This window comes from Protopterus annectens, chromosome 9.part0 (genome assembly GCF_019279795.1).
Source record: "Protopterus annectens isolate FY-2018-M chromosome 9.part0, PAN1.0, whole genome shotgun sequence".
NCBI lineage: Eukaryota > Metazoa > Chordata > Ceratodontiformes > Protopteridae > Protopterus > Protopterus annectens.
The window spans coordinates 183,463,208-183,535,296 of record NC_056743.1 but is presented as its reverse complement, the minus strand read 5'-3'; positions in this window follow the sequence as shown (position 1 = coordinate 183,535,296).

The window sequence follows — 72,089 nt, the reverse complement described above, 5'->3', positions numbered from 1 at the left end:
AGTCCAACTCATCATACAAGTAAAACAGTATGCACATTAGTGTTTATGGTAAATGGAGTGAAATAGCCAAGTAATGGTTCATTGGAATGGCTGCAGAGGCTCCATTCAACTGTGATTTTGTCAGGGGGGAAGGGCAGCAAACTCAGTCAGGCCCAGCTGAACTATACCTCCCAACTGTCCAGATTTTCAAAGAATGAATAGATTTTTGCTTCTTATTTTTGGTTTGTTCATAAAATTTGTAGTTTTCTGGCAAATCATTTAGAAATGAAGTAACTAAACAAGAGTTTCATACTTCATAACCTTCAGAAAAATGCACGCTAAAGTAAGAACTGTTATTCTATCAACTGTCTCAATTTATACAAGAGCAATTTTTAGTACTGTTTATATGTTCCCCCAGTATATTTGGCCTTGTTCAGATTTACTGCATTAACAGGTTGAAAGGTACATGCAAATAAATTGCTTTATAGAATTAGGCATAGCCAACCTCTCAACTGTCTCCGATTTTGGCTTAAAATGTTGCTCTTCCCCCTAATAATCCCTCTGCAAAATAGCAATTTTGGAAGAAAACATGGAGGGTTTACAATTAAGAAATAACTAATAAAGTTATAGATTACTTGAAATGCATGTAGATTCTTTTATTTTGTCAGCTGCTCAAGTTAGCAGTACTAATATTAAAGTGTCCCTTCTTTGACAGGTTCCCAGCTGTATTGTGTGGCTATTTTATATTTTTGCATCACATTTGGTCCATTTTCATAAAATTGTGTTTTTTGGCAAATTAGTGACAAATCACTAAAGACTGAAGTTAGAAAATAATGACAGACATTTGAGTTTCAGATTTTATACCCTTCAGAAAGGTCATACTAATGCAAGACCTATTCTATTATCTTTCTAAGTTTATTAGAGCAATATTTAAAAATTGTCCTTATTTGTGGGCATTTGTCCCACTTCTGTGTATGGCTTTGTCCAGATTTCTTGCTCTGAGGTTGAGAGGTATGACACATGTGTCAGGGCCATCACAGTCAGCCAGAGACATTTCAAATTGTGACATACTTGTTGCACCCCACTCCACCATGTACTGACTCTGGATGTGTCCAAGCAAGGCAAGGAGTAGTTATGCAGTGTAAATGTGCAGTGTGTCCCCATCCAAGGTAGACACAAGTACTACAGTGGCTTTTCATCTGTCCTTGATTTTGCAGAAAGGTCTGGTTTCTGTCATATTTTTGTACTGTTGATTTATGCTTATTACTCAAAGTGCCTGTTGCTCTGTATTTAAGTAGCAATGCTTTAATGACCATAATGTAAGCTTGTCTGAGATCGTAAGATGCAAGTAAGCTTTAATAAGCATACTGTTAAAGAATTGCCAACATTGAAAGCCTTTCTGTTGTTGCCATGCAGAGAATACTTGACTAGATAATGTATAAGCCTTGGGTATTAAAGGACAGGATTCCATTATTTTAAAAAGCTCATTACACTTGTTGGAGACTTCCAGTCATCTCTACAGACTTTACCCGTAAACTAAACAGAATACCAATCATGTGTTGTCCATAACCTGTACAGTAATCCTTTAAGCAATGTATCTTGAGCTTGCTTCTTGTTTGCTTTTCATTTTTTACTTACATGTTTTCCCCATGAAACAAGTAGATAGTTGTCAGGCAGCAGGTCTTTTTTGGATAAGAAACATTTTACAAGTGGGGGCATCACAGAGATTTCTACTTTCAGCATGTTACTTGGCACTTTAATAAAGCTGAATATAAATTATAATTAGAACTGCATTGCAAGGAGAAGTGGTTTGAGTTGAGTGCTTCAGGTTTTGCTTGTACTTGATTTTGACTGGCATTCCAGTAATGTATTTAAAAAGTAATTTATTTTTTCATGCCTCACAACCTTTTGTTTCCATCTAGATATTAAGTAAGCTGTCATGCAGCCAATGCATTGAAATATTTTTATTCTTCTACACTTATTTTTGTCTTGATTGGACTCTCATAATGATGGTTTGCCACCCAGGGCAGCGTATTTAATTAAAGTTAGTTGTTGTGGTTTTGAGCATAGCTCCTCCCCTTTCTGGCTGGCCACACCCCTTCCCATTGGCCCCACCCATTCAGCTGTCTCCTGCAGCCCCCCTTTGATTTGAAGTCACCAGCCGCCACTGGTAGGAGGCGCAGTGCAGGTAGAAGTATCACAGGAATGATTAAGTCTGGCATGTTTGAAGAGGAGGAGAGGGCTTTAATAGGGTGAGTTGGTTGAAAGTTTGGGGAGGAGTTGTAAGGTAGGGAGAGAATTTGTAGTGGGTGTTAGCTTGTGTAACAGGAAGATGAGAAGTTTGATGGTTGGTAGGGGCCTGTGGTTAGGTATGAAGGAAGTGGTATGGGGGTTGGTGGGAAGGGAGCAAAGTGAACCAGAGTGCATTGAGGGCGAACAGAGTGGGGCTACACCTGGGACAAAGTAAAAAAAAAAATAATAATAATAATCAGCCAGTATAATCAAGTGTCTGTGGAAGATAAACAGCCAGATTTAAGGGCAATTAGACAAGCTAGATTCTAAAGAAAAAAAGGTCTTTTCTGTTTTTATTTTTCTTTAACAACGGGGAGCTGCAGTTCACTAAACAGTAAGAAAATAATGTAGTTATGCCAGGGTTTTTAGAAAGGGACATGCAGTAAATTAGGAGTCAATGGAGTACTATTTAAAAAGGAATGGAATATGGTATATGCGAGTACACTACTGAGGATTCCTATGAAGCAAGGGCAGAAAAGCTAAGTCAAAAGATGGTGCCTTTCTACATCAGGTTTTTTTATTCCTCTGTAATTAAGCAGGAGTGGGAGGAGGTGTGCAGGTTCAAGGTGGGGGAGGGAGATAGACAAAAAGTAATACAAGGTTATGAGCCATAAAAACTGGACTAGGCCAGCTGCTAGGAAAACAATCAGGGAAACCAAGCTCAGTCAATTCCAGGTCAGTGTAGTACAGTAGCTTCCTAATAACTATAAATCTTGTGCTATTAATCTAGTACAGTGTGGTGAAAAGGACCACCACTTCTATAGGGAAAAAATTAGGTATGGGTTGCAGATACATAGGTAAACCTTTTCCAAGAGAAAGGAAGTAGTTTTAAGTAATTGACCTAGGGAGTACAATAGAAACAGAAAAAATGGGGGGACAATAGTGTGCACACTTACAGTAAAAGGCTATAGCAAAAAGTTTTCAGTTTAGAGAACATATTACATACAACTCTAACATACAGTAGTGTAGCTGAAAACACTTTAGTGTTCCACCGATGCAGGGTCTCTCAGTGCAGGGCAACCAGACAGCCTTTGGTTTATTGGAGGTTGGCCAAGACACAGAGTAAAACTTTTGCTGGGTGGACTAGAAATAAAAAGGAAAAGGAGGTAAATATTAGGTCTGAAGTTTTAAATCACTCTGATTACCAAGTAACTAAGATAAAGGATGCAGGGGAGGAGCAGCATACCTTTGTAAGAAACAGCACAATTCTATGAGCAACACAAAATGCAAGGATAGCACAGAAAAAAACAAAACAAAAGGTAACTGCAGTTCATACCAAGCTATTATAACACACTACACTATTATCTATTCGTATAAAGGTTATGAAGAGAAAACAGTAACTACTAAGATGCTACACACAATTTAGCATTCTCCACTAAAAGTCAGGAATAACAGTGGTATGCTACAGAAACGCAAGTAGCTACTGAGATGCTACACACAATTTAGAATTCTCCAAATAAAAGTCAGAAATAACAGCGATGTTATGTAGAAACACAGAGTCACTTGTATCCCTCGGCAGTTGTAATAAGTTTTACTCTAACTGACAAACAGGTTAATGAACTAAAAGTACACATAGCAGGTGACAATATTCACATTAGTGAATAAAGCAGCATTTTACCTGTTATTTAAAGCCACAATATGCTATGAATATAATTCTATACTGGCATAACAAAAACACTCATATGCAGGACAAATACAGTAAAGCAAACAAAATAAAAACACTTTTGAAATACAAGTCCAGAAAACAAGTGACCAAATAGAGTTGTTACCAACCAAAAATATGTATGAAAAACAAAACAAAACAAAACAAAAAAAAATACCATGTGTGAAACTTCACAAAAATAGCAATAAGAATCACAAACAAAAATAAAATACCAGGTAGTACTTACATGCGAGCACACTACTGTGGATTCCTATGAAGCAAGGGCAGAAAAGCTAAGTCAAATGGTTATCATCACTCTACCTACATCATCAAACATGTAGCACCACTCTATCCCTATACCTAACAGTGAATCACCAGAAATAACCTGCATTCACTCCAATGTAACACAGGAAAAAAGAATGAAATCACATACAGCAAAAAAGTACTTCAAATTAATGAGCATGGTCAGCATAAAGCACTACATATGTGTCAATCAAACACACCCCAGCCATAACTACTAAAAATGAAAAATAAGAAAAACAAATTTTAAAAAGGCTTCAGCTACCCAGTCAGAAAACAGCACTACCATCAAGGCGTGAAAGTGGTACATCTACAGTAAATTACTGAAGTCTGTGCAACCACATACTTAACAAGTGTATGAATGAAACAACACTTAACTTCGTGTTGCATATAATCATAGAAAAATTTCTTACTCAATCCCTTGCTTACCTAATTATTAACTAAAACTAATTCTTTGTTTATATTAGAATAGTATCAACTCAATGTTTTTTTCTAATATGCTATGATGTAACTATACACTGTACTGTCTATGCTGTATTGTATTGTATGATTTTGAGAAGCTTTTCTCACCAGGCCTCCACTGAAAAAGGATACATGTCCAAATGGACTTCCCCGGTTAACAAATGTAAAATAAAATAAATAGACTCGCTCAAATGCCACAATGTCTCAAACCACATAATAGAACTTGCGCATCCTGAGTTCTAGTACTACAAATTTCAACATGAGACACTGATAATAAAAAATCACATTTTTCTTACCTCAGAAAAGAACAAACAACAAAGAAATGGTTTCAATTAACAAATGATTAAAATAAAACAAATCCACAATAAGTAAAAAGACATTGCCAGACCAGTTCTTTAAATGCTATAAAGAAACAGAAAAGTACCATACATAAGTAATTCATACATACATACTAGAATGACAAAGTTAACTCTGAACTAATCCAATAACAAAAGCAGTCCAAAATGATATACACTTCATTCAACAACGACGACCTCAAGAAAAATAAGAACTACAGCTCAAAAAGCCCTAAAGAAAACAAACCTTCTATACTACCCTAGCATGCCATACCCTTAGAGAAAATAAATAATAGAGAAGACTATCCTGAAGACACAATAATCACAGAACAGAAATAAAGGAGCAAAAAAAATATCAAAGATGTGAAACAGACGACTGGAAAAAAAAAATATATATATATATATATATATATATATATATATATATGTAATGGAAGCTAGATGGACACAATAACAAACAAGAAAATAACCAAGACTAACTGATGATGCACTCACTTCAAATATGACTATAGATAAAACAGAAAGCAAAGCTGCTCCAGTAGCAAGGACGGGTAAAGCTCTGACTATGTAACCATCAACTCAGGTTTGGTTTGTGGCTCAGCTGACAGAGTGGCAGGGAAGGGATGTTGCTGTTTGTTCTGGGTGGGAGGGCACTCAGGAATATCTTCCTAAGAGAAGGTGTAGTCCTAATAGGGGAGTTGGCCTCAGATGCAATCAATGTTTGTAAGGGATGGGAAATGTGAATTGTGTAGGGCATAAAGAAACTGCCCAGATGGAAGCACAGATAAGCTGAACTCCCGGAATGTCCTTAGGACTGCCCCCAACAATACTGGAGTATGTCTGTGGAGGTAGGAGGATAGCTGGTAGATCTGGCATGGAAGTGGGTCACTAGGGTCCAGAATGGTACAAATGCGGTATGGTATGAGAGGACCAAAAAAGATTAAATAGAAAGCTTGAGCAGTAATAAAATACATGAAATTAAAGGCAAAACAAAAAATCAACAAAGAAAATACTAAAACTGAAAAAAAAAAACAAGCAACAAAAATACTGGTCAGGCACATATACACCTGACATAAAAACTCATCCATAAAAACCAAAGAATATGCCCCCAGGTGACACCAATTCAGAAGATAACCACAACCATAAAAAAGAAGAAAAACATAAGATATAATATATAAATACAATAGATACAAAGGGCTTTAAACAAATACCACACACAAAAGAATACTAAATATGCAAATGCTTCAGGTCTACAAATAACATACACACAATGTTTACAGAAATATAGAAAAAATTCCACTGGTAAACCTAAACAATTAAATCCAGCCATCCACCCACCCAACCTCAACCTTTTTTTTCCCATTTTTGCACATAGGGTTCAGGGCGTCAATTCACCTAACCTACTAAATGAACCATTACAAATAACCACTAACACACAAAGCACACATCTAAAATAAGAGGATATAGCAAACCAGATACAAAAGATCACCAATTCCTACAAATATAATTATTCATAAATAGATGACAAAAACAGCTAAAAAGGAGAAAAACAGAAAGATCCATGCTGCCAAGCAACTTACAGCTACATTAGTAATAGCATCATAGAGCAAAGAAATGTTGGGAACATGCACACCTAAAAACCTCAGCCTTCATTTGATTAATGTCTAATGCATTTTGGAATACAAGAACATTTAAACAAGACAACTAAACTGAAGAGAGATAACTAAACATAGCCCCCAAAAGATAAAGATACATATAATTTTCCAAAGAACAAACAAAATAACACTATAAAACAAATTTAAATGGGACAAAAAAATTAAACATACAGCATATCGAAAAACAAAAAATGCCCAGGGCTGCATTATGAGCATTATAGAGATACAGAAGAATACCTTCTCCAAATATATCTCAAGCACCATTTCCACTATCAATCGATTACATGAACAATGAAAAATATATCTGGCTAAAACTCTTTGGAACCACAATATAAAAAACACAGTGAAGGCAGTGATTCAATAAGGTCAAATCAAACCAATAATATAAAATAATAAATGACAGAGTACAACAGTATCCAATATAAAAAATAAGGAATTCCATCTACTTAACTGTGCAGTTATCCCAACACAAAAAAGCAAGTGTACCAATAAACAAAGACCATCACCAAAAGGCTTCTAAAATCATGCCATCAAACAGAGTAATGCCTAAACAACAACAATAGGGTATAAAATCACAAAAATAAATTAAAGGTAACCAGTAACTAAAACAAATCTTTAACCACACAATTCAAAACAAGACAAATAATTGATATCCAAAATGTTTAAAATCTAGAAGAGCAGTTGAAAAGTAATAAAATTGCAACAAAATATCATCCTTTCCCTCTGATACATAATCATGAATCAACTTGAAAAAACTAAAAAGACAATGAAAGTAGAGTAGTCCACAATAGAGGCAATACTAGCTAGCGCTTTCTTCCACTTTATTTTCCGTGAACTTCTTCAGAAACAAAGACAACAAGCCCCCTCATGCTTGTGTCTTTTATAAAATACATACAGGAAATGATGTCATGAGTTGACTTTTTTCTATCAGCAATAAAAACTGTTTGTAACAATAAATAAAATACATTTAATGCTATAAATGTTATTGTCTCCTTGACTTGTGCAATGTATTTTTTTCTCTGTTTGTTTCGAACTGCCAGCTGTAAGCTATGTTCAAACATGACAAATAAAAAATAAAAAATGAAAGAAATACTAAGCTTTTTTTTTTTTTTTCACTTGTTTTACATAAAACTGTCATCCTATTTAAAACCATGATTGCGAAACCATTCTACAATCAACAATTTTGTAAAAAAAATTCACTGTAGAACAATTGTCAAATCCATATCTGATTCCATAATACGTCTATAAATTTTAAAATAAATATTATCATGGAACATATGAAATTCGTTGTAAACGGCTCCACTTTGTTGTTAGTAAATGCCGCAAGCAAAATGCAATATTTTCATTTGTTGTCAAAAATGTCTTATATGTGTGTGGTCTCCCTAAATTTTGAAACTCTATCCCTTCAACTTCCTTATATACAAATGCACATGTTCACAATATTCATTTGTATACTGCACAAATGTGCAGAGGACTTTGTCGTGCGTATATGTCGAGCATATGTTCTCTCTTGCACCCACTCATACACTCTACTGAATGATCTAACGTTGTTGACCCCGTGTGCGCACATACCTACTCTCTCTCTCTATCACAAACATTCACTTGTGTCCACAAAACTAACCATTCACTCACACACATAATACGACTTTAATGACTAACCTTGATGTCCTAGCCCAGAGTCTGTTCTTACAAACACATCACACATAGACACATCTACAGATAAAAAATAGAATAAATACAACTATCAATAATTGCAAGCATAACCACTAATGCAAATATATTCCTTTACAGATAAGACAACTCATAAAGAAGTGAAGAAAAACGGACACAAAGGAAAAAAAAAATAAAATATGCAATGGACAATTAAACAAAACAAACTATATGTAAAAATACAAAGCAAACAAAAGAATGAATAAATAAAATATATAAAACAAATAAATATCAAAGAAAATACAATAATAATAATAATGAAATTACTGAAAATACAGAAACTAAGAACAAAGAAAAATACATAAAAACTGACCAATATAACTGTGTCACCATTGAAACAGCCTTTGCAAAAAGAACAATTACATAGCAGAAAAGAACTGAGAAAAATAAAATAAAACAAAAGACAATGATGAAAGAACTACACCAATACGCCTCACCATGAAACTGGAATAAATAAATAAGTTAGCAAGCAAATAAATCAAATCTCAAAAGAAAAATGTCATGACGCCCTAAAATATATATCGCCTTCAAAACTGCCAGTACAAAGTAAACTCATAAGACTGTATATGACAGTATACATATCATCAAAAAAAAGCCCAGTACTCCCACAACTAAGTATGAACATTTTAATTTTACTTTTTTTTAATTGCCCAGTAAATTCAAATGTCTCTACATTAGTAGTATAAGTGAAATATTAAAGCACTCTGTGTACATTCATCTATGAACATCAGCAAAGTCCAACCATTACACAAAAGCATGCACAAGTAGAAAAGAATATACATGGACCTTTAAACATAAAATGTGCAGATGTATGACAAAGCACCACTGACTCACAGCAATGACATCATCATCATACAGTGCCTGTAACAAACATACTGACAAGACTTCATACAAGCACCTTGAACAGATTTATGTGCAACATATACAAAAATCCACATTACACATTTTATCGAACCAATAGGTTTTATACACTGCATCCATACTGTATCTTACTCCTACCCCACAAACAAATATATACCTGGAATCATTGCAGTTAATTATGGCTTCTACCATGAGTACTTCATTCAATAACCAGAATACTTCAACAATAACCTTTCTGTTAATGTATTCCCATCTAAAGATCAGTTAAGTGGTCTTCCTTTCATCACAGGGCTGAGAGAACTTTCTACCAAAAATATATGGGTCTATATTAGATCACCGAATGCTTAAAAAAGCAAATGGTGATTAATCAACCCTATGTATGCGAAAGCTTACAATGTCAAACTGTCAGAACAGTGATTTTTTTCCCAAGGGAAAAATATCACTGTTCCAACAAAAAAAAAAATAGAAAACAAAACACTTTAAACATTACATTAAGTGGGGGGCTGCACCCCCCACACTCCCACTACTTAAATATACCAACTCCGAGACTGCACTACAGTGCCGAAAATGGCAAAGTAACAAAGCGGCCAGGGAAAGAATTTGCTTAAAAGCCACTTCAATAATTTGCCATTTCAGTCTTTTAAGTTCGACCAATATGTATTCGAAAGAATGCGTCTTTGGTCTTCTAATAGGAACCCAAATATATAACATGTAGAGAATTTAGAAGTGTTTAAAAACCTGACAGATATCTGGTTAAAGGACTGCATTCCTGCCTCTGGGTCACTGATTAAGCCAATTCCTAAATGACGAAATTAGGCTTGAGTTTGTACTACACATTGTTGATCAATTGTACAAGGATATATGAACGTGTGTGTGTCTGAGACAGAGAGAGAGATCATCCCCCCCCATAAGCTATATATATATATATATATATATATATATATATATATATATATATATATATATGTGTGTGTGTGTGTCAGCTTCTTTAATTTGTCAGCTTAATAAAGATCTCACTGTTATTATGCAATTTAATTAGCAAATCATATTTGTCCTGAGTCAAGTTATAAGATCTATATACATCCTGCATATTATTCACATAGATGCTTTTCACAAGCATTATAAAGTGCAGTTATACCTGGAGAGCTGACAGCAATAAACGTGCTAGATTTTTTAAATACCTGGATCTCTTTCATGCTATCCTTAAACATTAATTTTAGATTCAAACCTCTTGTGAACACAGTTTTAAATCAATCAGTGCATCCACTATAGAATCAGTATTAAGTGCAAAAAGATGAGAGCAGAGTCCAACAGACTGTCACGGACTTTATAAAAATATTAGCACTTTCAGGATAACCCATTTTCAGACAATAAATATCTTAAATAAAACCATCTTATATATAACATTTAAAACATAGGCAAGCCAATCATATTCACTGCAATACCCACCTCTTTTTTAAGGCTGGTTTTAAAGGAATAGCAGCATTTAGACCTGGTGGATGATCTGCTGCTAATTCTATTATCCATTTAAGTTCATTACATTCAGTGACATTTACTATGCCCCCCCCCCCCTTTATTCATTCTGGTAACATGCATAACCATAAAGGAAAAAACATGATCAGAGAATTTCAATACATGTTGACATAAAGCATTTTGTTCATCCTTCAACCTTATACTCGACAAATGGTTTAATATTCCAGTTTTTAATTTGCAGTTACTCTTGCCTACATAAAAAAACTGGGGCAGGATTTACACTGTGCCAAATAAACCACATTTTCAGTATGAAAATCAGCATATAACCTAAAAACATACCTCTTATTAGTGACAGGATGTACAAAGTAATTCCTATCACTAACATAGGAACAGGCTTTACAATGTCTACAAGAAAAAGGTTCCTATTCTATCGGAAATAGGTGCATGCTTTAATCTCATACTAGGTTCATGACATAGTAGATCTTTTAAATTACTATTGCGTCTAAACCCAAATTTTGGTTCAGCATTTAGTAAATCTCTCAAACTTTCATCGCTCTTTAATATTTTGCACTTATGCTTGATGATATCAAAGGTACCATTAATATTGTTACTATATCGCATCATGATCCTGGGCTTATAAGTATATGTGGAACCTACATTACCCACTGCTCCTGTTAGCGGCCTATGACCTGAAGACCAAGGACTAGCTCTATTTATCCTGCACTTCCATGCTTTTTTCAGTCCCTTATCTAATATATATTCTGGGTATATCCCATGTTCAAGATATGTCTATAAAGGGTATCAAGTTCCATATTAAAGATGTCATCCACTGTACACAAACGACACACCCTATGTCCTTGCCCCACCACTATATTTTGAAAGGTAGATCTAGGATGCATACTAGAACATTCTAAATAATGTTTGCTCTAACAATCCTTCCTATATAATGCTGTCTTCAAGCTCTCCATGGAACTTTTGGTGAGGCAAATATCCCAAAAATGTATGGTATTACTGTTGCTCCTAGTTGAGAGCCTCAAAAACCTAGATGCATTTTCCAAATACTTAATAAGGTGCATTAATTCTCTCTCATCCTGTCCCCATAGCAAAAAACATCCTCTATAAATCTAGCATAATGTACTAGAGCATCTATCCATGGATGATCATTCTCAAAAATATTATATTGTGCTCCTCCCAGTATGCAAGAACCAAACTGGCATACGAGTTGGCACAGGGTGTGCCCATGGCCACACCCTGTTTCTGTCTATAATAGATATCATTACAGAGGAACACATTGTTCTCTAGTACCAACTGTAGGGCTTCTACTATTAAAGTATTAGTTCTAGCATTATATACCTTTTTCTCAATCAGAATATCTTATTGCCATTAAACCAAGGTCATTACTAATGACAGTAAAAAGATTATTTCATCAAGAGTAACCAACAAAATATTTGTCATATTGACATTCTGAGATACATCAAACAATTTAGTTAAAAATTGCCCTGTGTCCCTTAAAATTCTTGGGTACAGTTGTAACATTTTCTTCAACTTAGGCTCCACTGATATGGACAAATGCTCCGTTACCCACCCTCTACCAGAGACTATAGGTCTCATTGGTGGTGGTATAATGTTCTTATGAATCTTAGGGAGTGATTTCAAAACTAGTATTACTGGGTGCTCTAGATGTAAAAAAATAAACTTGTCTAGTAAATCTTCATCTTTCAAAGTTAACAGCTTAGTTTTCACCTTATGTATAACGTGCTTAACCATTATAGGGGAGATACATATACAAGTTCGCTCATCCTACATTAAATCATAAAGTGCTTCAATATATGCAGCAGAGTTCATTACTACTATGGCCCCACCCTTGTCTGCTGGTTTAATTACTACGTGTTCATCATTCATAAGAGTTGTTAAAGCTTCTCTCTCTCTGAAGTCATCAGATTATTAAATTCATAAGTGGATTCCTTAAAATATTTCCTAATATCAATCTCACGTGTTCTAAGAAAAGTTTGTATTGTAGGATGTACAGGAGGGACAAACATACTAGGATGTCTCAATATACGTTCTGCACTTGAATTTACACTAAACATTTCTCCAAGAGCTATATTGCAACCAAACAAATTCAAATCTAAAATTATCTCACTCAGCAATGAAGATCTGGTAGGTATAAAGGAAAAACCCTTACTTAACACATCAATTTGTTCAGTAGATAAAACATCAGCAATATTGCACATATTACAGTCACCATATATAGTCACTCCATTGTTTTCCAATGCTTCATCTCTCTCTGTATTGACTGACTTCTCTTGTGATCGTTCATCTTCCTTACTGACACCGGGAAAGCTGGAAAATTCAAGGCATTTCCCTAGCCTCTGTTCTTGAAAACTTTTGGTCTTGTTCATGTATTGTGGATCATACTTGTCTGACGTCGTCATACAGTGTTCATCAGTAGTCAACACTGTGCGTGCATAGCTGGTAGAGGCTTCAGTGCTGGTGGGGGGAGCCTCCATATGGTCTGTGTTAACATTATTGGTCACCAAAACAGCTTGCTGTTCCCTATTCAGGCCAGCTGCAACATCTCCATTCTGGCCAGGATGTGAAATACTATTCTCCTGGTCTGAACCATTCCCCTGCCTCACTGGTTCTCAAGGCCATGTGAAAATATGTCCCTAAACAAAGTCCCAGTAATATCTCAGGATTTTTTTTTGTTTCGATCTGCTGCGGCTTACTCTCAAACAGCATTACATTGTTCTAAACCTCTGAAATCTTACTTTGATAACATTCATCTGAATAACTCTGCTCCAAGTTGTTCTGAATGATCTCAATGTCATTCCACAAGCTGTCTTCTACTGGCAGAAAGTGGTCAATTAACAATTGCATGTATTGGTAGCTGGTCTCTATATTTATTTGCTGCCAATGAGCAAGCAGTTCGGGAAACATTTCACCTTGTGAGGGCATGCACAGAACTCACATACCCCTCAGGATATTTCATACTGTAAACATGCTTCCATATGAAACCTCTGTCACTGCAGATGTTTCACTTTCCGTATTAAGCTATCAAAATAAGATAACAGTCCATAAAAAGTCTCATTAGTTGCCTCACCAGTGGAATCATTGCTATTCCATTCCCCGATATTCATTATATCCATATTTAACAGGGGGTTCAAACCAGGAAATACATTAAACTTGTATCTCTCATTGATCAAACTCACTGGTCGCTTGTGTGGATGGTAGCTCAGCTCAATATCTTTGGTTCATTGTCAGTCATGTGAGAAGGAAAAGAAAAACAAGGCAGATATAACCAACAAACAAAAACTCTTCCTTCTCTTAAGGTCACTGCTCTCCCAAACAGCTTGTAGCAAAAAATGTAAAAAGATGAGAGCAGAGTCCAACAGACTGTCATGGACTTTATTAAAATGTAGTAATATAAAATTGTTAGCGCTTTCAGGATAACCATTCTTCAGACAATAAATAACATAAATAAAACCATGTTATAGATATATATATATATATATATATATATATATATATATATATAACATTTAAAACATAGGCAGCCAATCATATTCACTGCAATATCCGCCTCTTTTTTAAGGCTGGTTTTAAAGGAATAGTAGTATTTAGACCTGTTAGATGATCTGCTGCTAATTCTATTTAAGTTCATTACATTCATTGACATTTACTATATCCCCCATCTTTTATTCATTCTGGTAACATGCATAACCATAAAGGAAAAAACATAATCAGAGAATTTCACTACATGTTGAAATAAAGCATTTCGTTAATCCTTCAACCTTATACTTGACAAATAGTTTAATATTCTAGCTTTTAATTAGCAGTTAGTCTTGCCTACATAAAAACTGGGAAAGGATTTACATTGTGCCAAATAAACCACATTTTCAGTTTGACAATCAGCATATAACCTAAAAACATACCTCTTATTAGTAACAGGATGTACAAAGTAATTCCTATCACTAACATAGGAACAGGCTTTACAATGCCTAGAAGAAAAGGTTCCTATTCTATCGGAAATAGGTGCATGCTTTAATCTCATACTAGGTTCATGACAAAGTAGATCTTTTAAATTACCATTAATATTGTTACTATATCACATCAAGACCCTGTGCCAATTCATATGCCAATTTGGTTCTGGCATACTGGGAGGAGCACAATATTTTTGAGAATAATCATCCATGGATAGATGCTCTAGTACATTATGCTAGATTTTTAGATGTTTTTTTTTTGCTATGGGGACAGGATGAGGGAGAATGAATGCATTTTATTAAGTATTTGAAAAATACAACCAACTTTTTGAGGTTCTCAACTAGGAGCAACACTACATTTTTGGGATATTTGCCTCACCAAAAGTTCCATGGGGAGCTTGAACACAGCATTATATAGGAAGGATTGCTGGAGGAACCATTATTTAGAATTTTCCAGTATGCATCCTAGATGCACCTTTCAAAATATAATGGTGGGGCAAGGGCACAGGGTGTCTCATTTGTTTACGGTGGATGACATCTTTAATAAGGAACTTGATACCCTTTATAGACATATGTTGAAGAGGGGATATACCCGGAATATATTAGACAAGGGGATTAAAAAAACACGGAAGTGCGGGATAAATAGAGTTAGTCCTTGGTATTCAGTCCATAGGCCGCTAACAGGAGCAGTGGGTAATGTAGGTTCTGCATATAGGTTCATAGGTAGGTAGTAGGCTATTGGCCCTAGGTCATATATAAGCCTAGCCAAAAAGGTACCCTGGCTACACTTTTAAGCCCAGGGTCATGATGTGATACAGAGACAGTATACTATGTAGATCTTCACTTCATACTGTTTTTTTCAGATTATACTTTTGTACATTTCTCTCACATTTTGAATATACTTATTCTTTGTATTTCAGTTTTTTTGTAACTCTACATTTTGTATATACTGATTCTTTGTAATTCAAACTATTAATTCATTGTACTGTGGAGCTTTTCTGCCTGAGCCTCCACTGAAAATGGGATATCTTGGCCCAGTGGACTTATCCAGTAAACAAAATGCAAATAAATAAACACACACACACACACACACACACACATATATACATATATATATATATATATATATATATATATATATATATATATATATATATATATATATATATATATATACACACACATACATGGGTCACCTTCATTTGGCTGACAACTCATTTGACTGACAACTCATTTGACTGAAATTCATTTGATTGACAACTAGTACTTGCAGTGCACTATAAGGCAAATAACTGGGATATGCCCTCTTCCACAATGTAGTGCGACTATCGAGTTAGTATATAGGTTCATAGGTATGTGCTAGGCTATTGGCCCTAGGGTCTATATAAGCCTAGCCAAAGGTATCCTGGCTTTCGACACCCAAGAAAATAATTTTCCTGTGCCACTGTCGAGCAGAGCCACAGAAGTTATCCCCGAGGTGAATTTCCTATCTCCCATCCAATCATCAAGATTTTTCTTGAACAGTGCTAATGAGGAGCTTTGTTTGACATAGATAGGTAGTTTGTTCCAGAGTATGGGACGTCTCTGGAACAGGAATCTATCCCTCCAGCATGCTCTGTTTATTGTGGTGATGAGGTTTAGGTCCCTAGAGCATGTAGCTCGTAGGGATTGGGATATAAATTTAGGGTGGGTGAAGAGTGCAGCCCCCTCACTGAGGGATGTGGAGGTCGAAGCCCCCCACCTAGTCTGGTTTTAAACAATATAACACAAAAAGTACAGAATTTAAACCAAACTAAGTGGGAGGTTGTGCCTACCACACCCCCCAACTATATATACTAACTCCAGGGTTGCACTACATTGGGGAATAGGCCATATCCCTGTTATTTGCCTTACAGTGCGCTGCAAGTACTATTTGTCAGTCAAATGAGTTTCAGTAAAATGAGCTGTCAGTCAAATGAAGGTAACCCATATATATATATATATATATATATATATATATATATATATATATATATATATACACACACACACACACACACACACACACACACACTCACACACATATATGTGGAGAATAAAACAGAAGGGGCTGAGCTTTCATGGGTATTGATATTGAGGTTGAGGGCTGACAAGAGAGCTGGGCTTAATGAAGGGGGATAATTAAGTATGATGAATAGTGAGTAAATGTTCTTATTGGATGTTTTAATTCAAATTGTTATAAAAATGGGACAGAGTAAATGTTTTGATATTATGGTCTGAGGAAGCCACATCAACGTGGTGAAAGTGCTTGCCTGAATAAACTGTGATTTGGTTGATTTTTACATGCTTGCTGTGCTTCATTTTGCTGTTATGTTTATTGAGTTGTTTGTTCTGTTTATATTACTACGGCGATGTGTTTATCTGCGGGCTAATCTTGTTTTGCTGTTTAGTATTAGTACTGTTCTTTTTAAGTTGCTCAGTCAGTGGTAAGTAGGATTTTCTTTTACTCATTCTTTACTGGAACAATCATTGCAAGTCTGACTACATGTTCACCTGTTTAAATTCATTCACTCCAGTGGACCTCAGAAAGTTTGCACTGTAACTTCCCAAGGGCAGAACCTAAGCCTTTTGACAAACTTAAATGATGTCTCCACATTTCAAACAAATGTTCATATCTCTGGAACCATAAGATCTATGAAAGACATATAAAAGGCAAACTCTTTAGCACAAACTATTTTTTAGAGTGGCAGTATTCTTTAGGTTTTAGGTCTTAAGCCAGATTTTATAAGTCACAGTAAACAAAGTAACATTTACATTTGTAATTTTTTGTAAACAACTTACAATGTATCAGCAGCCACTCAAGTTACGCACATACTGTCAGTCGCATTTTATTCATCTAGCTGAGAGCTTTCATATGAGGCTAAAGAGTTCTGTCTATGGTACATGGTTGTTGAGATATTAAGAAAAATGTGAAAATTATATGTCTATAAATTAATATCATAAAAAACAACAGTTAATAAAAATTTACCTGCACTAGACAAACGTCATATATTAATGCAGCTGAGTTTGCAATTGTGTAACCTTTAAGATGAAATCTTTTAAAACCTTGTACATTGTATGGTTTTGGAATTATTGATGCAAATATGAACAAGCAATATTTACAACTAGAGGCATCAGTAGGAGATAATTGCAGATGCACCTGGAGGTGTCACTCAGATGTAATGAGTTCATAGGTGGACTGGACCATACTGTTTTTAATATTTGATCTTTTTTCTAAGCTAGACATAAACTTAACTATAATTGAACATGGTGGAGAGTTTTCCTTCTCTGAAGGTGATATCAGGGATCTATGTGCCTTTTCAATTCCAAAACAAGTTTAGTTAAATTTAATGTTATTATATTGTCTCTCATACTTTTCAGGTATAGCATAAATTCTGATGATGTTTTGTCTCAGTGTATTTTTATATCATCAGCATTATCTATGCCCCATTTATTTTGTTTCAAAAGACTCACCTTCAATTATTCTCCATTCATGATCATTTAAGGCTTCTTCCATACTGCTGATTTCTGCATGTTTTATTTCATAAGAACTTCTAAATGCTCCATCTACTTTCTGGGCTCCTCTTTGAAACTTTCTATTTTGGTATCTAGTTTGTTCATTTTAAGTAATACAGCTTGCATACTAGATATTAGTGACTGGATGTCTTTTTTTAACACGAGAATCCCAAGTACCATTTCTTCAGTGGCTCATGTTGAAGCCTTATCTCTGTTAACCAAGCAGTTGAAATTCTAACAGGAAAATTACAGCTTTCAAAGTACTTGAAGATATAAATCTTTACTCTATTAGTGAAAAAAAAATAGATAAGGATCTCCAAATTAATTTTTTGATTATATTTCCTATCAGAGAAACTTTTTCAGTCATAGAACTTTTGCTGCTCTCTGCTAGCCTTCTTGGCCCTGACCCCTCAAAATTCAACATTTGATGGTGATTTTCTTGCTGGAAGTAGTAAGCTGTTTGATTGTAAAAGGTGAGATTAACCATTGTCCCTAAAGCACTTATACTCAGTTTCCTTGTGCAAGTGTTTGGAGAAGGGGTTTAAATAAGTGACATATGCTGGGCCCCTTAATTTAGATCTTTACCATGATACAGGACCAAGTCAGGAGAAGGCACCATCTACAGTAGCCGTTTCATATTGTGGCCTGCTAGATGTGATAGTGCTTTCCTGAGAAAATCTTAAAACCTAAACTTGTCTTAGATGTACTTTGTGAATATGATGAGTACCTAGGAGATACGTTTATTGAGTAACCTAATAGAAACAAATCATTATACTAGAGAGAATAAATGGGAGGCAATGCACAATGCCAAGCTAACCAGAAAAAAGGAATCAGCAACTAAAAAGAAGAAAAAAAGCAAAGTTGCACCATATTATTATGCTAAATCCATTCCCAGAAAATGAATGCACTTGTACAAAATGTGCATTTCAACAGATAAAGCAATATAAAACAAGTAGATATCACATTGCAAAGAATGGGGATATTAAATCACACACACAAATTGATAAATATAAAAGTACATAAATTGAATACTTGGGTATCTGCTATTCTGCTGTTATGTAAACATTCTTTTTTTCTTTAGCAACAGAGAACATGTTTCAATATGAGTGCAGGAGACTTATTATGACATACACTCCCTAAAGTTGCAAAGTGGAAATATTTAATTTTTTCTAACATTATATACATGCAAACATATAGTTATATTATTATTATTATTTTTATTTTATGGTTGGTTACCGGAAAAGTCCACCTGAACATGGGTCCTTTTTCAGCAGAGGCCGGGGGATAATATCTCCAGAAATAACATTTACATAAACAATAGTAGTTAACAATTTAATTCACTCAATCAAGTACAAATGATGATCAGCAGTATTTAACATATAACAAAAAGTATATCAAAGGGTCAGCAATTTGCAATCTTAGTTTCACTAAAAAGTATATTTTACATTTAACAGCTGTCAAAGGGAAAAACAAGGATAAGACATGGATAGATGTGATTATATAAGAAATTTGAGGAGAGAAATAATGAGAAACAGATTAGTAGTAAGCACTCCCTTAGCAATCTGGAAGTCTTGCATGATGGCCAACAAAAAACAATTATGGATAGGGATTTGTTATTTGTGCAAAGAAATCTCCAATAGTAATTTAAGCCCTTGTTTAAAAACACAAATTGCGGCAAGTCATGGGCGATCTTCTCTGCAGCTTTATGTTAAGTACAATTTTGTGGTATTTTGATGTAATTTTTTTTGAATTTGCTTAAAATAATATTTCTGAGTTGAATACAGATGCTATATTTGCCCAGAAATATTTTGGGTAGAAGCATCTAGACAAGAGTACATCATTGTGATCCTGGCTATGTGTGGCTGCTGCTGAAATCTGTGGATGAAAAAGATGAGTTACTTGAAGAAACCATCCATTGACTTGAAGGTAAGCTGTTATCATGTTTCAACTCTGCATTATTAAAATAATCTGCTTCATTATCTTAACTCTCTTCCTCCTTTTCCAAAGCTAGGACATTCTGCCAATGTACAACCCTAATAATAATGTCCTGGTGATATTTTTGTGTGCACGTAAGCATTTGTATAACTTCCTTAAAAGCAATAGAAGTTCATATCCTTTAGTTGATATTTTCCTTATTCCACTTTTCTATTGTTCATTTTACAGACTGCATTTCCTTTTCAGAAGTAAGACTGTGACATCACAGTACATGCAATAGTGTTTCAATTTTGAGAAGGCTTTGCTTCTTTTAAAATGACTGTGGAGCTTAAAAATCTAATTAATTTGTGTAGTGTAGTGTTGTTTTTTTTTTTCAGTTATTTATTGATATTGAGTTACCTATTCAGGCATTCATAGTCAGTTGTATGAGAACATTTTATATATGGATGTGTGTGTGTGTTTATGAATGTTTGATGAATGACCAAAGGAACTTGAATAAACTTCTATTGCACTGTATTAGTGATACTATATCTATCTAAAACCTTAAAATAATTTTAAAATTAGCATTTTTTTCAGGGGAACAACTCTCCCCCATTCCCCTGCATACTATGTACACTAACACCAAGACTCCACAACAGTGGTGGAAAATGAAACCTTCTGTCTGGTTTCATGAGCCTGCTATGTTCTACTACAATTTTTTTTCAATGGTGGTTAAATGATTAAGTGCTTTGGTCATTTCTCAGCTGTGCATCTTGATTGTTGACCACATCTATGATCTTTAAATATGTGTAAGTGTCCATTCAGAAGATTGACTCAACAGAAAGTCATACATCATATGGTTGAGACCATATGATCAATTTTCCAAAGTGTCAAAGCTTTTGAATGGAGATCGTGGTACTGTGGGGATTGGGGAATTTACCCTTTTCCCTACTCTAGTGCAATATCACAGTTGGCCTATACAATATGCAATTGGTGTGGGGGGGCTCATCTTGTCCCCTTCAAAAATGTAGATTTTTGTTTTTTACATCATTCTACTTTTTGGAAAGTTGATCATATGGTTTCAACCATATGAAGTTTGACTTTCCATTGAGTCAGTCTTCTGAATGAGATCTGCGCATATGCACAAATATACACATATTCAAACAAATCATGATAAATGCATATGAAAAAAAAATTGACAAGGAGTACAGATATTTGTATTTGTCAACATATGTTGAACGTTACTTTGCTTTTATCATCGTGCTGCATGACATAAATCATTTATCAATCTATGTACATTAATCACTCAGACCATTCATAAAAATAAAACATATATTTCAACTTCAAAGAAAGAAGAATGCACTCATAAATCAAATAACTAGAAATAAAATCACAACAAAAATGAAAGTTAAACTAATATAAAACTTGACCTACAACAAGGCAATCTGTGAAAAAATATTACAAAAAAAAATCAAGATTTGTATGCTTTAGGGTTTAGAGTTAAACAATGTACAAACTGGAAATCTCTTTCTTATGTTTTTATATGATTAAGATGGCACCACAGGCAAAATGGGCCAAAAAATTAAAATAATTTCTTAAATAGAATTAAGGCAATTATAGCTAAAAGGAATATTGCTGTGACAATTGCTCTCTAAACACACAATACAAGATAACATACATATATATATATATATATATATATATATATGTAATGTGTGTGTGTGTGTGTGTACATATGTATATATATATATATATATATATATATATATACACACACACACACACACACACACACACACACACACACGTGTGGGGGTGCATTTTACCTACATCATATATATATATATATATATATATATATATATATATATATATATATATATATATATATATATATATATGTATATATATATATATATACACACACACACACACACACACACACAAGTTTATACTGATTTAGCCAAGACACTTTTTATCTAAATCACAAATCATCTAAAAATTCATCTAATACTCATCTCATTGAAAACTCACTTTGTCAAAGCACATTACATCTAAAATATCCTATACAGCAAATACTTCTCCACAATTTCTTTTTGCAGGGGACAATTCCCCAGCACCCTCCATGTGTGAGGTTATTAAATATTGCAGTGAATCACTGCAGGCACACAAGCACAAACTTCAAGAGACAGTGAAATGACATAACAATGGGCATTAGCAAGGCATGAATACCGATCAATATTAATTTACATTGTAATTTCTATTATCAGAAAACACACCAGCAGTAATTTTCTAGATTCATTCCTGTTATTAAAAAGTGAAGAATTTATACATATTTTATTAGAGAAAATCTACACACACACACAGAGTGGAAATTGTAATATGTTCTGTGCCTTTGCAAAAAAAAATTATTATTTTAATAATGATTCAGATAACTAACAATGCATCAAACAAGACATAAAACAAGAATAATGTCACTATTCCCACTGAACCGTCTGGGTTTATTTTCTTAAATATTGACTGATTTAATCTTCTTGCAGTTCACGGAATTCTCAAATGTTTTTGCCATTACCATAATTCAAAGGATTGATTTTCTGTCACATAACTTCACTTGTAGACTAAACCTCAAAGCTATATGTTATTTGAGGGGAAAAAAAAACACCACTTTGATTCAATGGACCTTTATGGACAATGTGATGTCTTTGCTATTTAAAATCTTATCAAGATATTCCACAGCTTTCCTTCCAAAAAGCAAATGTTTATTTTTAATTTAAATGGCTGTAATCACTGTCTGTATGATACCAGCAAAATGAAATCCATCATTGCCAATACTTTTTCCCCATCAATGCGGAAAGAATTAATGATAGATAACATAATTTTTATTTACTTTAATGCTGAGAATTAAGCCATTCTTTGCCATTTCTACTTTCACGTTCATCAACAGGGTCTTTCAGCCATCAAACTTGGTCATCTGCATATTTGAGGTTGCTAATACTTTTCCTGGCAAATTTGACTGCAGCACCCGATTCATCTAATCCATTATTTCATATGACATCTTCATCAGAAAAAATAAATGAGAAGGGTAACAATACACAATGTTGTTCTAGTCTTTTCCTGATCTTGAACAAGTCATTTATTCCATATCTGGTTCTAAGTGTTATTTCTTGTTTTTCATTAAAAATTCTTCAGCTGGTAAATAAGGTGATCCAGTATTCTGACTTCTCTAAGAATTTGCCACAGCTCATTATGATCCAGGACTACACAGTCAAATGCAATTGTTTAATAATTTGAGCATTCTTTAGCAATGACCTTTTTGGGATTGGACTACAAAGAGGCCTTTTTCCAATCAAATATAGACTGCTGTGCTTTCCGATTTACTGGCAAATTTCAAGCAGTGCAGTAACAGTAACATTTTTCAGGATTTTGAGCACATCAGCTGGAATTTCATCATATCCTGTGGTCATCTTAATATAAAGACTTTGTAGGACTCATTTATTACATACTCAGGATTTATGGGTCTGCATCAGGAAAACATACCAGTGTATGTATCGGTGATGTTGGAGACCTTCCTATATAATTTTCTGTATATACTTGACCCCTCTGGTTAATAAATTAATTTTCTTTTAGATCCTTGCCCATCTTTGTGTTTTATCAGGCCCATTTACCTGAACGTTTCCCTATCAGCAATCTTCTTGAACAGAAGTTTGCTGCACTGCTCTTTTAAATATGCATCCTTATCTCTCTCTGCGGTTCCCTCAAACTCTGCATTCGGTCTTGAATTATTTTTTTCTTTTTCCATTACCTTTTGCCTCTTTTTTTGGACATTTTGCCTTATTAACTCATCTTTCTTATAACTGACTTCATATCGTGGTATATAAGTTAAAAACAGGTAGAGAATATGAACTGAAAAAGTTAGGAAAATAATAGTTAAGAATTGCAATATATAAAGAGATGTAATACTGGAGGGTGTAATTGTAAATGGATGGTATATTAGAAAAGGTAGAGGCAAGGAAGAGGAAGAAATGAGGTCCAGTTTTAGAGGGTATAACAAAGATTTGGTTATGAACTAGTCAACACTATACTAAATCTTGAAAGGCAAACTGGTAACACTCAGGAACCCACAAACTACTAAAATGCCACCTGATAGAAAGACATGGAGACTTCTTCCATTACTAACTTCTATTTATTACATTTACAAAAGTAAAGTGCTTGTGTTACAAATTAGTGGAACTTCTTTGGAACTGATAAACATGCACATAACTTAAATTTAAATGCTAAGCAACTAAAATCATGTGTTGCTTACTGGCCAATAAATAATCCAGTTCAATTAAAAACAATTAGAAAGGAAATTGGGGACTTTTAACCACTGAAATATTTCAGCCTGATATCTGAATTAAATTGATACTGAGTAGTTCAACCCTGGTACAGTTGTAGCTTCAAGCCTTAATTGCCATTCCAATTATCTTTTAATTAAATCATCTGTTGCAATACCTTTTATGTCTTCAGACACTTGATCTATAGCCATAAATTTAAATTTATGTTCAGCAAACATTTGAATATGCCTATATAAAGTGTTAGTATTTTTCTTATTTTTTTATATTTGTTTTTAATTTTCTGCTAGTTTTCCCTCTGTAAAATGCAGGACACTGATCACATAACACTAAATATATAACTTGTGCTGATCGACCAGTAAAATAATGTATTTATATATTTTACTTCTAACTTCAAATCCAGTTGCTTTCTTTATATGTAGGGACACTGAGCACAATATCGACATTTAATCATACTTTCCCTCTTATTAGTTCATTTTGCATTTACTTTATATCACTCCAACCATCCTTTAAAGGAGATATCTCTCAAACACAACTGCTGGTCTTACACCCATTCTTGAATACAGGGAGCTGTCCATTCTGAATATATTCCATTTCTTAGAAGACACTCCCCTGTTGCTTTACTATCAATGGTGAATGTGGCTATACATAATCTATTCATATTAAATCTGTTTTTAAAACTATTACTACCAAAGTACTTATTTTCTGTCCACTAACTATATGTATTTAACATAGGAACATAAACATTTTCTCTTTTGGTACACACTTCACTTCTTATATTATATTCAAGGGGATAACCGCTCTTTAAAAACATATCAATGCTTCTATTTCAGTTAAAAAAGTATCATCTGACATCATCTGGACCAAATGGACCATATGTCCCTTGGCCACTGCTTTTTTCTGAGATACAGGGTGCCAACTTTAAAATGAAAATACATGTTATAAAAAGTATTTTTGATATATGTTTGAAACATATCAGCAGTTAGCCAAACTTCTAAGTACGTAATTTTATCACAGTTGTAATTCCAACTAAATTTCAAAAATTCACTAGTGCTGTTAATGGACTCTAAAAATTGTACAAGTTTTTCTTCAGTATCAGGCCACAAAATAAATGTATTGTCAAAAAACAGAGTGCAGAAGCACCAACAGTGTTTGAATTTACTATTCATACAAATTGTTCTTCCCAATAAGGCATCACAAGGTTTGTGAAACTTGTGGTGCAAGCTGTACCCTTTGCCACTGCTATGATTTGCTTAAAATTGGTTATTAAAACATATAAAATTATTTTTCAATACAAGTTCCATTAATGTTGTTACTATATTAATCTTGTCATTATCTAGTGCATTTAATTGAATTAATTTTTCATTAAACCATTCAAAAGTCCTTCGTCTTGTGGTATCACTGAATACATTTTTTTAACATCTATAGTGAGAAAGATACTATCTGAGCAAAATATCAGATTATTGATTTTAGTAAGAAAAAACTAAGAATCTCTACATAACTGTGTGACTCTTTCTATACTATTTTAAGCAGATGATCTAGAAATGTTGCTATAAAATATTTGACCTGGTACCATCCACTGTAGATCTTTTTGAGACTTCAAATATGCCTGCCACCACTAGCTTTTCATTGATCATATAATCATATTCTTTCTTACTTATCTGTCCCTGTATTCATAAGGGTGTAGTCTATCAACCTATATGCCATCTTAATTCTATTTTTAGAAACTTTCAAATATTCTTCATTGGTTAGCAACAAGAACATTCATTCTATATACTGAGTATTAGTCGTTATAACCAACCGACCCCCTTTATCTGGTTTCATCAACCTTAAAGTATTATCAAGGCAAACATCATTGAAAGTTGTAATCTCCTCAATACTTAAATTGTAATATTTATGTTTGTTAGGCTTTGATAGTATGTTCCAAATTTCTATGTCACAAACTGTTTGAAACATATTAATACAATTATTTATTGGAGGATTAAATACGCTTGCTCTTTTGATACCACTTGGATGAATAATAGAACTATTACTGTTTGGAGAAAGCCACAATAATAAATGTAACTTTTGTGTGAACATTTTTAAGTCAACTTGTGTATTGACTAAGTTCGCTATACTAAATCTCTGAAACCATCACAGCTGGCAGTTTGCAGTAGTTTAGCAAGGATAATTTAAAGGATGAGAAGGAAAGGATAGCTGTTCTGAGTTACAGCATAAAATTCCAGTCTGCAGGCAAACACCTTGGTGTAGAGTGATGAAGCCTTAACCATTACCCACGTGACCTGGGTTCAATTAGCAGCGTGGAAGTCTGAGGCACTAGCAGGAATGGATGGGAGTGCCATGCAGGTAGAAGGCATTCACCGGAATTGCTCCTTGAAGGAAGGCATTGCCAACAGGGGGAGTAGCCATCAGACATAATAACAAATGCAACAGTGGTGGGCAGAGAAATAACAGCAGGTAGTAACTTCAGCTCAGCAAAGCAGAAGTATCACTGAAACTGCGCCCCCCAGGATGCCCATAAGATTTGCACAAGCCCCAGCTCACTTGAAAGGAAGATGGAAGAACAGCTAGACCCAGCAAGGAACAGGGCACTTGAACAGCTAGACAGAGTGAAGCAGGGTGGAGGGGAGGAAAAATATTCCAGTCTGCAGTGCACATCAAATAGCACTACCATATCCTAGCATTATATAACAACTTTCCCTTAACCCCAGAAACTACCCTATTACAGGACCAGACAACATTGGTATGCATTTTCCAAATGTCTCTGTGGGCAGCTTGATAGATTTGGTCACCCTAAAGCAATGTAGCAATTATATCATGCTCTCAGACAACCAGTTAACTATGAAAAAAAAAATAACTCGGTAAGCAAGAGATGTAAATACACAGCTTACGTTGAGTCAAAACTCTCACATAAAATAAGGTTGTCAAAAACACTCAAACTACATCACACACACACAGACACACACAGACAAACAGACACACACAGACACAGACACAGAGACAGACAGACACACAGACGGACACAGACACACATGCACAGACTGTCTTATGATAAGGAGCTTAAAAGAAACCTTCCTGAATCTCAAAGACGTTCAAAGCCACCCAAAAGCAACACTGCTCTTCAGCAATCACTAAAACATACACCAGAAGCAACACCAAACATCTCACATAAACTTACAACCAATTGTCCCAAACAGCAAAGCCCATAAGGCAAGTATTCACTTTATGAAATAATCTTATTGATGTCTCCGTTGTGTGACACACACATGTCCCACTCACCAAAACAGATAAGGAGAAGATAATGGTTAATTGCCTACCTGGAGTCAGAATCTGAAATATCAGGCACACACTCAAGTCACTGCACCCCAGTTACCAATATAATTCTGTCATAGTCCATGTGAGTGTAAATGACCTGAGAAGTACCTCACTGGACTATATGAAAACAGACAGAATGGCTCTATCAGAGTATGTGTCACAGACAAGTACAAGCCTTCCATTGAACAGAATTCTACCTTCACCAAGAATGATAGCAGAGTATGAACATTAAATGATTGATTTTAATAACTGGCTTAGTTTCTGGTGTCACTCCAGGGGATCCAGTATCTGTCAGCATGGGATAACATGGTTAACAGACCACATTACATTGCCAGAGATGAGCTACACCCCCTCCCCCCGACTTCGAAATATTTTCTAAACCTTTATTCAGCCTGTAGAGCCTTTTAGAGCAATGACAAAAAGACAAAACTACAAAAATATTGAAAAACTCTTCAAGCAACCTTAAGGTGTTACTGCTAAATGCTAGCAGCCTAAAAAAATAACTCGCCACCACTCAAATCCTCTTCACCCTGGAGAATGTAAACATCTGTGCCGTGACTGAGACTTAGTTTAAAGCTGTAGAAAGTGCTCTGGCAATTCAAGGCTATAGTGCCTCCATACATTTAGAAAAGCAACAACACAGATTGAAGCCAGAGGTGGGCGTGCCTTGATCTACGTTAAACAGGATGATACAAAGGAGCTCATCCATGTGTTAAGTCACTGTAGGTAATGTCCCTCACCATATAATGGCTAGCTACAGGTCACCATCTATGTCCCCAGAATCTCATAACCACTACCTAAACCTACCAGAAACACTCACCAGCTACTTAAACCCCCTATTCATGGGTGATTTCATCTATAACTGGGAAACTTATACTGCCTCAAAGTCACAGGCACAATGTTTCCTTGGCTTTATTAACAGAAACACCCTGGGACAGATATTGCATGCTCCAACCGGAGGATCAAACATACTGAATCTGGTACTCAGCAACACAGGAGAGTGTTGTATTCCCCCCTATGTTAGGTCATCTCCTCTGAAGTAAAAATCAACCCAGAAAACCCAGCTAAACTAGTAACAGTTTGGAATTATTCTAAAGAAAACTACTTCTTATTAAGTGACAGTTTGCCAAAATTCAGGCTCCCCACAACCCCAAGAAAATAGCTACCTATGCAGAATTATTCACAGAATCTCATTACAAGCATTTGGATGGATATACAGAGGCTGCCATACCAACAAGAAGTAATCTCAAAGTAAACGCTAAAAACAAAACCCACTGGTAGAATTCTCATCTAAACAGGGTAAACAATAAAAGAAGAAAACTCATGGGCAAAATCGGCAAGACCAACTTTTAAAGATTAGTGCTCTCTTATACAAGTAAACAAGAAACAAAGAGGTTTAATTAAGTCCAACAAGGTCACCTATGAGGTCAGGCTAGCTTCACAGGCTAAGGATGATCACAAGGCCTTCTTCAGCTATGTTCAGAACTTGAAAAGTAACACACAGTACTATGCTGAACTGGTGGTAAATGGTACCATCATCACTGACTATGATGACATAGCAAATCTACTTGGCTAATAAATACAACGCAAAATTACCTTGATCCACCAGGTGAAATTACCTCCAGCATACTTCTCCCAACTATTGGCAGGGACTGACGCTCGTCTGGTCAGGATGTTGTTGTGTCTTTTGGCTTATCCCAGTTTGGGGTCACAACAGAGGAACTCCAGTCCGCTAATGTTTGATAGTGGATTTTTACGTGCCGAGTTACCAGCCCCTTCAACGAAGGAATGCCCATTCGTGCATGCCTCCACACAGAAGATGCTCTAGCTGAGAATCGAACGTGACAACATCTTGCTGTGAGGTGACAACGCTACCACAGCACCACTACCGCGGGTTGCACCACTACAATGGGTCCGGTCAGGATAAAACTAACAAATGATTGTGGGTTCAGTCCATGCAGCTTTATTACACACAAACAAATCAAGAATGAGGCTTTGTAACTTAAACTTAAGTAAATGTATAAACAGACTGACTACCACACTCATACATGTTAACACTCTAGCTATTCTCTCAAAAGAGTACTGCTGCCTGCACGTGCTCACTATTTATATGCATGTGCTTGCATCTGGTAATGCTTCTTAAAGGTACATACACATGTTCTGTTCTACAGAGACCATCCCAATTTGGCTTTGTTAAGGAAAGGTCATGGCTACTTAAACTTGTACACTTTTTGTGAGGGTCACCAAGGCAATGGATGAGGTTAAAACAGTGCATACTATGTATCTTGACCTGGCTGAGGCTGTGACGTCTGTGCACCAGCCCAGCAATCAAGGAGCCTCAATCCTCACCACTAAAACCAGTGAGGGGCATCCATATAGGGGAAGGATAATACATACACACACACACACACACACACACACACACACACACACACACACACACACAGTAAAGTACAATTTCTCTTAAGAGCCCACAGAGATCAGTCAGTCTGGGGCTGGTTTCTCCCTTTCTCTCGAGGTCCCCAATAAGACTCCCCACTGGCACAGCTATAGGGTCCAGATCTCAGCCTAGTGGGCAAGCTAAAACCTGCAGCATCCTCTCTGTCCAACCAGTGCTTTGTGTCCTTGCCCAAGTAGCTGACACACACACACACACACACACACACACACACACACACTTTGAGATAAGAGTTTATACAACCACACAGACACTCCTGGGGAAGGCTGGCACAGGTTCTCCACCTGTGCACCTTTTACCCAGACTATATGGTAGAAATCACTGCCGCCACCCAACTAATATTTATCAGCTACTGAAAGGCCCTTATGAAAGGGTGTCCAATTAAACTTTGCAATATTATTATCCAAATGGTAAGTGCAACCAGTCAAGACTTATTTGGAGTGAGCTGGTACAGTATCACTATATACATGCAATGTACTCTAGAGCTTAAATTATCTCTACACAAAACAGCCACAGTTGAAAGGTTTAGAAATATTTAATAATAAATAAACACAAGACAATACCTCTTACTACACAGTGCTAGTCAAGAGTTCAGAGATCACAGGGAAATACTTAAAATAATACCGTAGAAAAGTTCTGACATCACAGAAAAACAAACTATCTAATCTTTATATTTCCTAGCTATATCCAAGAGAAAGCACAGTTCTAAAATCCTACTTACAGATAGACACAGGCAGAGTGGTGAGTTGGATGTTCTCAAGACAAAAGCTGAAATGCTCTCATTCTTTCTGTCCTTAAAATGATAACAGTACCACTGATTCATTTCAGATTACATCATTTGTTTCTGGCTCTCAGGCTAACAGATTCTCAGAGGTTAATAACCCTTTTGATCTTGCAGCTGGTCAGGAACCAGAGCAATAAAAGAAATTATACATGCAAATTAACAGGCCATTAACTCTGGCCTCAAAACAATAGGCAGAATGCCTTTATCTAGACATCTTGGCTCCGAGTTTTGACATCAAAGAATTGACTTATCAGCTTTGTTGCAGCAGAGTGCACACTGTTGTTGACATTTTTGCCGTTCCACATTTGACACCCTTTTTCCCCATTTAAGAGAACAAGCCTGTGGCTTATATTAATATTTACAAATGACAGAATTATCTACAAAATTCTATCTGGCTAGGCTAGCAGCCTTCACCTATCTTCACAGAGGCAACCAGTACAATACCTCACTCAGGTATTTTTGACAAGCTCTGTGAGCTAGGCATAAATCTTTATATAACTCATTGGATTGCCAGACATATCACAGTGAGGACCCAATAAGCAAGGATCAGTGAGGCCACCTCCACAAAGAGACCTGTCACCAGCAGAGTACCCCAGGGATCTGTGCTGGGCCCACTCTTGCTTGGCATCTATTTCTCAGAAGTCAAGGCTAACATTCAAGGCTTCTGCCTCACCATGTTCACAGATTACTGTAAATTGGGAGGTATTATAGATTCCTTATGTGTTTCTAACATCTTACCAGAGGGTTTAACACAGACAAATGCCTGGTGCCAAAGCAATGGCCTAAAACTGAATGCCAAATCATGCATTATAATGCCTTTTGGGAAACTCTCTACTGAAATTAATTGCTCCATTGCAAAACACCCCTAAGAGTCGACCAAGTAGTAGGAGATCATGTAGTCAGCAATCTGGTCTTTGACCAATATATACCCGAGATAGTAAGAAAATCATTGAATGCCACCCGACTTATTAATAAGGGTATGGCATCTAAGTCCAAGAAAGTTATAGTACCACTCAACTTGACACTTATCAGACCTACCATTGAGTATAATGCCCCCTTTGGCATGTATCTAAACAGTTCCAACACTTGGAATGCCCACAAATATTTCTCACTAGGATCAGGTAGTCTGCATTGTTTTAAAATCCTAATAAGTATAAATAATGTATACGTGTACGTGTCTGTGTGTGTTGTGTATTACAATTCTGACTGTGTGGAAGGGAAAGCAAGGATATCAATGTATTTGATTTCCCCAAGGTCAGATATGTTCATGGGTATATGGGAGGGTATTCCTTTTTTTCCCTAGAGAATGTCTGTCATATTCTAGGATGAAGTCTTCAGCACGAAGAGTAAGTTTTAGTGAAGTGGAAGAAGTGAATAAGTCCAATAATTGAATCTTGGTGGATCTCCACTTGTATGGTTTCTTGAATTAAAGATAGCACATCCATGTGTTTGGAAGATGGTTGTTAGCAATCACACTAGTTTTTCAGCAAAGCCTATATATGCCATATGATTGAGAAGATGCTAGTAAATTATTTGATCATTTTTATGCCAGTAAAGAATGCCCTTGTAATATGCATTGAGTCATTCAGAAGAGTACATGATCACCAGCTTTGAGAATGATGGGAACACTCTTATAGGCTACTTAGAGAACATGTCATGTATGTTATGCATTGGTAAGTGCTAATTATTGATAAAGGACAAAATTTTGCTTTTTCACTAAACTTCCAAAGACTTTGGAAAAGGGTGAAAGCCTGGTGATAGGTCTGAAAATGTTTTAAGGAGAATGGTTTTAAACATTGCTTTACTTGTTAAAAATAATTTGTTTCATTGCTTAACAGTCAAGTCCACATAATCCAAAATTAAATGGGTTAATATTTGTGAAGTCAGACTTATTAACCCATTTAATCTTAGAACTTTATCATTTACAGAAAAAAATGTGTACAACTTTTCTTGTATTGCAAACCTAGTATTTTAAAGTGCCCCTCTGTTATTCATTAAAAAAAACTCTAAACACTAGAAAAAGAAAGCATAAGCTGAACAGGCATCAAAATTATACTTGTATAATGCATTTGCAGGCACTTCCTTTTCCCCCATTACAAAAACCAAAAGTAAACTATCATTGCTTATTAGATTTGGACTTCATTTGAAAGTTTTATTTTGATTTTACAGCGCAAACACTAATAGATATCATATCTGCTAAACAAAGCAATGCAGTCTCACAATGAAAACAGACTTAGCATTAAAACTTCTCTGCCCTTGAAAACTCACATTCACTGAAACAGCATTGAAATCCACATTCAAAGTAAATACATTTTGCCAGTGGTAGATTAACTTTGGGTTTGGGCTGTGATTTTACACACGAAACATACACATGCTCTTTCATACACCTTCCTGATTGTATTAAATTATATTCCTTGTACCATACAGTACAGTTTTAGAGGGTGTTTTAAATTTGTTTTGAAATTTTTCCAGAAAACAATGAAACAAAATGCATGCACCAGTAATGACAAAACTGCCCGATTCAGAACATTTCCATCATAAAAGTCTACTCAAACTTCTACAGTCCACCAGTATCAGTGCATATGCACAATCTCTGAAGTAAAAGTAATCTAAATAATTCCACATTAAAGAGATCTATAACTAATGAAGAGGCTGCTGCTAGCAAACAACTTTGTATTTCATTGTTTTATCTACAAATAAAGTACCCATTATCCTTGAGGAATAAATTGCCTATCTTATACTAAAAAAATGATAAGCTAGCAATATTGCAATAGGGAATGGATGACAAACTGATAACAGGTTCATAGTTACTAGGTACCTTCGCCAAAAAGGAGTGCAGCATCCACCCCCTTTGAAAAGTACAATATCAGCAATGCATCTATCTACTGTGGGAGTAGAACCCACAGCCTTCTGCATCAAAAGCAAGTATACTACCTGTTGTGCTACTAACAAGACAAGCAGACTTAGCATAAGCAGCATTAAACTTTTGCTCCCCTGCAGCTCTCAGCTTCTTGTAAAATCTACTCACTCAGCTGTATCTCTGAACTTTGCAGCACAAAAAAATCTGGAAAAAGCTAAAGTTTATTGTGGGGGGGACAAAAGCCCAAAAACCAGGGGCACATTTTAAACATTGCTTGTATAATTTTGGAAAGTTGCTAGAATAAAATGCTGTGTTACCACCATACATTTTACCGCCAAGCCTCAAACCCAGGACCCTGTGCAAAACAGTCAGAGCAACATACCACTATGCCAAATCAGCGGTTTTGTGAAAGAGGAAGATGGAAACTTAAATGGCTACCATTTAGTGAATTCAGTTCTCACCATAGCACAGCTGTCAACCTCTTAGCACAAAACACCTGAACAAAGCCAATAATGGATGAATACAGCCCCCAAACATTCAGTGAATTTAGTTCTCACCATAGCTCTCAATCTCTTAGCAAAAAACACCCGGACAAAGCCAGTAATGGGGGAATATAGCCCCAAACATATTCAGTGAATTCAGTTCTTACCATAGCTCTGAACCTTAGCACAAAAAATCTGGATGAAGCCAATAATGGGGGAATACAATCCCAAAAATAGGGACAAATTTCAAATATCCATCTTATACACTTAGAAAATTGCTAGAATAAAAGCTTTTGCGTTACCATGCACTTTCTGAAGAATATGAAGTCTGATATTCAAATGAGTGTCATTTTTAACATTTATTAACTAGGAAAGTCTGACTTGGAACAAAAGCTAATTTTTAGCAGAGGCCCAGGGAGAAACACTCCAGACAGACACATGTCTTTGTAAGATGGGAGTACACTAGAGGAAACAAACACAGGGAGGGCATACAGACCACAGAAAAGGTAAGGCACCCCAGTCAAGAATCAAACCAGAGAACCTGTAGCTGTCAGGCAACAATGCTACTACTGCACCAATGCACTACCAGCTTTGCAAGGACACAAATACAGAAACCACAGATTTTATGAGGAATAGAACAAGTATGAGGGAAAAATCTGCAATGTTTTTACAAATGGTAGTGGGTAAGGAATTCAGGCTCCTGCCACCAGGGTTCAAGCCTTATTCTCTACCCACCACCATGTAGCAACTGGGGCATTTTACACACACACACACACACACACACACACACACACACACACACACACACACACACACCTCCATAAAATGTGAATCCACTACCTGTCCTCCACAAAACGCGAATCCTCTGCAGCTAAGTCCATAAAACACAAATCCTCTGCAGCTAAGTCCACAAAACGGCCGCTGATCCATGAATCTCCTGGCCCGCGCATGGGTCTCCCTCCACAAAATGGCTGCCCGCGCATGGGTCTCCCATGAGAGATGGCTAATCCCATGAGAGTAGTAGGCTGGAGCCTCTTTCCTGCGAGCAATGCAGTCCGGTGACCTCTGGGCTGGAAGGGCGGAGTTTACTGCCTTTCCTATCCGGACTGCCTAACAGAGCAGTCTGGAGCTCTGGAATGAGCATGCATGTGTGCATGGAGTTCTCAGGAACCATGCACGCATGCGTGGAGTCCGTGGATTTTTTTTTTTTAATTTTATTTTTCAATTTTATTGTACAGGTGGGGGGCTGCAGTCCTATAGCACGAGCCGCCCCTGCCACAGCGGAACTCCAGTCTGCTAATGTTTGGTAGTGGATTTTTACGTGCCGAGTTACCAGCCCTGATGCACAACCTTCAATGAAGGCATGCCCATTCATGCATGCCTCCACACAGAAGATGCTCTAGCTGAGAATTGAACACGACAACGTCTTGCTGTGAGGTGACAACGCTACCGCAGCACCACTACCGTGGGTCCGGTCAGGATAAAACTAACAAATGGTTGTGGGTTCAGTCCATGCAGCTTTATTACACACAAACAAATCAGGAATGAGGCTTTGTAACTTAAACTTAAGTAAATGTATAAGCAGACTGACTACCACTCTCATACATGTTAACACTCTAGCTATTCTCTCAAAATGGTACTGCTGCCTGCACATGCTCACTATTTATATGCATGTTCCTGCATCTGGTAATGCTTCTTAAAGGTACATACACATGTTCTGTTCTACAGAGACCATCCCAATTTGGCTTTGTTAAGGAAAGGTTATGGCTACTTAAACTTGTACACTTTTTGTGAGGGCCACCAAGGCAATGGATGAGGTTAAAACAGTGCATACTATGTATCTTGACCTGGCTGTGATGTCTGTGCACTGGCCCAGCAATCAAGGAGCCTCAATCCTCACCACTAAAACCAGTGAGGGGCGTCCATATAGGGGAAGGATAATACATACACACACAGTAAAGTACAATTTCCCTTAAGAGCCCACAGAGATCACAGTCAGTCTGGGGCTTGTTTCTCCCTTTCTCTCCAGGTCCCCAATCAGACTCCCCACTGGCACAGCTATAGGGTCCAGATCTCAGCCTAGTGGGCAAGTTAAAACCTGCAGCACCCTCTCTGTCCAACCAGTGCTTTGTGTCCTTGCCCAAGTAGCTGGCACACACTTTGAGATAAGAGTTTATACAACAACACAGACACTTCTGGGGAAGGCTGACACAGGTTCTCCACCTGTGCCCCTTTTACCCAGACTATATGGTAGAAATCACTGCCGCCACCCAGCTAATATTTATCAGCTACTGAAAGGCCCTTATGAAAGGGTGTCCAATTATACTTTGCAATATTATTATCCAAATGGTAAGTGCAACCAAACAGTCAAGACTTATTTAGACTGAGTTGGTACAGTATCACTATATACATGCAATGTACTCTAGAGCTTAAAGTATCTCTGCACAAAACAGCCACAGTTGAAAGGTTTAAAATATTTAATAATAAATAAATAAACACAAGACAATACCTCTTACTACACTGTGCTAGTCAAGAGTTCAGAAATCACAGTGAAATACTTAAAATAATACCATAGAAAAGTTCTGACATCACAGAAAAACAAACTATCTAATCTTCCTATTTCCTAGCTATATCCAAGAGAAAACACAGTTCTAAAATCCTACTTACAGATAAGACACAGGCAGAGTGCTGAGTTGTATGTTCTCAAGACAAAAGCTAAAATGCTCTCATTCTTTCTGTCCTTAAAATGATAACAGTACCACTGATTCATTTCAGATCACATCATTTGTTTCTGGCTCTCAGGCTAACAGATTCTCAGAGGTTAATAACCCTTTTGATCTTGCAGTTGGTCAGGAACCAGAGCAATAAAAGAAATTATACATGCAAATTCTAGCCATTAACTCTGGCCTCAAAACAATAGGCAGAATGCCTTTATCTAGACATCTTGGCTCCGAGTTTTGACATCAAAGAATTGACTTATCAGCTTTGCTGCAGCAGAGTGCACTGTTGTTGACATTTTTGCTGTTCCACATTTAACACCCTTTTTCCCCATTGAAGAGAACAAGCCTGTGGCTTATATTAATGTTTACAAATGACAGAATTATCTACAAAATTCTATCTGGCTAGGCTGGCAGCCTTCACCTATCTTCACAGAGGCAACCAATACAATACCTCACTCAGGTATTTTTGACAAGCTCTGTGAGCTAGGCATAAATCTTTATATAACTCATTGGATTGCCAGACAGATCACAGTGAGGACCCAATAAGCAAGGATCAGTGAGGCCACCTCCACAAAGAGACCTGTCACCAGCAGAGTACCCCAGGGATCTGTGCTGGGCCCACTCTTGCTTGGCATCTATTTCTCAGAAGTTAAGGCTAACATTCAAGGCTTCTGCCTCACCATGTTCACAGATGACTGTAAATTGGGAGGTATTATAGATTCCTTCCATGATTCTAACATCTTACCAGAGGGTTTAACACAGACAAATGCCTGGTGCCAAAGCAATGGCCTAAAACTGAATGCCAAAACATGCATTATAATGCCTTTTGGGAAACTCTCTACTGGAATTAATTACTCCATTGCAAAACACCCCTAAGAGTCGACCAAGTAGTAGGAGATCATGTAGTCAGCAATCTGGTCTTTGACCAATATATACCCGAGATAGTAAGAAAATAATTTAATGCCACCCGACTTATTAATAAGGGTATGGCATCTAAGTCCAAGAAAGTTATAGTACCACTCAACTTGACACCTATCAGACCTACCATTGAGTATAATGCCCCCTTTAGCATGTTTCTAAACAGACAGTTCCAACACTTGGAATGCCCACAGATATTTCTCACTAGGATCAGGTAGTCTGCATTGTTTTAAAATCCTAATAAGTATAAAGAATCTATACGTGTACGTGTCTGTGTGTGTTGTGTATTACAATTCTGACTGTGTGGAAGGGAAAGCAAGGATATCAATGTATTTGATTTCCCCAAGGTCAGATATGTTCATGGGTATATGGGAGGGTATTCCTTTTTTTCCCTAGAGAATGTCTGTCATATTCTAGGATGAAGTCTTCAGCACGAAGAGTAAGTTTTAGTGAAGTGGAAGAAGTGAATAAGTCCAATAATTGAATCTTGGTGGATCTCCACTTGTATGGTTTCTTGAATTAAAGATAGCACATCCATGTGTTTGGAAGATGGTTGTTAGCACATCACACTCGTTTTTCAGCAAAGCCTATATATGCCATATGATTGAGAAGGTGCTAGTAAATTATTTGATCATTTTTATGCCAGTAAAGAATGCCCTTGTAATATGCATTGAGTCATTCAGAAGAGTACATGATCACTAGCTTTGAGAATGATGGGAACACTCTTATAGGCTACTTAGAGAACATGTCATGTATGCTATGCATTGGTAAGTGCTAATTATTGATAAAGGACAAAATTTAGCTTTTTCACTAAACTTCCAAAGACTTTGGGAAAGGGTGAAAGCCTGGTGATAGGTCTGAAAATGTTTTAAGGAGAATGGTTTTAAATATTGCTTTACTTGTTAAAAATAATTTGTTTCATTGCTTAACAGTCAAGTCCACATAATCCAAAATTAAATGGGTTAATATTTGTGAAGTCAGACTTATTAACCCATTTAATCTTAGAACTTTATCATTTACAGAAAAAAATGTGTACAACTTTTCTTGTATTGCAAACCCAGTATTTTAAAGTGCCCCTCTGTTATTCATTAAAAAACTCTAAACACTGGAAAAAGAAAGCATAAGCTGAATAGGCATCAAAATTATACTTGTATAATGCATTTGCAGACACTTCCTTTTCAAATCCCAAAAACATTCAAAAATTTGCATTTACTCTTTTCAGCATAATGACACTGCATAATTCACACACAGCCCTGGCCTACTATAATGAATGTAATGCTTTAATATACAGCTGTCACAGGATGTGGAAACAACATTGTCAAATCCTTGAAGCACTGATACGGTATCTCTACCTGCAGCCTCAACACTCTGTAAGACAAATTAAAGGATTAGGAACAATGACAGTTGTTCAGAATGTCAGGTCTGGCCACAGCTAACTTAGCAAAATGCCGTATCATGCTAAGTTAGCCATGGTCTGATATCCTGATCAATTATTCTTATTCCTAATCTTTTAGGATATTGAAACAACGGACGTTTAATGTACTGCAAACTGAACAATTAAAACATTTACTTGTGCTTCTAGTAATTAACCTAATATACTGTTTAATATTATTTCTGGACAACACTTCTTTAACAGCAATGCTTCTGTTATGAACATACTTTGTTTTAATACTTTCAGTTTAGGAGACGTCTGGTGATATAGATAAAATTCCCCAATTATTAATAATATATATATATATATATATATATATATATACTATGGTTCAGCCATTTGATAAATGAATAATGGAAAAAGAGGGTATTTGAAAAGCTACTACTTATGTATTAATGAGATTCTGAGAGACTTATCAGTATCATGCGACATAATGACTGACGTTCAAGTTCAGAATAGTAGAGGGCAATTTATAGAGGTAATAAAAATAAAAGCAAAGCTAAGCCATACTGTGAAATGCACACACATGTACTCCATTCAACATATTACAATCAACTAGGGTCTCACTCAATGCAGTCTTCAAGGCTGAAAATGCATATAAAATGGTTTGCCTGTATACTTGCTAAATAATTATAGATATTTACATAAAATAATCCATTAATTAGTAACATTTAAGCAGTCTCCTACTGACAAAACAATAATATAAATAATCAAATCGAAGAGAGTCAATAGAATAGAATGTAGAGATTTATTAACAGAAGACAAATGTAAAGAAATCCAAGTAAGAAATCTCTTCAACAGCTTATTTTTTATTATTTAAGCCTTCATGCTGTAAAGTGCTTCATAAAAAATATAGCAAATTCCCTTTTTACATCATGTATCAACCACAACTTCCTCATTACACACACAAAAAAACTCTGGCATGTGTTTATGATTTAAATGAAAATATTGGGTGATAGGCCTAGCCTTAAAGTTACTTCTTATATCCATTAAGTGTATTAAGATATAAAGACACACTTTGCTTTTATTTGGTCATCATAAAATCTGTTACAACATTATAACACCTTACATCACCTGCATTTAATAGCAAATACATTTTCTCTGCTGTACAAGCTCTGCCCATTTATGGTCTTCTAGTCAGTGTAATGTAAGCACTGATACACCCTGAGCGTTCTCTCAGAGTTCAGTTCTTTGTAAACCATCTTAAATTAAATAACTGATATAAAAAAGTAACTATGATGCACATGAAAAAATGAGAGTAAAAATTATATGTCAAAGCCTTGAGGCATCATCTTGATCATCATCCATTTCAAGGACTTTACGACAAGCTTAACAAGAAGTCTGAAACAGATACTGATTGCTGTAGGAATCTGTGATAAGCATGATGGACCTTGCTGGATTGAGCTAAATAATGAAAAACAAAGCCAGCACCAAATAGGCATATTCATACCTCTCTTTAATGTGGCAACACCATAAAAATCTGACTGGTTTCGGCTCATGCTGATTTGTTCATGGGCTATTTAGATGATCTATTAATATATGACAGTTTACACAATATCTATTTGTCTGAGATAGACATCTGGAGAAGATTTATTGATGATTGTTGGTTAATCTGGCGTGGAGGGAAAGACTATTTGTTAGCGTATGTTCAATATCTAAATGAAAATAAGCGGGGGATAGAATTTACTCAATGTGGATACACAGCAGATTAACTTTTTGGATGTGACAGTGACAACAAATTATGATAATACGTTGGCATCCAGGATTTATCGCAAGTACTCACAATACAACAATTTATTTGCCACAAGTCTACATCCCCGCCATATTATTGAAAATATACCTAAGTCTCAATTTTTGAGGGCGAAGAAAATTTGCTCTTCTCCAGATGTCTATCAACAATTTGAGGATGATCTTACAAAAAGGTTTTTGGTGAGGGGGTATCAACCACATTAAATTAGGTCAGCTAAGAGATGGGTAGCAGGTCAAAATAGGTCTGAAATATTAAGATATGATAAAAAACATGAGGATGATAACACTATTAGGTTTGTCACTACATTTGGTAGGAACGTCAATATCATCAGGGATGTAATTAACAAAAATTGTAATATCTTGTTAGCCAATGAGGAATTGTCAGGCCTACTTTCCTCAAAATTTCAATTTTCATATAGAAAGGGACAAACATTACAAATTAGGTAACAGGGACATAAATTGGGCACAACAAGGTATGTTAACTGGTGATAAAGTATGTTGGTCATATCCATGTGGGCATTGTTCTTCATGTAAGCATATGTTAAAAATTAAGTAGTTTTCTAGTAAGAATACTAGTAAAGGTGTATGATATACATTTTTTGCAAACTGTGGGTCAGATTGGTTGGTATATTTAGTGACTTGTTCCTGTGCTACTTTTTATGTTGGGCAGACCTCCAGGTCTATGCATGTCTGTATTTCAGAACATCTTACTGACATTCGTACTAAATGTATTTCAAATGCTCTATATAAACACACACTTAAACATAATAATGCCAAGTTCCATTTTAGGGTTATTGATAAAGTTTGGGGGGATAGGAAAAAGAAATTGGGATGGCAAGCAATATTGAATAAGAAAGAAAGGGGATGGATCATTAAACATGGGGCTTTATTCTTCCTGGGGCTTAATGACCATATGTAGTTTATGTATGTGATTATAGCCCTGATAAATGGAGCTGCTGCTGCTTTAAATGTTGATTTCAATTATGTGATTGATTACGGTATAAATACTGGTGATATGTGCTTTTGTATTTATCACTGAAGAAGGCAAGGTTGCCAAAACCAGTCTGATTTTTATGGTGTTGCCACATTAAAGAGAAGTGTGAATACACATATTTGGTGCTGGCTTTGTTTTTTGAGAAATACTTAGGAGTTTTGGGCTTGTATATCAGCCTTAATGTGCACGATGTGTCTTTGTAGGTGGCGAAATGATAAAAGCAATAAATCAGAGATATCTACCATGACCTCTGACACCTGGAAAAATGTACAAGAACCTCCTGCACTAAAAGCAGGCAAATTGTTAATCAGTAAGACAGTATTTCTTTTTCTCTGAGATCCATAAGACCAAGCAACCAACAAAGTACTGAAAAGTACATGCCAATTGAAGATGGTCTGACTTACTTAGATAATAAAGAGCTACAATTGTTTTGTATATAACGGAGAGAGTAAATTGCTTGTATTTTAGTACCAACCTTTTAGGTATATGACTTGTTTGCATACTTCATGTCTCAGTATTGGACTCAGATTTGTGTCATCCCAGACTGAACCTTAAAAGGAGCCTTCTGGATTAATGTTCTTTCCTATGTAATAAAGGATGTAAAACAAAATAAATAAAATTGTATTGAATAACTACATATGTTCTTCCCTTTTTCAAGGTTCTTTAGTATCACTGTTAAGCAGAATTATCAACACCACATGGAGATGGTAAAAAATAAAGTTATGAAAGCAATAAGCCAGCCAAGCTAGTGTACTTAATCGCAAGTTCTTTCAACAAAGAAGAGCTATAAACTGCAATGAACACATAGGGAATGGAGCATGAGCTCTTAATGTAAAGTGCAGACTAACATAATCAAGTCAAATAAAAAATAAAATTATAAGCATGTTAATGAAAATGAAACAGACAAGCAAGAAATATGAAAAAATAATTGTGCATGTTCAAATGGCATGCACAATACTGTATTTTCATGGTATAGTGTATAATGCATTACTTACTTTGTGAAGCATCATGTTTTGCCATTAATTTCATTTCGACATATATTCCTTTTGTTAAATTTGCAAGAGACTTTACAAATGTAAACTGTGTGCATTTTTTTTTTATTTTCACTCATTTTTCACTCCATCACCAACAAAATAAGGCAATGGGGCTACTGGGCAATTATTTACATACATCATGCTGGATAAGCAGCAGCAGCTTATGTCTTCAGTCGGCCAGCTTCTCACTTAATCACATATATTAATTTTCAGTGAAAGCTCTTCCACCTGGAAGTTATAATTAGTCTAAACTACTCTGTTGTTGCTTAAATTTCTGCATATTGTGTTTAGGAAATGTTTTATATTTTCCCTGGGATAGCGCACTACCCTGGTAAACAAAAAAACAAAAATGAATAAATAAATAAATAAAAATCACTTCATGATGGTATTTTTCATGGAAATACAGCAGCTTACACATTAATTTAGATAGAGAGGCATTGTGGGCTCAGGCTTTCATGATGTTATGGCAGAAGAAGTGTGACTAGGGCTTGGTGAAGGGGAGACTCCCTCAAATACAAAGTACTAGAGAGGAAGTTTAGCAACTGGATGACACAGTGGTGCAGCAGTTATGTTTTTGCCTTACAGCAAAAGGTTCTCTGGTTCAATTCTTGGCTGGGGTGCTTTCTCTGTGGAGTCTGCATGTCCTCCCTGCATCTGTGTATGTTGCTTCGGTTTCTTCCCACATTACAAAGACATGCATCTGGAGCATATCTACCTGGGACTCCACTGAAAATTGGTTTTGTTCCAAGTCAGACTTCCCCAGTTAACAAATAATAAATATATAAAATAAAAAACAAATTGCCAGTGGGGTAAGTATTGCATTATCAGCATTTCATAATGTATCTGTGGTCATGGCAAAAATGTTGGAAGTGCTTTAGGTGAGTTATTATTACTGCAGAAAGCCCCTTGTTACATTTGTAGCACGAGGTTTACTACAGTTTCAACAAAAGGCTTTTTTAAAAAGTCCTCAACTTACAGCTGAGGGAGTGCCAGCCTGGGGAACTGCACTCTCCTAAGTATGGTATCAACACCTCTGCGGAAGTGTTTTTAGTTCTAATAATAATTATTCAACAAGGCAAAATGTCAAAAGAAAATGTTTGCATTAAAATAATGTATAATTTCTCAGACCCGTGGCATAGGGGGATAAAGTAAGTAACAGAGTGATTATGGGTTTGAGTAGCATCACTGGAGATGGAGTGACTGAAGGGGGAGGATGACGATGTGTGTGACTGATGCAGGTATGACCATCCTGAGGGAAGGGAACCTGTCTTGGCTCACTGCAATGGCTATATTAAGAAGCTTAGGAACTCCATGCTGTAAGTCATATAACATCTAAGCAGGAGGTTGCACATAAGTAGAAGGATGCTTGCCCCTCCCAAAGATAGCCATTCCAGAGCTTGCAGGGCTACCGCACAGTACTGGAGATTACGTTACACTAACCAGGAGGAGTATAATGTTACATCATGGTCTTCATTCTCCTCATCGACCCCAGACTTGGGTGAGGTTTAGCCTGGGAGAGGCTATGTTGGATCTGTTAGATACAGTGAATGAGAAAAGGACTAGGTAGCAGCAGATGGTCAGTAGCAGAAAGGCAAGGGGGAAAAATGTATAATTTTGTATGATATGATGTGTAGCTTATAAATTTTATGGGATTGTTACTTATTGTAGCTTTGGAAAGCAAACAATACAGTTTAATCAAGGTGTTAACTGACTACTGGCAATATGTTATGCCCTTCAAAAGATGCCGAAACATCCAAGTCGGAAGTTAGTGAGTTTATAGTGGAAAATTACTGGGTCCATTATCATGTCAGGTCTTATATCCAAATATCTGAATTATACTTGTTTTAATAAAAAAAATCTTCGAGGAAATTAAGATTATGGGCCAATTATGAAATGTAAAATATTACCAGATATCTTGCATTTTACTTAAAATGAAATACATTAATGATGCAGTGCTGTAGGTCACATTTGAAGATAGAATCCAATATCCAAAACAGAAAACAAATCATGGCAAGTACTGTCTTTTTCTGCCAAATCAGCTTTCCCACAATTGCATACAAATCTGGCAGATGTACACCACAAAGCAGGATCATTAGTCTTATTCAAAGTAAATCTTGAGTAAATACTTTCTGAAATCTAGAAGTAGTGAATAGCGGAGAACAGCCTTTGCATTTAGAGATATGTATATTTTCTCATGTGGCATATTATTTTTACCTTATATTTTTGTGTGATATGGCTTTGCTTAAAACGGGACACATCATAAGTACACTGGTATTACAAAACCTTACACACACACTAAAGCAGATGATGTCAGTGCATTTTATTTTACTCCATTATAGTGAGAGATGTATTGTGCTCTCCTAAATACTACATTAAAAAATTTTTTTTTACTGCTTTAATATATTTATTTCACTTGCAAGTGACTCAAATAAAAGATGAACTCTTTATACTAATATTTAAAGCACTAGAACACCTCACTGTGAATTATGGCTTAAGCATCCAGAGACCTGACTGGTACTATAGATATTTGGATATAAGCATCAGTAGAAACTGTAATATTCTATATCTGCAAGAGATCACATAAATTCATAATGCTGCCATTTCTTCAGCAAAGCTGACCAAGACATAAAAATGGTATAATTATGGAGATACATACTCTAACGTGGCAATAAAATGGGCCCTTCTATGTGGCCTAATATGTCCCCTAGAAAGCCCCCACACTGTTCCATGTTAGTATGCATCACGGTCTTAGGAAGATACTAGGAGGACATCAGTCATCTCCTGTAAAGAAACCACACAGGCATGGGAATGATGAACCATTAAGTACTATCACTCCACAATGGCTCCAGAAAAGGCATTGTGATACACTTGCATAACAAGAGTAATGGACAGTCTGCTTCTCTTTCTCTTTAAATACATTTAAAATTCTACCACTCTTGACCTTTTCTTACCCTTCACAGTAACTCTGCATCACTCATGACTCCCTTAATCACTCTGTTGATTGTTTACTTTTTTCATGTGTGCATTTCTTGGTTCCAGAATCCTCTTTGCAAAGTATTATTTGTGCATAACCAGAGAACATTTGGTTACTTTAATCTACTGCCATTGCCCCTTCTCTCTACTATCCTTTATGTTAAAGGCAACTCACTCATAATGCATTGACATGAGCTAGTGCATTCATAGCTTCTACATTTCAACTCTCCTGATGCTTAATAAAAAGATAAGTTGCCTCCTGTAGTCTCCGGTCATTCACTTCACACCATCCCATGCACATTCCCGATGGCTTTTTGAAGACTACCTCCATCAGCCTTAGAATCACAGCCCTTTATAATTAATCTCTCAAACTGCACATAATACTCAAGGTGTGATCTGACCATGGCACACTACAGAGAGACCATCATTTATTTGCTTCTAGGACCTTTCCCCATTAATTACTCTAATGGATCAGCTGACTTGCAGTCAAGTCTTGAAGTTGTGGACACTCCCAGATGTTTTTCCTTCTCTGATCCAGTACATTTAGTTTCCCTCTTATACTTCATACGTCATGCTGCAGTAGGATATAAAGTATCTTATTAATTCAGGATTATGGGATCAAAGCTTAAGGGCATTCCTGATCCAAGACTTCTAATATCACACTAGCTGTTTCATTTGTTACACAAACACCAGACTTCCATTTGTGCTAATTATTAGATTGTCCAGTATTTCTGGCCTTAAATCACTGTTTCCTCCACTGATTTTACTGGGCTATGGTAACTGCATAAATTGTTTTTGGAATTAACATATATAATTAGCAGGTGTTGTGGGGGGGGTTACTTTTTATTTTTTGTATTTTCAATTACTTTAGTTTCACTCTAAAGTGATCACTCTTTGGACATTCACTCTTGTGAACACTTGATATTTGATGAGACATATTTTATATATATATTTCACCTCTCCACAAGCTGTGTACATTCATGGACTGCATCTACCATAGAAAATTAATTATTACAGTTGCACTGTGTGCTGCTTCAACTTACAGTAAGCTAAGCGATGCAGCTCTTCCCAAGAACTGTATCTAAATGTGGTTTCAACTTCCTTCTTTACTTACCTGAAATATTCAATCCAGAGTTTGTAGGGTACTACCACTATATTTTTATACTGCTTAATTCTATGTAATTTACTTTACTTGTTACTTGCTGAGCACAATTTTTATTTTATTGTCTGTGTTTGTACATGATTTCTGTTCTCACACTTAGCTTGTGGAACCCTTCCCCCTGACCCATCAAGCCTGCTTTTCCCGTGTGTATACTTTACTATTAAAATATATCTTCACTTACTTTACTATTAAAAATAATTCTTTTAATTCCTTTTTATATTTCATTTCTCCTCTCTTCCCCTCTATCCCTTAGTGAATAATTTAAATTGGCAATGTATCTAAATAATTCAAATTTTGCTTCTCAGTTTCTCATAGCCATATCAATAAATACCCAATACAGCTTTTCCAAATTTACCTGGGATAGCCCGCAAATCTCTGCCTGGGCTTATCTCCACCAGGGGTACCTTTATCATCTTTTAACTTTACTGGGCCATCCCTATACTTCCTACTCATAAACCAGTGTGATATTTTTAACTCAGAGGCATTCAATTATGACATTTCTTTTCCTATCAGCTTTCAACTAAATTGGTCCTCCATTTCATTTCTACACAAGCTGTGTGCATTCATGGACAGGGAGCAAAGCTGGACTATTCATAGAATATAAAGTATGTGCCTGTTTTTTTGTTAAATACTTAATTTTATGTTCAGTATTGCGAATGTCTATATACATGCTCTATTATGTCAGTTTGCAGAGGTTTCTTAAAGTATTTGGGAATAGACACAGAACTTGCTGACTGGTCTAGTTTGCATTTCTGGTGTTAATTAATGCTTATGATAGGACTCACTGCTCTTTAGTGACTGCTCCAGCTAGCATTGTTTCCTGTTAAAGATTTAAAGTGACAGTATATAGTAAACATAGATTAGATGCATTATATCAAGAGCACTGTTCCATTATGGTCTCTAGCTTATCAACTGCAATAACTAGAGTTTCTGCTGTTATTCAGATATTTAAAGTGACATAGTTTAGCAAACAGAGTAGATACATTGTAACAAGTATTATTTGCTTCACCACAGTCTTCAGTTTTATTTCTATTTACTGTTGTCACGTCGTATGAATCTGTTCAAACCTACAGTACACTTATTATAATTGCTGGTGTATGCTTAGTTACTGCTAGGTACTTTCCTGCTCTCCACTCTATCCATGGTTTTCCACAACCCTGTCTCTGGTATTAGCATTACTGTTACCATCCCCTCCCTGTCTCCCTGCAGTACTAGCTTAGTGTACTATATTATTCGTGGTTTCACTTGTTACTATTATTGATAACTTATTTTTTCCTACAGTGCACCGCCAGCATCTATTATAAAAAAATAATTATTGCAGTTGCATGGTGTGCTGCTTCAACTTACACTAAACTAAGTGACATGGTTCTTTCCAAGAACTTTAGCTAAGTGCAGTTGCAACTTCTTTCTTTACGGTCCTGCAATATCCCATTTAGATTGTTTAGGGTACTACCACTATATTTTTACACTGCTTAATTCTATGAAATTTACTTTATTTGTTACTTGCCAAGCACAATTTTGTTTTCTTTTATTGTCTGCGCTTGTGCCTGCTCTCTCGTCTCACAAACAGCTTGTGGATCCTCCTTGATCCATCAGTGTACTTTCCCCCTGTGTTTACTCTACTATTAAAAATACATCTTTACTTACTTTATTAAAAATATGTCCTTTAATCCCTGCTTATATTTCATTTCTCCTCTCTTCCCCTCTGCCCCTTAGTGAATAATCTAAATTGGCAAAGCCTCTAAATAATTTACAATTTTCTTATCATAGTCATATCAATAAATACCCACTATAGCTATTCCAAATTCACCTGGGATAGCCTGTAAGTCTCTACCCGAGCTTAACTCCACTTACCTTTCTCTTGCTTGCTGATTGTTTTGTCATGTCCCCCACCACTAGCATGTGTCAGCCTGCTCCATTCTGCCCTCATGATCCCCCACCATACCCCAATCCCCAACCACCCCCACTGCTCATACATTTATTTTAGCCTAACCATACCCACAACCTACAATTACCCAAGCAGTAGTGTCACTATATACACACCCAAACTGCACTCCTTAATACCCTCCTCTCTCATACTCTCCTATCCACCAATAAACCTTCTACTTACCTCACTCGCCCTGCTAAATTATTCCTCCATCTTACTCCTGTCAACCAAACAACCCTCTATTTAGCTTCTACCTTATTTTAGCTTATCTCATCCTACTTACTACTAAAGCTCTTAACCACTTATTCAAAAGCTAGCCTTATAGCCCATAAAATAAAATACATCTCTCAACATCCCACATTCCACAATGTTGTTGTTTAATGTATCCTTACTAAGTCTCCTCTTCCTGGTCACTCATTTAACAACTTACCACAATCGGTTAGCCTCAACCTACTTCTCACCTATCATTACACTTCCCCTCTCACCCCGGAGAACACCCATAAATATTAATATAGCACCAAATCACGTTATGCCACCAAACAGAATATTTCACATATAGGCATTCATGTCATCTTACTACTCCCCACCTAGTTCAAAAATATACTAAACTGACATTAAACCACCCAAACATATGCCTTTAGTCAATATCACACCTTAAACCTAGTGGTGATATCCACCCAAATCCTGTCCCCCAAAACTACTCAACAGGACACTTGCACACCATCACACTCACAAACCCATATTACTTCTACTCTGACCCATAAAAGATCTGATCTATTTCTTCTCAATGTGAATTTTAGGAGTCTAGCAAATAAAATACATGCATTTCTCTTACTATATTCCCCTGATATCACAGTTCTAACTGAAACCTGGTTGAAATCTGTGATAAGCAACAACGAAATTTTAACCTCAGGCTTCAGCATTCACAGACTAGACAGGTTAAACAAACGCAGTGGAGGAATAGCCATTATATATAAAAATGCACTCAAACTGGTACACTTAGAACCAAACCAGAGTTCAATAATGCCAAAATACTATTTTGTTGACTCGAAATAAATCCCAACAAACATCTATTATAGTAACTTACATCCCTCCTGGAAACAACCCCACTATAATTGGGGATTTTCTTCACTGGTCATCCTTAGCATTCCTACAGGAAACCATAAATGGGTGATTTTAATACCTACCAGTCCACCTGCAACTCAGACAATCCCTCTAACTTCATCAGCCTGCACGGTTTCTCCCAACTAAATCAATGTCCAACAAGAATTGATAAATACAGCAATAGACAGTTAATTCTAGACTGGATTCTAACCAACAAACCCTCATATGTCTATCAATCAGGCTGCCTCCCAGATAGCATCAGCAAATCACCTCCCTACCTATCTCCTCAGATAATGTCTGCACCCCCCCAAAAATATTTTATATAGACAAATTAAAAAAACTTCTCACCTCAAACATTTTTGTCCTTCCTCCAGCATTGTGACTGGACCCCACTCAAATCACTCCCCATAGACTGCCACAGACTACTTCAATGACACATTCCTAAACACATTAAATAGACTACCACCAACTAGAACCATAAAGGGTAAAATCAAATTACGGTTCCTGGTTAACAAACAGTTAATCAAACTTAGGACTGGGCACAATATCAAGCCAACAAAAATCAAGCAAGCCTAAATTACTACAGGCAACTTAGAAATAAAACCAAAAAGCAGATCAAGACTGATAAAGAAACATCCTATACTGTCTTTCAACAAAAACAGCACAACAATCCACAAAAATTCTGGACTGTCATAAAATAACTTCTACAACCTGGACAATCCTTGACTCCAACGCATCCAACTACAAATACCAAAGACAGTATACCTACTCAGTTTAATACATACTTTACTAATTCCATACTATCTCTAACCAACAATAACACTAATGATTCACTAACAGTAACATTAGGCTCTAATGATACTACCAATATCTTCTCCTTCAAGTTCATTCAAACCACTATCATTAAAAAAATGCTCAGCTACCTAAAACCTACATACCTCGCTCCTGCCAACTTATCTGTCGAATACCTGAAGCTGGCTGCAGATGCTACGTCTTATGTCTCTGTATTAATTAATCGGTGTATCACAGAACATATTCCTAAAATTTGGAAAATATCCCAGGTCATTCCATTACATAAAGGCGGAACCTCTACAGAGCTCTTTAACTATAGGTAAATAGCAATTTTATCTCCACTATCCAAAATTCTAAAAGGATGCATTCATACCTAGCTCATGAATTACCTACTATGTAATAATTTTCTAATACCAAACAATGCTTCTGACCCAATCATAGTATCACTAATTTCCTACTAAGTTTCCCCAATACAATCAACCATCTTCCTAGACATGTCCAAAGCATTTGACACCATCTCCCATCAAAAACTCCTCACTGAATTTTCCGACCTAAACCTCAGCCACTTAGTCCTTGCATGGTTTCATAACTACCTATCGGACTGACATCAAACTGTTAAACGGCACTGTGATATCTCCTCTCTGTTATCACTATTTCCTGTCACCATGGGTGTTCCACAGGGCTCGGATCCTAGGTCTTCTCCTTTTCAGTATCTTTACTAAAAACCTTCACAATGCAACCCAACTAACCCCTATTATACAGTATGCAGATGACTCTACGCTCATCTGTGATGCACCCACCCTTCCTCAACTCCAAGAAATAAGCCAACAATCTTTCTCAGCAGTAGAATCTTGGCTATCTAACGTACAATTCTTAATCCTAATAAAAATAAAGTAATGCACTGAATAATAAATCCCAAGAATGCCTATCTTATTTTCTTATCTATTCAGCCAACAATACCAAGATAGATATTGTAAATCAAGCAAAACTGATCAGCATTACAATCCGTAATAGCATGAAGTTTGACAAACACCCATCTCTAAACATTAAAAAGGTACACACAAAATTGAGCTTTATATAGAATCAAATCATACCTCACCAAATCCGCTAGACAATCCATTGCCCTGACTCTCCTACTCTGCACCCTGTTTCACACCTCTCCTATCTTTCCAAACCTGAAAAAATAAAGCTAACAAAACTAGAAGTCTGCTACAATAAAACAGCCGGATTTGCCATTAACTTCCCGTATAGATCCCATCAGCATGCTGCTTTACAACTCAGTTGCTTAGAATTACCCAAATTCTTAACCTACACCCAACTTACAACTGCTGACAGCATGCTATACCAACCTGATAAGTGCCCCACACTTCAAAGTCTACTACAACCCTACTCAAATAAAAGGCTCGTTAGATCTTCTGAGAAATTTCTTCTGCAAGTTACACAATCTAACAACAGTTCAGGGGATTCTCTCTTCTCCAACCATGTCTCCAGAACTTGGAACTCTATCCCTCAACATATCCTGTTACTAATACTAAACAGTTCAAAAAACTTCTCAAGTCTCACTTAACTGACCTATGACTTTGTCCTTGCTCACCTCCGGGCTAAATACCACTGCAGCCTTCACATCAACGCTTCTCTTCTTTCACTGTAGATTTCAATTTCTTTTATATATTCTCATTGTTGTATTCCTTTCAAATCATACCTGTTTAACTGTTCTCTTTCATCTCCCTTCTAACTCCACATTGACTAATTATTTGTCTGTATATCTCTCAACACTCTACCCATAAGTCACCACAGCCTACATACTGCTAACCTATCTCTCTCAGTACTTCTTTTCTGCAGTTTGTCTGTTTCTTCCTTTATAGTCTCCTCTTATCTCGCTCCTTATCCTCCTCTCTTTATGATCCATGTCTTAGACCATTTTTATATACTATAAATGTTATTTCTACCTAGATCATGGAAACTTAACATATGACACTTTTTAATAAGTTTGTATTACCCATTGTATATAAATTCCTGTTTACTCATATGTATTTTTATCCTTCTTACATATATATGTTCACAATGAAACGTGTAACTACTTTACTTTTGTACATAATCTACTATTATTGTTAACTTTGTCTTTGAGCTTTTCTCCCAGGGCCTCCACTGAAAAGGGGCTTGTGTCCAGTTGGACTTTTCCGGTAAACAAATGTCAAAATAAATAAATAATCTAGTTATTGCTTTTATCAACCGGGAAACTTCAGCTGGTCTAGAAATAACCCCTTTTCAAAAGGGGCCTGGGGAAAAAGCTTGAGTTACACCATATATTTACATAGTCATATGAGAAAGAAAAAGTTATTCAAGTAGCAGAGGAAACAGTGTTTTTGAGCACAAGGCATTACATTATTGCACTATACAATTATCATGGCTACAGAATGCTCATTTTTCCATGAAAAATACCAGTAAATCCAGAATTTGGACTGTCAGAATTGAAAAAATGTGGGATTTTCATGGAATCTGGCATTTTAGTTCGCCACAAGATGTATTTCTGCTCATTGTTATTTATAATACTGCCAGCTTGAATTACTGAGTGTTCTGTGCTATAATCCGTTTTAGGTTTTAAAGTATATTGGTGAAAATGAAAATTATAATATCAGTGTAATGACTAGAAATTACACTTAAAATTCACATGTATAATTCACAGATGACTTCTCACTGAAAGAGAATTTCATTTCAAAAAAAAAAAAAAAGGAATATCACGTCCCTGGAAATTATATGAATAAGAGGCACTTTCCAGAAACAGAAGTTGAATTTTCACTATTTTTATATATATTATAGGAATATTTATGTAAGAGACAAAAGGAAAAATGAAATTTTACAGAAAAGATGAATGTAGGTAAAAACAGATTGTGTGAAGCCAAGAGTGAGGACTACGTTATTTTACTAGGGTTAGACTATTAAGCAATATGAAATATCAGCATGCTGAATCAGAAGGGTTGTTTTAGTAGGTTTTTAAATTTATTTGGTTGATTTCTTGTCTCATGGTGGTCAGAATTGAATTCCAGATTTTAAAGACATAGTTTAAAGTACAGGAACAGGCCAGCACAATTGTGGGTTTTGGTTAAGGTAGTTTAGCCAAAGGCACCTATTAGAGGAGCAAGGATCCACTAAGTTTAATAATACAAGGCAGTTATGATGTTTATTGATAATTTTATGGATGATGATGATGATCAGGTGGGTTAGAGAAAGCTAGTGTGGAAATTCTTGCCAATGTAGATTTTGTAAGGCAAGAAAGTGATGAAATTATGCAGCATGTGATAACTCAGCAGAAGATTTTCCTGCATTTTTTAAACGTTTATTGTAGGTACAAGTTTAACTGATCTGCTTTGTTAATAAGACTAAGACTAAAATATATCTCCCAAGGCATTGTCAGGGACACATGTGAGTAGTGCCAAACTCATGCAGTGCTAACATTTTCACTATATTACCAGACTGGTTGATCTAAGTCAATTGCCTGAAAATGACTGACTTAAAGCAGTTTTGATATGACTCAGTCATTGTCCATGCTGGTGTGAATGACCTGAGATGTACCTCCCTGGACTACATGAAAAGAGACAGAGGAGCTCTCTGAGCATGTAGCCCAGGCCGGTATGACCCTGACCTTGAGTAGCATCTTACCCTCACCAAGAATGATGCCACAATATGAAAACAAGATGATCAATTTCAACAATTGGCTTAAGTATTGGTGTCATTCAAAGGGGATCCAATGCCTGTCAGCCTGGGATGACATGCTCGACAAGCCACAATGCTTCGCTAGGGACTGCTTGCACCTGTCACCCCTGGGCTTTCGGATATTGGCAAAGGTTCTTGCCACCCCCATAGTGCCTTTTTTAGGCAAGGCTCAAAAGACAAACCCACCTCCATAGGTATCACAAGGGATAAGAAACTAACAGTAATGCTACTCAATGCCAGAAGTCTAAACCTCAAGATGCACGCACTCAAAATTCTCCTTAGCATGGAGAACATTGATATCTGTACAGTAACAGAAACCTGGTTCAAGGCTCCCGAGAGCACCTCAGCACTACCAGGTTATACCTCATACCATGCTTTTCGGCCCCAAAACATGGACCAAACCACAAAAGGAGGGGAGAGTATCAATATTTGTCAAAGATACCCACACCTCCAGGTTGGTGGCACAGCACGAAGCATCAGAGACTATCCATGTGCAACTAACAGTGGGTAAAACTGCCTTCCAGTTTATAGCCTGCTACAGACCACCCTCCCAAACCCAGGAACCCCACTCGGCCTTCCTGAGAACACTGGAAAATATGAAAGTCTCTCTAAACACCATTATATTGGGCGACTTCAACTACCCAAACATAGACTGGGAGCATTACTCTAGCTCCAACACCCTAGCCCAAAGGTTCCTAGAATTTATAAACTCAAATGCTATGGAACAACTTGTTACCACTCCCACAAGAGGGGAAAACATACTGGACCTGATCATCACCAACATGGGGGCTCTATGCTCCAGACCAGAATTGTATCCCTTACTGGTAAGATCAGACCATAAACTAATCTCACTGGATATTCGCATCCCGACCCCACCCCCTGCCCAGAAAACCAGAGTGAAAAACTTCTCTAAAGCAAATTTCACACTCCTCAAAACCGAGGTGGAATCCTTCAAAGCCCCCGGGCCTGTGGAAAATACGGCCCAGACCGCAGAATCCTTTATAAACGCATTCTATGAACACCTTCAGGAATGCATGGATCATGCAATCCCAAATAAAACCAAGACCCAATCCTCCAAAGGCAGGCGTCCTGTCTGGTGGATCCTGGCCATAAACAAACTATACAATAGAAGGAGGAAGCTACTACATGATAGAGCAAAATCCCAAAAAGGGAAGGCATCTCTGATCAGTATTAGCAAAAAACTACGGGCACTCATAAAATCGTCTAAGGCCAGCTTTTAGAGAAAAATTGCATAGGACATAAGGATAATCACAAGGCTTTCTTTAGTTATGTTAGGAACCTGGGTGGGAATTCCCAGATATGCTCAGAATTAGTCGAAAATGACAAAAAATGCACCAAACCCACAGACATTGCCAACATCCTAGCTGACAGGTTCAGCGCAAACTTCTCCCACCCTCTCCACCAAAAGGGCAAATATCTATCCCAGCAGAGTGCTGCCCCCCTGACATCTCAGATGCTCAAATAAGAGCCGCCCTTCTCCAAAGCAAAAAACACAGCATCAATGGGACCAGACGGTGTCCCGGGCTGCGTCCTACATGAACTCCAAAAAGAGCTAAACCCAAACATAAAACTACTGTTCAATCTCAGCCTTACTACAGGATATGTACCCAAAGAGTGGCGTACAGCAACAGTGGTCCCTCTCCACAAAGGTGGTGCCTCAATGGATCCTGGAAACTATCGCCCCATAAGCCTGACTAGCTTGGTCTGCAAAGCTATGGAAAGGATCATCATGGACCTCATAAATAAAGATACTGGGGACCTACAGACACTGGATTCTACTCAGTTCGGCTTTGTTAAGGGCAGATCCTGCCTCTGAAACCTGGTTGATTTCTTTGAAACAGTCACCAAGGCCATTGACGAGGGGAAGGTGGTCCACACAGCCTACCTGGACCTCGCAAAAGCCTTCGATACAATACCCACTGGCATTATAGATAAGCTCACCAGCTTAAATATAAACCCCTATGTCACTAGATGGGTTGCAAATTGGCTCAAGGGCAGAACCCACATGGTTAGAATTGCTGGAGCCATGTCAGACTCCAAACCAGTTACAAGTGGCGTCCCACAAGGCTCAGTCCTGGGACCTCTCTTGTTCGGTATATATTTCTCGGAGGTACAGGCCAACAGGGAAGGACTGTGGCTGACCAAGTTCGCAGATGACTGCAAACTAGGCGCCATAATCGACTCTCCAGCCGACACAAGCATCCTACAAAAGGGCCTCATAGAAACAGACAACTGGTGCCAGAGCCACGGCCTCAAGCTAAATGCCAAAAAGTGTATAGTCATCCCCTTTTGCAAAAACAAAGTGCCCACAAATTACCACATAGGTGGTAATCCATTAAGTACGGAAGAAGTAATTAGGGACCTGGGGACCCAAGTTGATAGCAATCTCTCATCTGAAAACCACTTGGCCAAAGTGGCTAGAAAAACATTTTATATAGCCCACCTAATCATGAAGGGATTCACATCTAGATCAGGGGAGGTCATCGTGCCTCTTTACTCATCCCTCATCAGGCCCATAATTGAGTACAATGCCCCTTTTGGGATGTACCTTACCAGACACCTGCAGCAACTGGAAAGACCCCAAAAGTACCTCACCAAGAGGATCAAAAGGCTCAAACAGATGCCATATGCTGCCCGGTTAAAGAAACTCCAGCTCTACTCAGTGGCATACCGCCTGCTCAGAGGCGATTTGTGCCTGACTTAAAAAGCCATGTCCAACCCGGAATTAATGGACATGCTGCACCTCAGAAAATCCAAATCCCATTGAGCTAAACGCTCGAGAGACTTGAACCTCAGCACTGAAATAAATAGTACATACTGGAGGGACAGATTCATAACCCAGAGGCTCCCTTCACTCTGGAATAAAATCCCAGTCCAGGTTAGGCAGAGTCCCTCATTGACTCTCTTCAAGAGGAATCTTGATGAGTGGATGGGAGATCATAGGTTTACCCTGGGTATCACTTCTGTGTCACTGTTGGACAGAGGCACAGTATACTAACCTCGAAAAAGGGCATAGCAAAATTCATTTAAAATGGGTGGTGAAAGCCAAACACACTCTGGCTAGGCTTATAAATGCCCTAGGGCAGATAGCCTAGTATGAACCTATGATAGATACAAATGTCATCAAGTTTGAACACAGTTGATATGTTTTCATGTCAGCAAAGTCTCATACGCCCCAATGCCACCTGCACCTCTCCAAATGCTATAATGGACTCTGGGATCACTGCTACATAGAGATAAGGACAAATCTTCTTGAAGCAACCTATTTGGTCTGAGGTGCAGGGTAACAGTTAAGGTCCACAACCCACTGTTGCTGTGACCAGAATACTGCAGGAGAAGGTCCTCTAGGGGCTATGAAAAGAGAGGAGGAGGAGAACTTCAGAGCAATGCTTCAGGGAAGGTAAAAACAATGAGGGTTGAGAGTAATAATTACAGGTAGGCAAATACAGGTTAACTAGCACTAACATCCACTGTATCAGTGACTTATTTACATAATTAGATAGGAACACAGCAGCATTTTAGGTTATATACAAAAAGAAATGCAGAATAAACAGCAGTTAATAGCAGTACAGCATAGACATTCACAAAGCCAGTAAAGCACTACTTCAGGAATACTAAGGACATAAACAATATTGTACTACTAGCTAAACCTCATAGTGAATGATGACATCACCCCTAACCCAGGCCCAACCCCACTTGTCACTATAAACCCCACAAATAACAGCCTTACTAGTCTACGGAACTCAGATAATGCCACCAACTCATTTTCTTAGTGTGTCATCTAAACTTTAGAAGTATAAACAAGAAAATTAACTGTTTACATGCCTTCCTGAATGTCCACTCCCCTGATGTTTTATGCCTTTCCGAAACCTGGATCAAACCTACTACCACTGATAATGAAGTTATACCCCCAGGTTACAATATAGTATGGCTTGATCGCATCTCTAAAAAAGGAGTGGGGTAGCCATCTTGTATAAATCCACTGTGGAAGTATCCAAAACTGGTAATCCAAATACCCAGGTCACTAACAATACAGAAATACTCATCACAAAGGTCCAAATGAACAAACACAAATCTATAAACATTGTTTGTATCTATATTCCTCCAAGTGACAACACAAATACCTTGGAGAGTATCCTCCAATGGCTGTCTACTAACTGCCCCAGGAAACTATTATTCTCAGAGTAGTGCCTGAATATTTGAACTGTATCTTACTGAAATTGGTACACCTTGTTTGCTGTAGCATAGACTAGATCCAGGCCTACTGAATCTAGCTTTGTTTGTATGCTTGTTATTTCCCTGGAACGCTAATTCCACCTAAAACGCAGCTTCTCAGCGCTTCTGTGGATCCCTAGTGATATCTGCATTGCTTACTGTACTTATTTCCTTGCTTCGCTTGAAAGAAAGTTACTGTTTGTCGTTTTTGCATTTAAGTTACCTGTAACACATTGCACTTGTTACCTGGCACTTGCTCACTAAAGCAATTATAAGTCAGCACTAAAAATTAAAAGCACTACACCCTCGCTCCCCATTGGCCCTTGTTTTCAATTATAAAGGAATTCCCAATATTATTCTAGCATGTCCAAAGGTCAGTTGTCAATCTCCTCTCCGGTCCAGCTGGCGAATATGGGAATCTTGAGGCAATGTTACAACTGCTCATGTACACAGACAACCCTCTCCTCCTCCCAACAAATTCCAACACATGTGAGAGATGCAACCATATAGCCAAACTGGAGGCTAAGCTCTCTCAACTCAGTACTGGCATAACCAGTCAGGAGGAGAAGGAAACCACACTCACTACAATTCCAGTCTCACATAGACCTACCACGACAGCAAACCAAACACATAATCACACAAAAACATACTCAGAGGCTCTAAATAAAGATCTGCCTAAGCAAAAGAGACCTCCAAAGCAGACACCCAAGCAACCGCTACCCCAAAACAAAACACGTGCAACACATATCTCACAAAGCCAGTGTGCCGAACAGTCACAGCCCTTAAGGCTAAACAACACACCTGATACACTTGTAATAGGTGACTCTATTGTCAGGCACACTGACGTCCCGCTCACCAGGCTGAAGAAGGAGAAGGTCACGGTGAGCAGCCTGTCTGGTGCTAGGATCCGCCACATAACACAAGCACTCAGGTCACTCCAAGGCAAGTACAAATATGACTCAGTCATTGTCCATGCTGGTGTGAATGACCTGAGATGTACCTCCCTGGACTACATGAAAAGAGACATAGAGGAGCTCTCTGAGCATGTAGCCCAGGCTGGTATGACCCTGACCTTGAGTAGCATCTTACCCTCACCAAGAATGATGCCACAATATGAAGACAAGATGATCAATTTCAACAATTGGCTTAAGTATTGGTGTCATTCAAAGGGGATCCAATGCCTGTCAGCTTGGGATGATATGCACGACAAGCCACAATGCTTTGCTAGGGACGGCTTGCACCTGTCACCCCTGGACTTTTGGATATTGGCAAAGGCTCTTGCTACCCCCATAGTGCCTTTTTTAGGCAAGGCTCAAAGACAAACCCACCTCCATAGGTATCACAAGGGATAAGAAACTAAGAGTAATGCTACTCAACGCTAGAAGTCTAAACCTCAAGATGCACGCACTCGAAACTCTCCTTAGCATGGAGAACATCGATATCTGTGCAGTAACAGAAACCTGGTTCAGGACTCCCGAGAGCACCCCAGCACTACCAGGTTATACCTCATACCATGCTTTTCGCCCCAAAACTTGGACCGAACCACAAAAGGAGGGGAGTATCGATATTCATCAAAGATACCCACACCTCCAGGTTGGTGGCAAAGCACGAAGCATCAGAGACTATCCATGTGCAACTAACAGTGGGTAAAACTGCCTTCCAGTTTATAGCCTGCTACAGACCACCCTCCCAAACCCAGGAACCCCACTCGGCCTTCCTGAGAACACTGGAAAATATGAAGATCTCTCCGAACACCATTATATTGGGCGACTTCAACTACCCAAACATAGATTGGGAGCATTACTCTAGCTCCAACACCCTTGCCCAAAGGTTCCTAGAATTCATAAACTCAAATTCTATGGAACAACTTGTTACCACTCCCACAAGAGGGGAAAACATACTGGACCTGATCATCACCAACATGGGGACTCTATGCTCCAGACCAGAAGTGTATCCTCACTGGTAAGAGCAGACCATAAACTGATCGCACTAGATATCCACAACCCGACCCCACCCCCTGCCCAGAAAACCACAGTGAAAAACTTCTCTAAAGCAAAGTCCACACTCCTCAAAACGAGGTGGAATCCTTCAAAGCCCCGAGCCTGTGGAAAATACGGCCCAGACCGCAGAATCCTTTATAAATGCATTCTATGAACACCTTCAGGAATGCATGGATCATGCAATCCCAAATAAAACCAAGACCCAATCCTCCAAAGGCAGACGACCTGTCTGGTGGACCCCAGCCATAAACAAACTATACAATAGAAGGAGGAAGCTACTACATGATAGAGCAAAATCCCAAAAGGGAAGGCATCTCTGATCAGTATTAGCAAAAACTAAGGGCACTCATAAAATCGTCAAAGGCCAGCTTCGAGAGAAAAATTGCACAGGACACTAAGGATAATCACAAGGCTTTCTTTAGTTATGTTAGGAACCTGGGTGGGAATTCCCAGATATGCTCAGAATTAGTCCAAAATGACAAAAAATTACACTGATCCCACAGACATTGCCAACATCCTAGCTGACAGGTTCAGCGCAAACCTCTCCCTCCCCACCAAAAGGGCAAATATCTATCCCAGCAGAGTGCTGCCCCTGACATCTCAGATGCTCAGGTGGGAGCCCTCTCCAAAGCAAAAACACAGCATCAATGGGACCACACGGTGTCCCAGGCTGCTCCTACATGAACTCCAAGAAGAGCTAAACCCAAACATAAAACTACTGTTCAGTCTCAGCCTTACTACAGGATATGTACCCAAAGAGTGGCGTACAGCAACAGTGGTCCCTCTCCACAAAGGTGGTGCCTCAACGGACCCTGGAAACTATCGCCCCATAAGCCTGACTAACTTGGTCTGCAAAGCTATGGAAAGGATCATCATGGACCTCATAAATAAAGATATTGGGGACCTACAGACACTGGATCCTACCCAGTTTGGCTTTGTTAAGGGCAGATCCTGCCTCTCAAACCTGGTTGACTTCTTTGAAACAGTCACCAAGGCCATTGACGAAGGGAAGGTGGTCCACACAGCCTATCTGGACCTCGCAAAAGCCTTCGATACAATACCCCACTCGGGCATTATAGATAAGCTCACCAGCTTAAATATAAACCCCTATGTCACTAGATGGGTTGCAAACTGGCTCAAGGACAGAACCCACATGGTTAGAATTGCTGGAGCCATGTCAGACTCCAAACCAGTTACAAGTGGCATCCCACAAGGCTCAGTCCTGGGACTTCTCTTGTTTGGTATATATTTCTCGGAGGTACAGGCCAACACGGAAGGACTGTGGCTGACCAGGTAAGCAGATGACTGCAAACTGGGCGCCATAATCGACTCTCCAGCCGACACAAGCATCCTCCAAAAGGGCCTCATAGAAACAGACAACTGGTGCCAGAGCCATGGCCTCAAGCTAAACGCCAAAAAGTGTATAGTCATCCCCTTTGGCAAAAACAGTGCCCACAAATTACCACATAGGTGGTAATCCATTAAGTACAGAAGAAGTAATTAGGGAGCTGGGGACCCAAGTTGATAGCAATCTCTCATTTGACAACCACGTGGCCAAAGTGGTTAGAAAAACATTTTATATAGCCCACCTAATCATGAAGGGATTCACATCTAGATTAGGGGAGGTCATCGTGCCTCTTTACTCATCCCTCATCAGGCCCATAATCGAGTACAATGCCCCCTTTCGGATGTACCTTACCAAACACCTGCAGCAACTGGAAAGACCCCAAAAGTACCTCACCAAGAGGATCAAAGGGCTCAAACAGATGCCATATGCTGCCCAGTTAAAGAAACTCCAGCTCTACTCAGTGGCATACCGCCTGCTCAGAGGTGACCTGTGCCTGATGTATAAGGCCATGTCCAACCCGGAATTAAGGGACATGCTGCACCTCAAAAAATCCAAATCCCATCGAGCTACACTCGAGAGACTTGAACCTCAGCACTGAAATAAATAGGACATGCTGGAGGGACAGATTCATAACCCAGAGACTCCCTTCACTATGGAATAAAATCCCAGTCCAGGTTAGGCACAGTCCCTCATTGACTCTCTTCAAGAGGAATCTTGATGAGTGGATGGGAGATCATAGGTTTACCCCGGGTATCACTTCTGTGTCACTGTTAGACAGAGGCACAGTATACTAACCTCGAAAAAGGGCATAGCAAAATTAATTTAAAATGGGTGGCGAAAGCCAAACATACTCTGGCTAGGCTTATAAATGCCCTAGGGCAGATAGCCTAGTATGAACCTATGAACCTATAATATGGACTGGTATACTTGCTCTGCAGATTCCCCCTCAACCAATATAAATTTGCATGGCTTCTCTCAGATAATCTCATCACCTACCAGAATCAATAAGCCCAACAATAAGGAAAGTATCCTTGACAGGATATTAATAAACAATCCACCCCAGCTATACCAAACAAGCACCCTACCTGAAGACTTTAGTGATCCCTCCCTCACATATATAATCAAAAAAAGAAATGACATCCCTCATCAATCTACCTTCAAAACCATTAGAAATACTAAGAACTTTATTCAGACTAATTTCCAGAAAGAACTTAACTCATGTAACTGGTCCAACTTAACATTACTTCCTCTAGATGAAACAGTCTCATGCTTTAACTCTACATTTCTTGCTATCCTTGACAACCATGTGCCCAAACGTACTATTAGAACCAATAACAAAGTTGAACCGTGGCTGTCCAATGATACAAAAAAGATTGTTAGCAGAACCAAAATGTGGACCACCTGGAAAACCACTAAATCCCCAAAAAACTACCTCTTATATAAACAGTCGAGGAATGATACTAAGAAGGCTATTATATTAGATAAAAAGAAATACTACTGCAATCTACAACAAAAGCACCAAAACCAGCCACAACAATTCTGGTCAGGCATTAAAAAACTACTCTGCCCAGGTCAGTCAACTACCCCTACCCCCCAACTACCCTCCAACAACCTCCTAAAATTGTTGCCAATACTTTTTTTACTGAAACAGTGCAATCCCTAGCCAACAAACAATCTCACAATACCCTAACTACCAGCAATTCCACACCTGATAAAATCCCATTCAAGCTTGATCCAGTACCAACATCTTTTAAGTCATTACTGAAGAAACTGAAACCCACCACCCTCTCAGCAGACCTACTACCTGCTGAATATCTCCAAAAAGCTGTTAAGGAAATAGCATACCCCATTTCAATTTTAATCAATAGAACAATTCTCCAAGCTTATATCCCCTCCATCTGGAAAATTTCCCACATTATTCCTCTACACAAAGGGGGAAATTCCACTGAACTTTCAAATTACAGGCCTATAGCCATTCTGTCTCCCTTGGCTAAAATAATGGACAAATGCATCCATAAGCAACTTCTTGCCTACCTGAATCAAAACTCTCTCCTAGCCCCCTCCCAGCATGGATTTAGACCCTGCCATAGTACACCCTCAGCCCTTCTTTGCTTCTCTCATAAAATAAATCAAAACTGTAATAACAAGCTCTCCTCTGCCCTCTTTCTAGACCTATCAAAGGCATTCGATATGGTAAATCACCAGCTACTCTTAGACGCACTAAAATCACTCCCCATAGATAACCTAGCAATAAACTGGTTTCATTCTTACGTAAGTGACAGACAAGCTGTACTATAGAAAGAGAATCTGTCATCCCTTTTACCAGTCACCCTTGGAGTCCCTCAAGGATCTGCACTGGGCCCCCTCTTATTCTCCTTATTCATTAATGACCTGCATAAAGTCATCCCAAGTGCAACATGCATTCAGTACGCAGATGACGCCACCTTAATCTGCTCTGCCACCTCCCCCTCAGATCTACAAGGTTTATCACAAAATCACACTTTCAACCAAGTAGAGAACTGGCTCACAGGTCGAAAACTACTACTGAACCCAAACAAAACCAAACTATTGCTCTTCTCCCCCACTCGCAAGATCCCCTCACCACCTCTCACAATAACATCTAACAATGGCACCATAATTTCCCCAGAACCTAGTACTAAACTACTGGGAGTAATCGACGACAACCTTAAGTTTTATGCTAACATAGACAAAACTATTAAAACAGTCAACAAAAAACTAGGCTCTTTATACAGGATTAAGCAATTCCTAACCCCATCTGGTAGAACAGTTATTGCCTGTACACATCTGCTATCAACCCTTCTTTATGCCTCAACCATCTTTGCTAACCTAGCCAAATCAAACCTCAATAAATTGAATAGCTGCTACAATAATATTGCCAGATTTGCCACAGGGTCACCTTATAGAATCCATCACCGTGTTAACCTTCAATCATTAGACAGGCTAGAATTACCCAACCAACTGTAATATAACCAACTAATAGCTTATATCTTTGATCCACTAACTGCTTACAGTTTTGTAAATCTCTCTCCTATGGAAAGATTTAAAATTCAGATGATACCATCTATGTTACCACCTTTTGTTACACTTTCCTTCTATAAAAAAAAAAAAAAACACTATTTTGTTTCTTAGATACTAACTACCAACCTATCCTGTCTGTATGCGAGTCGAAATTGTTTTGTTTGTTTGTGTCTTTCGGCTTTTCCCGGTTAGGGGTCACCACAGCAGAACTCCGGTCCACTAATGATTGGTAGTTGATTTTTATGTGCCAAGTTACCAGCCCTGATGCACAACCTTCAACGAAGGTATGCCCATTCACGCATGTCTCCACGCAGAAGACGTTCTAGCTAAGAATCGAACCGGACAGCATCTTACTGTGAGGCGACAATGCTACCGCAGCACCACCACCGCGCACCTGTCTACATATGTTAAAAATTTCAATTTTGTGATAATTTACTGTAATAATTTTCACTGAAATTAAACTAGTAATGTATACTTTGAGCTTTTCTCTGCAGGCCTCCGCTGAAAATGGACCTGTATCCAGTTGGACTTTCCCGGTTAACAAATGTAAAATAAATAAAATATGGGTCTCCTTTGATTCGCTGAAATCTCATTTCATTTCACCCATGAAAAGCACATGCACATACGTATGTACTGCTGCTTAGCACCCATTTGTGAAGTGCGTGTGTGGTACACAAACTGGCATTTGCTACCATTACTCTCACTAGTCCTTTGCCTGACAGTGTGTCAGCACTCTTTGTAGTTGTTCTTGGAAACACAGTAATCAATGCCAGTGCATTTTGTGATGGTGCACTGACTGAAGTATTGCTAGTGGGCTTTTCACTTTTCTCCACTGTACCAACCAAGAAGTTAGTGTGTGTGTGTGTGTGTGTGTGTGTGTGTGTGTGTGTGTGTGTGATACCAACTTTGAGATCACACAACAGCATGATAAGGCCAAATTCCCTTATACCACTGCAAAGCAATCCAATACAAAAAGCTGCTGGTAAAACCATTACAAAGAATATTTGCTCACACTATTGTTCACTTTTTTTACATCCCTAAAAAGCATTCCCTCATAGGCACCTCTCCAAATGCTCTAATGGACTCTGGGATCACTGCTACATAGGGACAAGGACAAATCTTCCTGAAGCAACCCATTTGATGAAAACTGCTCATACTATTGTTCGCTCTTGTAGATTGTAACTATACACACACACACACACACATATACACATTACATATATACACACATGGCAGAACAGTGGAGCAGTGCTCAATGTTATGAGTTTACAGCACTTGGTGCGTTTTCCCCACATTGGTTCTTCAATGATGAGCCTTCTGAGAGGAGTCTGCATGTGCTCCCCATGTGCAAGTAGGTTTGCAGTAGGTGATCTGCTTTCACACTGCATCACAAAGATATAGGTAAACTGGAATTCTTCTAAATTGCTCATAAACAGGTGTGTGTGTGAGTGTGCTTCTGTCTGTCTCATTTTAAACAGAGTTGGCAGGACTATTAGTTTCATTATTTTGGATATTAACCTAGTAAATGTTATAGTACTGTGATTTTACAAAGAAAGGGTATGATAATCCTAGATTTTTCCAGAAATGTTCATGTAATAAATTTACAATAGGCTATTGTTTAGTGACTTAATTTAACCTACTCACTTCACTACATTATGTTTATAAGTTGCAGTTTGTATTGCAGTTATAACAAAATAACAGAGTATATGCTGTGGAGTACAAAACCCAATGATTTCCCTTACAAATATATTGTTGCTGATATAAAAATATGTTCTTTATAGCATAAAATGTTTTAATTAGTGAACTGTAGGTTCTTGTAGCATGACAAATATTTGAAATCTACAAACCTAAAGGCAGCACTCTCCTTGTTTAATGGCGTAAGAAATACTGAACTGAAAAGTCATACAGCATTGTTTAATGGCAGGATAAATATGTAAATGGCAGTGTCATACACCGCTAATATGACTGCCAGTGGGGACTGTGACATGATGAAGTAAATCTGATAAGTAACTCTTACAGTAATAATTTACAAAGAAGAGCTAAGCTGTGCATTCGTTAGCATATCTGATAACTTGAATAGTACAGCTGCATGTTTATGTTTCAGTGGCTAAACCAGAAAAACAAAAGGAATGACAGAGATATACACTGCAGGAAATGTTAGATTCAGGCTGTAGTTCTTGAAGTTGCCAGATTTTAGGTTAACATTTTCTAAAAATGTAGTTCTGATTCCAGCCATAATTTATTGTTATTGCTGCTGCTGCACTGCATTATTAAGCTTTATTCCACAAGGCTCACTGCAGACTTTTTTTTTTATAATACAGAAGTTAGTATATTTCCCCACAACATATGCACCTTATTTGTTTCTCATCCTTGCTTTGGCCACATTGCACTCACCATTAAGCACATTCAATACTCCTGGAAAGTATGCTAAACTGCAGAGTTTAACATCACCTGTAACTCACAACCATATTTCATAGTCCTTGTACCAGTATGTGAAACAGTAAATACTACAGACAAATATTTCCCCACCCTAGCATGCCCAGTTCCATCTGCTGACTCTGTGGTATATCTGACACCTTACATAAGTATGTCTCATTTCCCTTAACCAATACCTCCATTTAATGTTGAATTATAATATCTTCTCAGTGAAATCTTACATGTTTAAGTAAACTTGTGTATTGGCATTTGTAGACATTTGTGTCTTACTAACTATGCAACATTTCACTTTCAGTAGCAGGATCATTAAATATAAGTTCCCTTTCATAGAAACAATGTTAGATGAACAGTTAAATAACATTCTCTTTTGGGTATGTCATGTGTTCTATTTTAAGAAAAAAAATCATTAGCCTTGTTGGTATAGCCCCTGAATACAGAAAAGCAATGTAACCCCACTTCTCCAACACTGAAGAGAGGTCAGTAAGTAATTCAAAATATTAGCGCAGTGCTTATAGTTTAAAAGTGGAACTTGGTATTGTTTGCCACAAGCATAGCACTGTTCCTCTACCTCATCTTGTGCCATCTTTCCTTCTGCCTGTGAAAGCTACAGGCCCAGGTAGTCTCGGGAACTTTGGTCCCATTATCACTGCCCAAAACCTTGCTGGACGAACTGACCTTGAGAGCCCAAGCCCTAGGCCTCCATCTCTAGAAAGAGATACTAAAGATCTATGTTGCCTTCATGCAATGTCGCAGGTCCCAGCACAAGCCCCACATCTCTCTCCAGTGTACCTTTCAACAAAGTAGGAGTCAAAGCATAAAGACCTGGCATATGATGAAATTATCATCATTAATGAACTTTCACTCAGATTACTGCTGTATATGTCAGTGATCACCACTCACTAATGTAAGGGACACCTCACGAGGCCAACCCTGACATCCTAATTTGAAACCATCATCAAATTTTTTTTTCCCATAAATTTTCACCCTATTCACTTTGCTTTTATTATCATCAGTTCGAATCTAAAAGGAAACTAAATGTAATCATCAGAAACAAAACCCCAACAGCTCTTCTGCTTAACATCTTCAGAATCCTTTTTCCTAATTCTGCAAAGTGAGCAGTTACATTAGATAATCATTTAATGGAACTTCACAAGTATTGTCAGACAGTGCATATAGATATTTATACTAACCCCTAAAATTAATTTTAACTATACTCACTTGTTGGAACACACCAACACATTTAATGTATGTACAGCTATACTCCAAATCAATTCGACAACAGGACTACTTCTACTTTAAAATTATTACTAAAAATGAGAGGAGTAAGCAAACAGTGCTTTTAAATCCTAAAAGGCTTGACTCATCAGCTCTGTCTATAACACAGCTGTAGACAATGAACTTAAGCATTATATCCACTACCCAGTTTCTACTGTGCAGTTCAATTCATAACACTGTTGTCAGCATTACTCTGCTCTCAGACTGCAGACAACACAGCATAACCATCATACTTTTCCTTCTGGAACTAAACAACGGAGGATAGGGATGCAAAAAGGACAAGAAGGATGATAGGCCCTGGTGAGGTATCGGAGATTTATCATTCACATTAATGGGCAAGGAGATTGCATTATTTTAATGGATGGTGCAGTGGTGATGTAGTAGCATTGTTGCCTTACAGCAAGAGGTTCTCTGGTTTGATTCTCGGCTGGAGTGCCTTATATGTGGAGTCTGCATGTCCTCCCTGCATTTGTGTGGGTTTTCTCCCACATTATAAAGACATGCGTCTGGAGTGTTTCTCCCCAGGCCTCTTCTGAAAATTGGCTCATTCCAAGTCACCTTTGCCAGTTAACAAATGTTAAATAAATAATCATTCCAAAGCAATTCTTTATTTTGCATATGCATACCCAACTTATAAATAAACGACATAACATCAGCTGTTAAAGCTCATGCATTCAATGTCAAGCAGATCGCCAAATCAGTTTTTGTCATTTACTATCTTCCCTTCCCTGTGACAAAAAAACAGGTTGAAGCCACACCTCTTGTGCCACTCTACCCCTCTCTCTACACTCCGCTGACCCCAACATCCATTGTGTGATGTAAATGGGCACATCAGTGGAGTAGGAACCTTTTCTTTTGCCAGTCTTGGACTCAACAGTATCATATTAACAATGTTTATCTTAGAAAGAGTCAGCCTGAGGTTGGGTTGTAACCTATTCATTTTTTTCCAGGCAACCTGGTAACCACAATGATTGCCCAGTAGTCCAGAAAACACTTCAGAATCTCTGGTTTTCTCTCTTGCAACACAAACAGTATGCCACACCTTCTTAAAAGACTGACCTTTTTTTAAGAAAAGCATTGCTAATGAGATGCAGTCAAGTCTAAGGCTGGCAAACAAAGACGTTCCACCTCCTACTAATTGCAGTTCAGAAAAAAATAGGTGACAGTGCTGGTACTTTACCTTGACCATTTGGCAGTCATCTTTGCAGATCATCACTATCCCCATAACATAGTGCTATACAGTAGGTGGTTTTTTAATATTTTTCCTCGTGCATTTGGAAAATGGGTAAACCCACTGGATACAAGTGCCATTTTTCAGGAGTGACCCTGGAGCATTGTCTGGTTAAGTGATCTGATGTAGGTAAAGGGAACTGGAAGAGATCAAACCCTGTACCACTGGCTGCACTAACCTGCCAAGCATAATCATAAAAAATATACTTGAATCATTGCAAGCCAAGTTTGTTCCAAGTGTGCTCCAAGTCACAGTTATACATCTTACAGCTGCAAATTGTATGTTATAGAATAGTGGGATATAAGATAATGGTGTCACCTCTGCTACTGAAGCCCCTAAGAAGCCAATTGCTTTCACTGGACAAATGTCACTAGATCAAAACAAGCAACTTTTTTTTTACTTCATTTTAAAAGGATAAAACTGGAAACACTGCAGGAAGCAATTATTCCCATTACATTTGCTCTTCTTCAAACATTTCAGCATGGATCATGGAATCTATAAAACATTTTATCTGTTTTACGCAAGGTAATAAATGTTGTGAGAAGCACTTTCTATGAAAACAATTGCACTTAGTCAGAGGAAGGTAATTGCCAATTTATGGTAATCAGCTGGCCTGGATCTGTTCAAGTTATATCCTTATGCTCATCACACCATAATATTCGCAATTTACTAAATTTCATTTTTTATTTACAGTTTGTTTGCCAGGATAGTCCATTGGGCCACAAGGAGCCTGTTTTCAATGGAGTCCTGGGGAGAAAAGCTCCAGAAAGATATAAAATCTACAAATTGCAAAATTACAGACTTATAAAATTATAATATGAAAGTTAGAGAAATGGAAGATAAGAGTTGCAGTAATTTAAGAAAACAAACAAATTATAATATGAAAGTTGGAAAAAATTGCAAGAAAATAACTGTAGTAATAAGTTGTCATTTGAGGGAGCAAGTTAGTACAGTATATGGAAAAAAATCCTTTGCAAACAAATTAAGATATGAGCAAACTGTTCTAATTCTGAGAGTTATTAATAGGAATTTTTAGGCTAAGAGAGACTATTAGAGGTACTGGCTATAGAAAGAACTGTAGTTAAGGAAATTATGTAGGATGGGAGCAAGAACATTCCTATCCTGAGGTTAGGTATGAGTGAAGTAAAGTTTTGAAGGCGGAGAGACTATTAGTGGTACAGATAAGGGGTGGGAGAGAATTTCAGTGGCGTGCTAGACAGAAGGATAGAAGATGTTTCCGGGGGGGGGGTTATGTACAAGTTGGATCGTAGACATCGATCTGTTAGGGAGATGCATTTGGAAGATAGAGGCAAGGGAGGGACAAAGAGAGGGATTGAAAATAAGTTTGTGTGCTTGGATAAGTTGCATATAGATAAGGTACTGGGGTAACTCAAGCCAGTTCAGTTGGTGCAGGGAAATGCAGTGATGGGTACTGGATCTATGGCCTGTTGCAAATTTTGAAATTTTATAGTAACAGGAGGAGAGCTTTGACTTGAGGGAGGAGTGCAGATTTGTAAGGATAGAGGCACCATACAGGAGGGAAGGGATGAGGTAGGTGTTGGCAAGAACGAGTCTGGTGGAGGGATAGATGAAACATTTGTGGTGGTAGAGCATGCCAAGTTTCTTATGAGTTTT